Source organism: Solea solea, chromosome 16, assembly GCF_958295425.1.
Source record: "Solea solea chromosome 16, fSolSol10.1, whole genome shotgun sequence".
In the NCBI taxonomy this organism is placed as follows: Eukaryota; Metazoa; Chordata; class Actinopteri; order Pleuronectiformes; family Soleidae; genus Solea; species Solea solea.
The window spans coordinates 6,664,424-6,725,371 of record NC_081149.1 but is presented as its reverse complement, the minus strand read 5'-3'; the positions used below and the strand labels follow the sequence as shown (position 1 = coordinate 6,725,371).

Genomic DNA, 60,948 nt, shown 5'->3' with positions numbered 1-60,948 from the left:
AGTGGTTGTGAGGACGGATGTGGACACTTTCCAGAGTGCAGCATTGTCCAAAATGTCTTGGGATTATGAAGTGTTAAAGATAAGAGGCCTAAAGACCAAAGCCTGATTCAAAACACCTGAATTCAAACGTGAACCGGTTACGATGAGGTCACGTTTTAAATGACAGGCAGTTCCAAATGAAAGTGACAAACAAACCACGTCATAAATGGTGAAGGTTGATATTTATTTCTCATCACAAAGAAAAGGAACCATGCTTACTCACCACAGAATGAAAACAAAGAAGAAATCAGAGAAGCGCTCAGTCTTTGTATCTTTGCTATTTTGACAATGTGAATAATAGCACTCTATGAAGATTGAAATTCTTTTTTAAAAAATCAATTTCTATGCCCGTACACTGAAGCCCTGACCCCCTCCTCCCACGACCACCCACGCCAACCCCACCACCCAATGACCCCACACACCTCCCGCGGTACCCACCCGACACCCAGGTCGCCCTCTCCCCTGAACAATGATCACAGCATTATTTGAGTGGATCAGTCTGAGTCTTCTCAGTCACCAGAAGTCTTAATAACCTGGAACAATGTGACATTGTAGAGCACCTGGTGTCCGTTGTTCCAGGTGTAAAGGACCCGCTCCCTGGGGTTGTAGTCCATCATGGAGATGTGGGAGTATTGATTGTGAAAGGGGATGTCTGTGTACTCGTAGCTCGACGTGTTGGTGTAGTAGGCAAAGTAGATTTTGGCACCTGCCAGGTGGGAGTTGGTGACGTAAAGCGTGCTGCAGATCATGAAAGACTCCCCGGCACTGCGCTTTGGAAACCCCGTGTCCCAAGTCTGCAGCACTTCCAGGGTCTGGGGCTCCAGGCGGCTGATGACAATGTTCCCAGCGTTGGGGATGGTGGTATAAACGGCCCACAAGCCATTTTCATCCGCCATGAGGTCGATGTCGGACGAGCCGCCCCACGAGTAGGGAAAGGTGTTGTTGTAGCCGGCGCCGCTCAGGCTGCGCTGCACCAGCACGCTCCGAGAACGGAAGTGGTACTTGATGACGATGTTGCTCTGGTACTTGTTGTAGTACAGCGAGCCGTTATAAACCACGTGACCGGTGCCTGCCCACGGATGAGGCAGCAGGTGCTGCACAAAGTTCTGGCCCTTCATGAAATCGTTCATCGTGCGGTATTCCAGGACACGGCGTCCCTTGAAGTAACCGTCCATGGACCACACCTGTGGAAAGAAGAAGGAAGAGAAATGAACAAAGGAACACGCTAGAGTAAGTAATGAGCAGCTGGAAAGGTTACAGGAAGAATGTTGTGCTATAAATGGCACAACTCTCCACAAGATCAATGTTTCGCTGGAGCTGGTGGCAATGCCCTGAGTAAAGTAAGGGGTTGTTCATATGCAGCTTTAAAAATGCATGAAGAAATTAGTGAAAGGAGCCAGAGGGTTTTCTTTTTTGTAGAGTTGTTACTTGGCAACTCAAATCTAGGAGCTAGGAGCAGCTAGAAAGAACAAAGTTAAAATTAAGAAGCACATTTCCATCAAAGCATGGCGTATGTGTCACAGCATCAAGATGATTCAATGGCTTTGTTTAGATTATGGGAGGTTCAAAGCTTTGTTCTTTTAGAGTAGACAAGGACCAGTTTGACCAACTTCTTTGGCCCAAGAACAAAAAGATGTGCTGATAGAGCTTTTTATCCTGGTGTGACCATATGGTGGCTCTAAAAATAGACGCAGTCTTCTGGTTGAAAAAACAAATTCAATTGTGAATCGGAGTTTTTGCAACCAGGAACTCAGACGTCGCCGGTGTCCACTCATATGTGCCATGCTTTCGCCTCTATTTTTGTCTCAATGGGAACACAATTATACAAGTTGATTATACACGTGGACAAAACCAGAAACAATGACTACTATTTTTGACACTGAAGCCCCGAGACAGCTTTTGTTTGTCTCCATATGCAAACTAAGCATTGTGTGCGCAGAGGACGCTGCATGTGAACGATCCCTGCAGTCGCTCATCAGAAGCTCGAGATGTTGCAGGAGCTAAAAATGGCACGACTCTCTACAAGAACAAGGTTTCCCTGTAGCTGGTGGCAAAGCTCTGAGCAACAATAATAGAATCTCTGTTTGTCTTCATACAGTTGTGCACATTTGAATGCATGTCTTGAACTATTGATCTCTCCTCTGTGTGTGTGTGTGTGTGTGTGAAACAGTGGAGATGCTGGCAGTACTTTGCAGTCGACCACTGCCTGTGCTCCCTGCCCCTTCCAGTCCACATTTACAGAAAATCAATCCATTTAGCAGCTCTATCTTTTTCCTCAAGCACTCTCAGCGGATCTGTCCGCACTGACATGGCCCCTCTCTGGCTGCGTCCTCCGTCTCATTCCCTCAATGGTTCTGTCGAAGCACAGTTCAGCTTTTAATTGATCCAATTAAATTGCACTATTTATTTTGTCCGGAACATATCAAGGAGAATTTTTAAGCAGCCGTTCCTCTGAAGGACTTTTTGTTTTTTTCTCATCTGTCCGACAAAGAATATTTTCCCACACAATGAAAACTCTATTCTCTGATTACACATCAACTTCAACTTTAGAATCTGAATAGGAATCTCAATCTGCAGCAGACAGAACAGTACGTCTGTTGTTTGGCGTCCGTGGAGACGAGCGTCAGGGCTGACAGGAAGAAGGAAGGTCTGCATGACGACAGTGAGACCTGCTATGATGTCTGACATGGAGACAGTGGCACCATCTAAAAGACAGGAGGCGCCGGAGCTGGAGGTGGCAGGAACTGAAGACGCTGAGATCCAGGATGGAATTAGAAATGATCATATTCCAGGGACAGCTGAGGTTGAACAGTTTGGAGATTATGGTTGAGATGGTTTGGTCACATGCAGACGAGGGTTAGTGATTATATTGGACAAAAGATGTTGAAGTCCATGATATTGTGGACATGAGGACAGTTGTTGTAACCGAAGAGGACACAAGGGAGAGGACAAGATGGAGGCAGATGATCAGCTGTGGCGACTGCTAACGTGAGAAGCCAAAAGTAAATAGATGACACCGAGACATCTGCCAAACATCAGACCCCAGGTTGTTCCACCGCGCTCGCATGAAGCGTCTAAAGTGCGTCTCACACCAGTGAGCCACTCGGCTCCTTCTGGAAATAGACCTCTCGCTTATTTTTCACACGCGCTGCACATGTCGCACGGGGAGGTAGACGGTGAAAGTGATTTTTCACCTCCGTTTCAGTTTATATGTCACAAACAAAACACGTCCTGTTCCTGTGTCAGAGGAAAAGCACTTTCCAGTTCCCTGAGTCCATTCTTTGTTTCCTTCCACAATACTGAAGAGTACTGTATTTAGTTGAGCACAGAGAAGCGTCCAGAGTACTTTGTAGAGTTACCTTAGCAGAGGCTAATCATAAGGAACTGGGGTCCCACAGCGCTCATGTGTTTATTTCATCCAACCACATAAATCCTGGTTGTACGGCTGCTACTTTATCACATGTGAACACAATAGATGCCAACGTTTCCCCAAAGGAAGTTTGAGACCCAGAGCAGAGCTTGTAAGTCCGCACATTGCAGACGTGCACTTTGCATTACTGTTTGTGCGATGGGAAAAATTCCAACGGTTTCTGAAAGCTCAGAGGTTGCGTGTGTGGTTATTACGGTAATTTAACTCGCACTGCTACAGGAAGCTGGCGAATCAGCGTCTTTGTCAGGAGAGAGAGGAGAGAGCTGGGAAAACACCTGTGTACATAGTTTCCATTTTGAGACAACAACTCAAACAAATCTTACGTAAAATGTGTTCAAATTTCAGATTGAACACACACAATCTGGTGTTTGTGTACAACTACTGTGTTTTATTAAATAAAACCTTTATTTTTTCTTCATTTTAAATGGCTAGTGCACTATTTTAACATGCGCTGAATTGTAAATAACTGCCAGATATTTAACGTTTTTGTGGAAAAATGCAAAAGCACTGAACTCACAGGATCATTTTATGGTTTACCTTTTATGGTTATGGTTGAGGCTTAGGTGTTAAAGGGTTAAAAGCCTATTCTGCAATTTCAACTGTTTTTTTTAACTGTATTTTTATGATTTTTAACAGCAAAGCTCATGTAAAACAGAAGAAATGAGAGGCAGCCAAACAGCGCTGCACACGCACCCCAACACACAACCCCCGCCATTCACTCGCTCACTCATTATCTACCACTTTATCCTAAACATGAGGGCCGAAGGGAGGCTGCAGCAAACATGCACAGAACTCCACACAGAAAGGCCCTCGGTCGAACCGGGATTCCAACTGGTGACAACTGTCACTACTCCGCCGTGTGGCCCCGGCCTTTCTGTAGACATGTACATAATAATGTTTGTTTTAGAAATCACATTCCTGAATAGAGAAGGAGACTGCGTTGTTCTCTGTTGGCTCCATCGCGGGTGTAAAACCTTGAATAGGAGCTCGACTGGGAAGAAAGGAGAAACGCATGGGGAGGAGGGAGTCGCTGCCACAGCGGCTGAATTATGGAGAAGAGCGGATTATGTAGCGTCAAGCATTGTTTTCTCCTCTGCCTGCTCAACGACTCCAGAGAGCTGAGCCAAGCCAAACCTATAACACATTAATTTTCTTTTTTTTAATATAGATCGTCCATTTGGCTCAGCTTTTCCCCAAATATGATTATCATGATGGGTGCAGGTGTTGATGTGAGTTTGCTGATGTATCGGGTTATTATACTCCGATGTGATCTGAGCAAATCAAGTGATTAAGGATAAAGATCAGGGCTTTCAATCTCGGGGAAATTGACCTTTGCTGTCAGCGGCGTCTATTCAGCCCGTTATGATCCAGAAGGGGGAAAAAAAGACGGCCTCCATCATCCCTCCTCTTGAACCTCATCAGTTTCTATTCTCCCTTACAGATTGGGTGATTATCGACTCCACCGCTGCTTCCTCCACTCGTTCAAGCCTCCACTACACCGTCCTGCAGCGTGTTTTCCTGCAGCGTCGACCGGAAACAGTCCAGAGGATCGCGGCAAAGTCCTGGTAATTACCTTGGTGATTTTTTGAAAACTTTATCCGTTAGCACAACTCGTTTATCTCTCGGCTGATGACGAAGTGATTAATCAGCGGCGGCGTTTGCGATGACAGAGGAAGAAGGAGAGGGATGCTATCCATCAGTGACTCAGCTTCTGCATCCCCATCTCTCTTCTCCTCCGTCGGCTGCAGCTCAGCAGAAGTCCTGCACTGGCACAACAGTCAATCAGCCTCTGAACTGCCACGGCGGCGTTGCTGTGGCTTCTTCTCTTCCACGAGCAGAGTTCAGCGTCTCTGTGGCAGTGACTTTGCGTCTTATGCTTTATTCTGTGTGTTTGTTAGCCGGGAGAAAATAATTCAATGAGTCACTGTGGTGGGGAAATGACTGCGATGATGATTAACCTGTGTCGGCTGATTTGTCAAAGTTCCAGGATAACAAAAGAAAACAAAAAAGAAATGGTTTGAAAAGCAGACTTTTGAGAGTTTGCAATCTGAAGCTTATATTAACCAGAAAATGATTCCCAATTGGATGCATAGATGTTACATAGATGGACTTTAGCACTGAATCAGGCACATGACAAACTAAATGGAGTATAAGAGTAAAATGTAAATGAGGATATGATGGTATTATGTCATATTATGTCAGGAAATGATGTCCATGCATGGTCAATTGTTCAGGTATCTCTGCAATCTCTGCAATGCAATTTACTAATTGCTCCAATTTGATAGTTTTATTATATTTGTTTTTGAATATTTTATTTGTGATGATTTTTTCCTCTTTCGTCTCATCTGCCTCCATCTTGTCCTCTCCCTTGTGGTACACCAGCTGTCCTCATGTCCACCTACACAACGTCAATGAACCTTCTTTGTGGTCTTCTTCTTCTTCTTCTTCTCAACCTTGACTTTCTTACTTTATTTCAAAACCCTTCGACCTGAGCCGTCCCTCTCAGCATCTTCAGCTCCAGCCAGCGTCTCCTTTCTCCTTTTCCGTCTTGTACCGAGCTTCCCTTTCACTTCTTGCTGCCGTCCTTCTCCCTGACACGCGTCTCCACCCCCTTCACCCTGCCTGCGCTCTCTTCTTCACCTTTTATGAATACATTGATATTTTATGACACGTCACGTTAGCAGAACTGTCATTTGTAATTTGTCCGTCTGTATCTCTGTTAAATGTGCCGCCGCCTCTCTTAGTCTAATCTTGTGAAATGGATTTTTAATCTCAGCGAGACATTCCTGGCTGGCACATCAACCCATAATTTGTCAGGATATGATGTAAACAACATTTATATGCCCCTCCCCTTTAATGGGCGCTCCGCTGCTTCTTATTGAACAGAATAAAAATGTGAGAGTTGAGGATAAGAATGGAAACAGTGAGACTTACTCTGTTGTCTGAACTGGGGATCATAGTGTCCGTCATCCAAGAGCCAAACCTTGACCCTGACGCACGCACTGTGATGGGATTACTAACTCCAGTGAGCTTCCCGCAGCCTGCAAAGTCCAAGAAGAAGGGAAGGAGGTCAAATGGTGGACAAGTCTGTGTATCACAAACATGTCATTTATCTTCATTCATAAACAACAGTTTTAGACACTTTTTAACCTCTTATTCTATTATGTACTTATTATTTTAGTAGTTTTCTTTTCAGCATAGTTTTGGCAAATATCATTATTCGCTGACGATTATTAACATGGATGTATACGTTGTTTCTATTCACATATGAATATTCCGTGTGCTTCATTAAACACAATGTATTGCACGTTATATAATAATAAGAATGATAACCTTTCCTACAAGGACTGCGCCAAAAACTACTTCACAATAAAAGGCAAATAAAATGTTAAAAGAAAAGAGACGCAAATACAACAATAAAACACAACACAGGGTGGAATGAAAAGGAAAAGTCTAAAGTCAAAAAGTAACTTTGGTTTAACTTTGAAATAAAACAAAAGATGCAAATAAAACAGTAAAATACAACACAGTGTGGAATAAAGAGGAGCTATAGTTGAAGGCTAGAGTAGAAAGATAAGTTTTAAGTCTTATTTAAAAAATATCTAGTGAGTTGGCTTCCCTGATATTTATCTGATATATAAACCAGTGACCTTCTTGCTGTGAGGCAGCCGTGCTAGCCACTGGCCCGCCGTGTGGGCCACTACAAGTAGAGTGGAACAGTATTCCATCATTTTGCATGGAGTGATTTCTTTACATCCAGTGTAAGACGACACCAAAACATTAATTACTCATCATAAATATTATGATGAGATGTGGACTCTGTGTGCGGCCGAGTTTATGATCAGCGATGATCCTCGTGTTATCACTAATTCATCTCAGTCAGTGCGTGTTGCCAGACATCCGATTGTGAACGTGCTGCATGCGATTGTTTAAGTGCCACCAGGAAATAATACATTTCCCATTTAGCATTCAAAGCGCACACATCCGCCCACTTACAAGCATTTGCATAAATGTTATACCTAGTTTCTGCATGCAGGAGTGAAGCCTGGTCTCCAGGAGTAGGACTCTCTGCCGCAGCTCCTCGTAGTCGTAGGCTCCCATCTCTTCTTGGATGGCCATCAGCACCACCGACAGGTTCCTCACCTCCTCCCGCAGACGCAGGATCATCTTTGCATCCGCTTTGTACTGCTCCAGCACCGGCAGCAGGGGGAGCAGTTGGGTGACCTTGTCTTTCAACTCCTGAGGGTGGTAGACAATGCAAAGGATGAGGAGAAGCAAAAGGGAATAAGGAGAGGAAATGAAACCCTGAGAGAATAAAGAGGACACGATGAGGTCGACCGTGCGACTCTGGGTGCTTTCAATCTCCACTCGTTGTTTCAGTTTCAAAGCTCATCTCGCTCCTCGGGAGGTTGTTTTATATCAATACGGCAATATATCCTCATCCTGACCCATGATATATGATTGCTGATACCCTGGCACCACATATCAATATTTTAATTTGAAAAATGCACTGCTCTAAATGTATTTTCAGTCAATGTGACACAAAGAAAAACAAGAACACATGAATGAGGGTGAGACGGAAGAAGAAGTTGACAGCAGGATAGTTGAGGACCGAAGTGAAATGAACTACACTTGGCATGCACAGTTGGAGATATACTGTAGGATCTTGTTGGTATGGCCTGTCTTATGTATTATCTCTCTTTTTTTACTCTCCTTAAACTAGTTCCCTTTAGCTTTTATAGTCTGTTGTGAGTTTTTTATATGAAATAGTTTTGTCTCTGTCACTATTTGTGCTGCTATCTTGACCAGGAACTCCCTGGAAGACGAGATCTTGTGTCTCAGTGGGACCTTCAACGTCTAAATAAAGGATAAAATAAAGGGAGAGAAGTCTACTATGAAGATGTCATAGTAGTTGAATTAGCAGACCTCTGCAGGCACATGTACACGAAAAGTATAACGCAGGGCTTAATCCTCTACAACTTGTTAGCTACCACTTCTCGATCGACTTGAACTACTTCTCCAGTCTAGTCATTGAGTTCGATGGATGGATCAAGGCTTTCCAATGAGGAAAATGCACATGACGATCACTTGACATTAAAAACCTATTGTTGTCAAGATAAAGGTTAACGGTACCAATAAAAATATCCTCAAGTCATGACTACATTGACTATTGAGCCACGTATTACATGGTACGTGTTATCATGTTGCAATTTACCCGTGATTACCATTAGTGCCGGGGGTTTAACTTATCGATCTTTACAACGTATCCATTTTTTTAAGTAATCCCTGACAGATGAGCATTGAATACAGAATGTAATACATTTAAAAGCACTTGGGTCGCTGCAGTTTTTGCACAGTAAGAGTGAGGGGATAGAAGTAAAGAGCAGATTTGTTTTACAGCCCAATTGCCCTGGAAAACTCGTTCCTGGTGTATTTATGTTTGGTCATTGTCTTAAACCTGCAGCAGGAGTAAGATGCCAGTAAGGACACAGGTACGTTTCCTCAGCGCTGATATTGTGCCATAATAAGCACCACTGTTGCGGTTCACTTCTGTTTTGCCTCTTTGTCGATCACTCTCCTTCAAAAGCTTTTACTCCTCCATCAACGGTATTCCTTTTGTCTTGCAAGGTTAAGTTGTTTTCGTCCATTCAGTCTCGTCTGTGCCGTCACTGGCAATAGAAACTGAGTGCTGATCTCTTCATAGTTTTAGCTGTGGAATGGACACCGCGGTTACCTTGTGTAGTAAATTGAGTCATTTGTCCTGTTTGCCAAGTGAAAGCCTAGTGAATGCGGGGGCTTCTGGGGGGGGGACAACTATTATTTCTACCCCCATTACATAGTCTGTGTAGATTTTCATTCATCCAGATCACAGTTCTCCAAACGAAGTGAGTCACTAGCGACTGTTTTTGTCCAGAACTGAAGAAGCCTCTTGGATGGGACATGTGGGATAATTACACTGTCAAATTAGACATTTTTTTAAACATCCTATTGATAGGTTTAAGCAAAAGAAGAGGCCATTTCTCAGCTTTAGCACTTCATCAGCACGATAACTGCTTTGCCGATGCAGTCGCACGCTTCTTTGTACAATCTGCACTTTACTTTCACCAAAAGGATCCTTTGTGCGGATTTAACTGCCACAAAATTGCACAGGGGAAGATGGTGGTGCTAAACTTAACGCGTGACTCATCATATGTTTTTGGAAGTGCAATGAACAGTGTGTTCTAAGGTAGGAGAGCAGGGAGCAGCAGGAGAGCCAGGCTGCCTGCGTGGAAGGTAGAGAGGGCTTGAGAGAGCGAGAGAAAAAAGGCGTATCCATAAAGTGTGGCCACCACAGGAGGGGCTGTTTCCTCCTTGTTAAGGTTTATCGTAAATCTGGTGATGGAGCAGCTCTCAGCCCCATGGCGCCACATCATAAATCTCATTTTCCCCCCTTTTCAAGCCGTGAAAATTCGCTCTCGTTAATCTCCCGCGCTCTGCCATTGGCAACTTTGAGCTGCGCACATTCATCAGCCAACCTGCTCTGGTCAAATCCTGCTTTTTCTTTTCCTTATTTTTTTTATTGGATTGTGGATTTGCATTCAGACAAGTCCGGAGATAGAATGCTTACCGTTCTGCATATTTTAGGTGTCGCCGGCTTTACTGATGAATTGGCTAATTTCATACACCTCTTCATTACCTCCATCGGAATGGCGTCCATAAAACACGGTGAAAGCAAAACACGGCAATTCATGCCCGTCTCCTCGGCTTCTCAGTGGTAAAGCACACTTTGCATTTATCAAAGCATCTTTTAATCAAACTATTTTATGGTCCATCTAATATCAGTAAAAGTGTGAGATATACAGAGGAAGTCTGGGCAGGACAGGCCGCTGACAGGAAGACAAAAAGGCCCGCTGATAATGGCAGCTGAGTCTTAGCTTGTAGAGAGATAAGGCAGCGATAAACGTGAATATATGTGCCTGCTATCTAAAAGCAGACTGCAGAATGTTAAGTATATGGGGAGGCTGAGGCTGAGTGAGGGGAGAGAGCGGAGAGGACGTATAGAGAGGCGCGTAGAGAAGAGCACTCCCAGGTCTTGAGGTTTAATAATTCAGGAGCGTGTGGATTTGCTCAAACTTCCTCTGCGCATGACTCAACAACGCGGGGATTGAATTTGTGTACCGATGCTTATGCGACACTCTATCAAGCCACAAAATTTTATTGTCTGTGAAGAGCGAAAGAGATTACAGTGCATTTGGCAAAGTTTGTGTGCACACATCTAATAGTATATGCCTTTACTTCAAACACACACACACACACACACAGTGGAGGAGGTGACAGATAGTCAATTACCTGAAAACCCTTTGGATTGAGACTGCGGGGATTTTCAGAGGCCACCTTCAGCTTTCCGTCCACCACTTTCATTAGACTCTCGGTGTTCCTCACGTACTGTAGGTCTCTGTACGTCCGCAGGTCCAGCACCTCCATTGACTGACTTATGTTCTGAACCTGCAAAGGATATAAACACAGACATGTGTCGTGTTAATCCAGTCCTTCACCACACACGTACCTCTGTCGTGACATCAGGCCAGAACCCAACGTTGAATTTTATCATTTGGAAAGTCCTTAACAGAAAGAACGCAACGCTTCCTGAGGAATTCTAAATAATTATCAAAACACTGAGAAAAACTGCTAAACTCCTGTGTTTATAGCAGTAGATTCTATGTCTATAACCTTTTGTGGGCACTTCTCGTCATCTTCTGCCAATTCCAACTGATTTGAATGTAACAGACATGTATTTATAAATGACAGACTACACATTTAAAGCTGCTATCCCTGGAAATACATATTAAATAGCTCCATATTTTCAGAGAATTTGCTCATTGTCATTAAATTATATTTAATTCAATTCAATTCAATTCAATTCAATTCAATTCACTTGGCATCAGTGGAGAGAAAAAAATCCCTTTTAACAGAAGAAGAAATCTCTGACAGAACCAGACTCAAAGATGTGCAGCCATCTGCCTAGACAGGTTGCGGTGAAAGGAGCAAATGAGGGACAGAGGAGAGAAAGGACAAGAGGGAGTCTCACAGTCTCTTTCCAGTATTTCACGACATTATCCAATCAGGAGGCAGAACTTAGGAGTCGGCCCTCTTTGATTGTAAGGTTAGAATCAATGGTTTTAGATTCTTGGTTTAACTAAAACCCAGGGTGGACAATGTTGCTATTTTTCAAAAGGCTGTACTGTAGATTAAGAAGATAATGAAATAAACTTTCATACTTTGACCTCATGAGGAGGTTTTGGGTTCAACTCCCAGACACCAGTGTGCAGGTCAAATGAATAGGACAATTAACTGAAGTGGTTTTTGTCCTTCACACAAACCTGCACTTGTCAAATAGAGCGTAACAGTGACCGCACACTTTCCAATCCTTCAGTTTCTCCTTTTGACTTTTCAGGCCCGACCAGCTACACAACTAATCGCGACCATAAAACATTTTTATTGGAGCAAAAAAATAAATGTTGTGAAAATGAGAAAAAAAAGTCAAAGGTGAGAGACTGTGTACACAGTAATTCTCAGACCCAAGTTTCCAGGGTTTAAAAGTGTGATTGTGGGCAGTTTGTTACGTCTCTTTGACATCGCTCTGTTATTGTGATGCGCTGACCTTGGCTTTTTACATTATTATGGCAGATAATGAAAACTGTTGACGTCTATGATCCCATGAGTTTCACCCAGTGCATGCTGGGAGCTCTTGTAGCTCCACAGGAATAACTGGATAAAGAGAACGTCAATCCCCTTAAGGCTTTTCTTCTCTTTCAGTTCCTCATTGTTTTTGCTGAAAATTAAATTCAGCTGTTTGTTTTATTTTTTGCACTAATTTCCATTGAACTGTAGGTGAAGGTTTGAGCAACCACACAAAGCAGAGTTTTTATACTGAGTCATTTATTAAACATTATATAAACAAAAAGAAGATAAATGGGCACAGTCGAAAGGAGCAAAAAGAAAAAGGGCAAGAATAACCCAGATAAAAAAGTGAGGAGGATGATAAGGCAGCACGGCTGCCAGAATGTATCAGTATTTTATATAGAAAGTACAACACATTCATATATTATGCAGTAAAAGTCCAGTTCCACTTAAGTTGGGGTATAAATATCCGTCTGCAGATCGTGATCAGAATGATAGCAGGCTCTCCAGCAACCGTGATGCACGCGCGTTAACAGATAGATTTATAAAATGCGAGGCGAGGAGAATAGAATCATGTGGAGGAGCAAACATCGTGTCATGTAGGTGTTTACCGAGTCTCACTTCTCAGTTTGTGCTCACTCTTTGACGGCCCACTCTGCTGCTGCATAACCAGCCTACTGTTGCTTACGCCCCCTCGTCCTCCTGCACGCTGAACTCAAGTGAACTGAACTGGCCAGAAATCATCGGAGAGCTGACAAATGACACACACACACACACACACGTGCACGCACACATGCGTAGGAGGAGGAGGCTCACGTGTACGTACGTATGTCCAACAGCCCACACAAACTCAACTCCTATAACTGCAGCAACAACAACAACAACAACAAACCATCCCGACTCACAAAGGTCACATTTTGGCTTCAAGTCTATGTTTTGCCTTTCTTTTACACTCTTTGACAGCCCACTCAGTTACTTTGCAGACTGTTTCCAAGATCAAACTTATCTCCCACGTGCTTCGTGAACCAGCGGGGGAATATTTCAGGAGTATTTTGGTCGGTAAATATTTTCCTCACCAATTAAAAGTTCTCCTAGAGTTGTTCAGACAGAGCAACCGTGAGCAGGATTTAACCGTGCTTTAGTATTCCGTGTAAAATGACCGATTTTTGCAACTCTCTTAAAAACAGAAATATCGTTATTTTGATTTCACGGTATTGTCCAATCACAACATCTGTTGAATTGAAGTCGTTTCTTCATCCTGGTCAAAAGTGACAGAATGCTACTGAACACTATGTTATGCTATTCCAACAGAAATAATAAGAATGTAACCCCTTGGCAATACATTTCCCTCCACCTGCATGGCTGCACTGTGTACATATTCATCATTGTTCTGTAGTTTATTCAGTTACACATTCTGAATAAGGAATAAGATATCCCTTATTCTCTATACTGATCTTTATGCTTCATCCAAGTATTTTTAAGTTTCTTCGTATAGTTGTTTGTTTCTTTTTACATATTATTATTATTATTGTTATTATTATTATCATTATTATTCTATGTTTGCATTTCATTTCTTATTTTTTAAGAGCTGTGAGGTGCCTTAAATTCTGCTGCTGTAACACAAAAGTTTCCCACTTTTGGAATCAATATAGTAAGTCTACCTACCTACCTATCTATCTACCTACTGATCTACCTATCTACCGATCTACCGATCTACCTACCGATCTACCTACCGATCTACGACCTACCTACTGATCTACCTATCTACTGATCTACCTACCGATCTACCTACCTACCGATCTACGACCTACCTACCGATCTACCTACTGACCGACCGACCGACCTACCTACCTACCTACCTACCGACCTACCTACCTATCTACTTACCTACTGATCTACCGACCTACCTACCTACTGATCTACCTACCGATCTATCTACTGATCAACCTACTGATCTAACCTACGATCTATCTACCGATCTACTGATCTACCTACCTACCTACTGATCTACCTACCTACCTACTGATCTACCTACCTACCGATCTACCTACCTACTGATCTATCTACCGATCTACCTACCTACCTACTGATCTACCTACCTACCGATCTACCTACCTACCTGCCTATCTACCTACCTACTGATCTTTTTACCGATCTACCTACCTACCTACTGATCTACCCACCTACCTACCTACCTACCTACCTACCTACCTACCTACTGATCTACCTACCTACCAATCTACCTACCTACCTACCTGCCTATCTACCTACCTACCGATCTACCTACCCACCTACCTGCCTATCTACCTACCTACTGATCTATCTACCGATCTACTTACCTACCTACTGATCTACCTACCTACCGATCTACCTACCTACCTGCCTACCTACCTACCTACCTACTGACCGATCTACCTAACTACCTACCTATGTATTCAATCTATCTAAACAAAACAAAACACAGGGGGTGGCTGTGGATCAGTTGTACAGCTGGTTTCCATGGCTCTGCTAGTTTACACTGAAACTTCCACTTCCTCCTGATGTCTGTGCTAATGTAAGAGCAGTTGCAATACACCGGTTACATTATACCCCCATGGTTCTCAAACTGAGGTATGTGTACCACCAGTGGTGTGTGAGCTTCCTCTGGTAGTAAAGGAAAATCAGTGGATGTGATCGGATTCTGATGAATGTTGACCCGAGTGTGCAGAAAATGAATAATTAGAGTCACCTTAATCTAATGTCACTATACCAGTGTGTGGATTGATTGCTCGACCTATTCACGCCACTGTATTTTAACGTTGGTGATAATGGTGTTTCTCATTAAAGAGCTCAATATTTTCCTCAGCTGGTGCTTGGTATAAAAAGAACCACTGCATTAGAGCATGGGTTCCAGAAACACTGGAGAAAGGTCAAACACATGCGGTGGCACCAGTGACGCAGCTGTAACCAAACCACTCGCACCGACACACACCAGATATTTGCACGTAAAATGTTCCCTCACACACTAACAGAGAAGTTAAACGAGGATGTGTTCAAAAAGCGTGCAATGAGAACGTCTGCATGCTGCTCATCCTTTAGGGTCGACGCTGCTTTGTGTGTCATTTACACAGAAAAGCGTGACCACTTTACATTCTTTGAGCAGAGGCTTGTTTTTGACATTGTTAGCTTGTCTGTGTCACGGGGAGTCTCTGTGTCTCCGGTCTGCTTAACTAATGCTCTCACACACTCTGGGTTCAAACGAGGACGTCTTTGTGTGCAGGCTCACACGCAAGTCTTTCAACTTGTGGCATTTATTTGTGTGTGTAACTCAAACACGGCTGACCCCAGGTGTCCTCATTAGGCCGGGCTGTGGACTGTAATAGACGGGGCTGATGACCGGTGTCTTACAGGCGGCGTTCGTGTGCATTCACCGAGTGTAGACGCTGTAACAAAAACTGTTTACAGAAGCCCGTTCAACAATAAATCATACATTTGCTAGAGCTTATAAAACTCAGGGCCTGATGCTGACTGTGTTATGGAGGCGATATTTCACTCTGTGATAAATTCACAAGCCTAATTTTTATTTATTGGACTGTATCGTCAAGTGTTGACGTGTAATACGACGTAGTGACACGAGCCGCGCCCTCAAACGTTCGGATGAGTTTCCCTGCCCTTTTTTTTTTGTCCTTGTGCTATTATCACTTTGTTTCTTTCTTCTTTTTTTCCCCTTTTCTTCGATGTGTTGACGTGTCTGTGACACAGAGTCACTGTGTGTTTTGAATTTGGCCAGAATTGTGAAGACAGTTTTACTCCACGAAGGACAATAAACACAATATCCATCTACTGTAGTCCCTCATGGGTCCATGCAGCGGACAAAACCTGGTTACCCAAGTCAAACCAGGACCTGTGCTGTTTCAGTTGTGCTGTTGAATCCAACAACAGTCACTCATTAAAAAATATCCTCTCTGATTCATAGGGTTTGTGAAATCTTATTGAAAAGTTAAAAACACAGAACAAACACTTGACTTTATCATTTCCAAAACACATGATATGTAAGTTCTCACCAGCTGCCGGCAACATGCCCATAACGATGAATTTATACGTATACGTAAAACATATTTTTTAATATTTACACAGACGTTTCTAACATGTTTATAACAAACTCAAAGGCGTTAAAAAAAGAGTATAAGCGATAATGAGTTTTAAATTCTGTCACAATATTGCAATGATACATATTATACAGAATTTCAAAATGAAAGTGTCTGTGTTGACATGGAACAATTTATATAGTTTATAGTATAAATTATAAAAAGTTTTCCTGTATGTATCCCTGTTTCCCAGATTATGTCTTGTCTTTGTCCAAAACATATATATATAAATATATTTATATATATATGTATGTATATATATATATATTTTTTTTATATATATGTACATACATATAATATTCCTCTGCATTTTATGACTTTACCCACTCAAAAATAGGAAAAGATGGGAATAAAATTACATCCCAAGTCAAGTAAAACAAGAATAATATGGGATTCATGTAGTTTGAGTCAGAGCATTTTGGCTGCTTTTTTCCATTACTATGTTAAAACGTTCACTATATCCAGAGGCTATAAGAATGTGCAATATAGAGTGTCTTATATCCTTTTTTTCCAGCACAACCTAGGCAATCTGATGAAAAAAATAATAATTTTCACCAACTATATAAACACACCTGAGCAAAAAGCACTCCAAATGTTTACAATTGGATTGAATTTGCAAAATTTGGAAATACGTCACAGTTCAAAGTTCACTTGGCTCATTTTTATGAACAAAAAAGAAAAGGTCTAATTTTGTGACTTCTGCACTTTATATCACTGCTAAAAATGTGATATAATATGAATCATAACTTTGACTCAACAAAAACACATAAGATGAAAAAAACAATTTTAAAGCCTGAATATGTGACCTACAAACACACACGCCCCCTGGATGTCCATGTAGGGAGCTGTGTATTATTCCCATTGCAATTTACCATGGGGGCCCCTGCAGCACAGATCCGTGCCGTGTGAGCACCAAGGGTTAATATCAACAAGGCTTTGTTCATGCAGGACACCGTAGTCGTACGCCACAGCTGTAATCGGCTTTTAGCTGCACTCCAATCTCACCGAGGCGCTTAAATAAGACTCGCTCTCTCAAGATCAGAGTCTAACGGGTTCAAAAGTTTAACATGTTTTTCAATGTTTGTTTGGAATCGCTCTTGTACGCGGGGTTTGGGCTCAGTCTGCTGCTTGACCGATCCATCTCATCTAAGAGCACAGCCTTATGTGTTTTACCCTACTTCTTCCTATGGGGACAATGAAGCTTCCATTCTATAAATATATATATTTTTTAATCTTTGCAGCATTAAAAAATAAATCCTATAAAGATAAAAAAAATAAATACTGTATGTATATTGATGCCCGTACAGTATACAGTACAGGGGGAACACATTCACTTTATCAGAATAGCTTGGTCTGTTTCCCAGAGTATGGCTTGTCTGCTAGAATATGCTGCTTCTTATTCCTCTAAAGTATGAATGAGTGTGGGTTTAGTCGGAATGAACACACGCTTGGAAACAGCAGCAGACAGAGCCTGTCGGGGGAAAAAGGCAAACTTCACTGAGAATGAATGCAATATGTGAATTCAGGTGCTTCATTGATCCATCAGGGCCTCGGAGCCTATTCAGCATCTCAATTTACCACCAGCTCTCTTCACAACATCACATCAATGTCAGCTCCTCTTATCTCACACACTTTCTTCTCCCCTCGTTGCTCCCAGGCTTTCTCTCCCTTCTTGTTCTACCGTTTTCCGCCTCTGAGTGTCCACAAAGGAAGGGGAGATTTTTGCTTGGTGTCCGAGAGCCAGAAACAACAATTATTTATATCAAAGTTTTAAAGGTGCCGTGTGTAAGAGTTAGTGACATGACTGAACAGTAATTGGGGGCGTGAGCGGAACTCCGCAATAACCGATGAGAGCGAGTTGACTGGGCAACGGATGTTGCATAATTTTCTTTAGAACTTGTACAAACCAAGTTTTTTTTGCGTTTCTCAGCACAGAACAGCTGTGAAGTTGAATCCTCTAGTGTGGAGCAGGCTTTATAGTTTGACAGAGCCTTTCTCCTTTGTTTGCAAACTAAGCTTTGGCTTCAGATGCATGTTTTGTTTGGGCTACTGCAGAAATATGGCAGCATGGCCCTTGTCACAACCCACTCTGTACCAAAAACCCTACTTCCTGTTCCCGCTAATGTTTTGCAACAGTTGTGGACTTCTGAAACTAGTGATAACATAAAAATGCAAGGTGCATTTTAATTTCATTAAACCAATTGTTGTAAGCTATTTCTATGTGTGTGTTGTGTTTTACAAGAAGTAGTGAACAGCTGAAGTCAGTGGCTCTTATTTTGAAAAGCTGTGTGAGTAAGCTATAGGTTGACAAATAAAGTAAAATACAGTGAGCTTTTGCATCCATGACCACTCAGTCACATATTTTTGTCTGTCTGTCTGTCTATCTATTTATCTATCTATCTATCTATCTATCTATCTATCTATCTATCTATCTATCTATCTATCTATCTATCTATCTATCTATCCATCTGTCTATCTATTTTTAAAGAATAACAACGAAAAACATTAGTAAGAACATTATTTAATTCTAATCCCTGAAAATGCCTTAAATTGTTTTGACTGGAAACAGGAAGCTGTCACACTTTTGCAAATGGTAGTGACAGCCTTTGCTTAAAAGGCATTTACAACACTTATGAAAACAGACATTTGTCTTTTACATCAAAGGGATTCTACACTTAATTTAAGGCCTTATTCATATTCATATTCTGCTAATAAAACCTCCAAAATATCACATACTGGACCTTAGACTTGCTGTAATGTCTATAAACCACAAATCAACGCCACTGCAGCTCAGATTTCACCACATACATCACATCAGCAAAGGTCTTCTCCTCAGTGCTGCCTCACTCCTGAGCCATGTGTGTTTCTACAGTGTGCTATTAAACACCAGCAGGAAATTAAATTGGCACACACACACACACACACACACACACTGCACACGACATAAAAACTGCTCATAGATTTATTGTCTGGTCGCTGTAACAGTGTTAACATGGTTTTTGTGAGTGTGCACGTATGATGTAAGACATATGTCTGTCACACGCACTGTAAATGAAGATAAATGACGCATCTTCACTTCCTCCCACGGCCGTCTGCGCTGTAGTGAATGTGTATGTGGTGTGAACAGCGCGGCAGCGATAAACGTCCAACCCAAATAATCGTGAGTCACTCTCAGCTGTCAATCTAAGATTCAAACATGGTTTCATGCCATGAAATAAACTACTCAACAATGTATCATCATTATGCCAAGAAAAACCTAAAATACCAGAAACCATCTTTGGAATATTACAAATATTTGAAAAATGTTAGAAATCATGTGAAAATTGGCAATTATCTCAGGAGTCTCCCCCTGATGGCCACTTAAGAGAATACAGGTTTCAGACTCTTCTACATTGGCTTCAATTTCTAAGTCCATCATTTACATACAGCAAACCCTATCTTTTTGGGGGTAAAAGCAACTGTTCAGGAGCGGCGGTTTTGCAGAATTTCAAAATAAAAGTGTCTGTGTTAACATGGACTGATATATATGTAGTTTTTTATGATGCAAAAATAATATGTTACTAAAAAAACCATACATAAATAACTCATTATAACTCACAATAATCTGTGGGCTGCATGCAATAAATTGTAGGGCCGCATATGACTTCTGATATACAGTTTTTAAGTCGGTCACATTTAAAAAAGAAAATCCCTTCCTCGCTGTGTCACATGGTCACTCCCAGGAGCGTGACAGACTTTGACTCAGTGTCATTCTGACGTTAGAAATGAAGTGAAAAGTTGGCGTGTGCATCGTGAAGCATCCATGTGTTTCTTTAGATTACATTAAATTTCATGTTTTTCTTTATCTGACATCTAAACGAGGAACTGTATCTCAGTGATTTTGACCAATACTGATACTGAATGTCACAAAAGGTGACTATCCATATTTTTAAAAACCTGATTATGTGATAACTAGTGTAACACATATATAATGCATTTACTGTGTGACTTTGCAAACTAAACACTTCATCTTATATCTTCAAAAGATGCAGAATCAATTAATCAAATGTCACGGGGTAAAAAGTTGCCACTTTACCTAAGTTTATTAAACTCAAGTCTCCTGATTGCCTTCATATGTATCGACGCGATCGATCGAGGCCTTTAGCATAAATGTGGACCTCAGCAGTCTGTACGTGACAGAATGTGTCGTGCGCGACAGCGTCTGTGCGGCGTGACAGCCTCCATCAGCCTCCGCCGGTCTCAAAAAAAATAAAAAATAAAACTAAAAAAGTGAGTGTTGTTATTGGCAGCTGTCACCTTCTCCATGAGCTGGCGAAGCTGTCTGCTGCGTGGGTCGCGGTTACACATGTTCTGGGCCGGCGCGACAACCGTGCAGATACACTTCCCATCTGCGTCCTGCGCCGAGCTGTAGATCTGCCAGCCTTCCTCTGGACTCGGGTACAGAGCCTGCACGAACACACACACACACACACACACACACACACACAGAGAGACACACACGTATCCATGTTAGACACGAGAAGAAAATCTGCGGTTGTTCATCTTTGCTGCTTTTTCAAAAATTCATGAGGCCCGACGAGATCTTTTATTCTGCCTGCATGTATCATCAGTATTCTGAAGTGTTCCAGCCTTATATAAAACATTTCCAAACTAATAAATGTATCTAATACTTGAAAGTGTTGTGGAAAGTGTTGGGAGATTAAAAAAAAAAAAAAAAGACTCTTTAATGCATTCCATATCGTGATTGGTTGTCACCACAATTTAGCAGCAGACTCGTAATTTCTCCCTGGCATTTCCTCTTTCTCTCCTGCAACCACGCCAGAAATGACTCTTACCCAAAAGCCAATTAATGGCAATTGATTCCCCGGACTAGTAAAAATCACTCTCAGTCCAATTTAAAATGGAGAGCATCAAAGCAAGCGAGAGAGAGGGATTGACAGATGTGTCCGTGCCAGGAAAGATCCTGGACGACGGTGACGAATATTAGTGGGTTTTTAAAACACACGCACACACAATGGCACGACAGAGTGAAGAAAAATGGGGATTTCAAAGAAAAGAGGAAGAAGGAGGGATGGGGTCAGGTTGTGTGAATGCAGAGCGTCTAATAAGTTTGGACGTGGGGAGGAAATGGAGCTGTTTGAGATCGATAAAGCAGCCGGTTACCAGTGGAGGAGGGGTGAGGCTCACACGATGGATGTCTCTCTCTCTCTCTCTCTCTCTCTCTGACTAATCCAATCAAAAGTAGTGCTGTGCAAACACACACACACACACATAGGTTGTGCAAAGGCCAGGCCTGGATGATCCGTTCATTCACACTGCATCTGCACACATGGCAGCATATAAAGCACAAAAAAAAAAAATGTAATGAGACACAGAGCGGCCATTTTAGTGATGAAATTAAAGGCTCATCCACGTAAGTGGAAGGAAAAGAAGAATCGTGCGGCTCGGCTCGCCTCTCCTTGCCTTCCTTCCTTCCTTCCTTCCTTCCTTCCTCCCTCTGAACTGTTGTGCTGTGCTCTCATCTCCTCGGGTTGAGGGAGATCAGATTAAAATTGTCTTGGGGGACGCAGGGACTGTGTGATTGGAGTGTAAAGTAGCAGCCACCCTGCGAGCCAATGTGCTCACTGTCACATCTTGTCACTCCTGCCAATCCCTTGGCATGCCACCGCCTCTCTCTCTCTCTCTCTCTCTCTCTTTTTTCCTCTCCTGCACTCACTGCTTCTCTCCCTCACCCTCTCTCAGAACGAGTGAATATTAAATCCGGTTCAGTGCGGTGTGTGTGTATCGTGGATCACTCGAGCTACGCGAGCAACTTGAATATGCTGTAACTCCGAGCATGGCCACATTAAACAAATCACGTCGTGATGTTTTATATGTTTAATTACAGTCACGGTATATAGACTCATAAAAGTTTAAAATCAATACGTCTAAATTTAATTAAAACTTTCGCGAGAAGTAATATGATATTAATACACTCATACATAATTGCACACACACACACACACACACACTTATGGGATTGGAAGCGCAGGGTGAATGATGACGTAATATGTGACACACAACTCACAGTGAGGATAACGTCAGCACCTCCATATTTTACATTTCTGTTTTTAAAAACTCATTGTTTTCCCTTAAAAGTAATGAAAAAAAGCATTAAAAAAATATTAAACATATGCGTAAGTATAAGGGCAGGGAGTCCCAGGTAACTCATGATGTAATAATAATTATATATGGTAATAATATCAGAAAAAAAGTTAATTGAATGCAATTAAAATTGTTTATCATCATAACATTTAATTTCCTCAAATGGACACTTTCATTTGATTTATGTTACGTAGATAAATGCTCCTAAAAACTCCTAAACAACATCACATCACAACAGCCTAATGAGAGGCCAGTTTACAGCTCAGCCACTTCTTTGAGAAGAAAACAGTGAGTGTTAGTAGTAAATTATGGGATGGGATTATTTTATATCTAACTTTATTTGCAGAAAAACAAATGTTCAGGCAGCCACATATGAAATGTAACATAGAGGAGATTAAAAAAGGCGACATTCTCACTCGTCGGTCTCAGCTACGGAAGAGTATTAGGGCCACATGTAAAAAAAATAATCAAACAGCACGAATTCTGAGATTACAGTCATTTCTGAGAAAACAAAGTCTGAGAAAAGAGTCAGAATTCTGAGATTGAAGTCAGAATAAAGTCAGAACTCTGAGAGAAAAAAGTCAGAATTCTGAGATTACAATCAGAATCCTGCGAAAAAAATCCAGAATTCTGAGAGAAAAAAGTCAGAATTTCAATATTCATGCTGTTTCATATACTTTCTTTTTTTTTATATGTGGCCCTAATACTCTTCCGTATTTAGCAGATTAAAGGAATTAATATTTTTTTTGTATGTGTTATTTTTTTGCTGACACTGTCTATCCTATCTTCCCTCTTCTCTGCTTCTGATGGTGCTGTGTTCAAGCCAGCTCCAAAATATAGAACAAACCCCATCCTGTATTGATGGGGAAAAACGAATTTGATTGTCAAATTTGGCACAATTCTGTATTTTAAAGCGTATCTAAACGCCTTAAACCACCTTTTTACAGGTGTAAACCAGTGTGTATGGGGAACTCGTTCATGTTGTTTGCTGATCCAAATGCAAATCTTCATAATTTATTGTAAAGTATTGAAATTATACATGTGATAAATATCGGTACTAGGGGAGGGAATCGGTATCGCTCCAATACTGGTCAAAATCAGTAGATTGGATATCGGGCAGATAAAAATGTAGAATCCGATACAATCCAAAAATCCTATATATCGCTTTCTTCACTATGTACCGACTGTAAAAATGTGAATGAAAACCCTGCAAAAGCATTTTAGCTGAGTCATGTTTGGGCTGTTTGTTACACAGCTGGAGAATTATTGTTGTCTTTGAACTGACTCAGCACAAATGTGTCATTAACAGCTTCATAAATGGTCTAAAAATGATCGGTATCGGTAGATACTCGAGTTTGTGATATCAGTATCGTCCCATCCCTAGTATCTACTACCCAGTAGATTTTGTCCACTCTTGTGTCACCCTCTTGTCCAATCAGCGAGTGGCTCATTGTCCCAGACTCCTCCCCCTCTTATAAACGCCGGAGCTATCGCTTCTTCACCTTTCTCAGATTTCACTACCAGACCACACCCCCCCCCCCGCCCTGCACCGCTCCCCATGCTCCCTCCCTCAGCTCATAGCCCACTTCTCGGCATTTTTCAAAATCAGGACCAAGAAGAAGAAGAAGGGGTAGGGTTTAGTTAGCCTTTAAGGGACAGGTGGTCATTTCTGTTAGCCACGTCCAGCGCCCAGCCTCACTCCCGCCTACTGCGACTCCCCCTTTGACTTATATTACCCTCATTCCCGTAATAAGCACCGTTGTGAGCAGCCATAAAGACGTGAGTCCATTTATGGGGGGGAGGAAACTGGTGTCCATCAAGATTACAGATGACCGAGTGGGTCAGATATTGCCACATCCATATTCCGTCCCACCTCCAGGACGCAGTAATACTTGACTGAAAGTGTCGCTGTAGTGTGCTCGTGAATGACTCACTGTGCACTTTGCTGTCACACGGGGGCTAAATTATTATTCCATTATTCTTAATAGTAATGCAGCCGCGTGCCGCTCACAGTCCCCTTACAGTGACTCCAAAGTCGTACACAGTTCTTTTTTTCCTTTCATTATTTATTTTCTGTCGCTCGGCACCTTCTTCACCTCGTTACACTCCTCCCTGGGATATGCGGACCAGCATCAGAGGGCTGTTAGGTGGAGTGATGACAGAGGTCTGAGGGGGTCCACACACACACACACACACACAGAGGCCAGAGCTGCAGTTAAAGATGCAGCCTCACACATGACAACCTCCTCCCATTTCTTTCAACTGCATCTGACTTGTCTGTTTCATTCTGCCGGTGCCTACGGGGGAGAGATATCTTTTTTTCTTCTTCTGTCTGCCTCTTCACTCACTGTCAGGATTTATGATTCACTGTAGCATATGTGTGTGTGTGTGTGTGAGCTGTCTCTCCATACATGCAAGTACATCCAGGAGATAAACAGCACATATGTGCATGCTTGTACATACATTACTTTCATGAATTCCTAAATAATGCACGCATTTTGCCCCGTCTTCTTCTTCTTCTTCTTCTTCCCCTCCAGAGGGTTCGTTTAAAGATCCTCGCCGCTGATTTACCACAGATCCTCGGAGCGAACCCACACTCACTGTTGCACACCTGTGGGTGTGAGACGGAGGAATCGGTGGCGACGGCGGCGCGTTTATGCTTCTCATTACACCCGATATCCTGCAGCGTTAACAGGTGGAGGTTAGTTTGCACCAAACCACTTAACATCCTCCCTCTGAGAGTGTATCCACACGTGCGGCTCTCGATGAAAAAAAGTTACCTCATAGCCACACATGAGATGGAGGGCTTGTGTGCACACACACACACACACACATGCACACGCACCAGATTTTCCTTAAAAAAGAAGATTCTTGCGAATGGAAGCTGAAGAGCGCATCAATTTTTCATGCAGCTATCAGCCAGTGAGGGAGCCACAGTCGGTGTCCCAGCGACTTCTTTTTATGATGTATGACATAGTGAGCAGTAATAAGCAGTAAGTAATATTGGATCCATGTCAGCATCATTATCTTTTTTCTCTCTCCTAACATGTTTAAGCTCACGCTGTGATCCCTGCCCGGGATTTTTTTTTTTGTGCGCATGCAACACGTCTCTGTTCCTTCATTAATGTTTCATAAATGGTTGCGCTGGAAATTAAGAGCAAATTTGAACCCGTTCCAATTTCATTACCACCCACCTATCCATCCTGCGCTAACTTCCCCTCATTCTCATCGCAGTGGCAGTTTAGAGCGCGGGAGGGAAGCGGTAATTCTTAAATGCAAATGGGCTTTGTCCCTATACCGTGTGCCTGAGCCGGCTGCAGAGAGACATCTGAACACCGGGCCACACATACTGTATATAACCAATCTCTCAGGGTGGAGAGTGGTAAACTCGGATATGTTTTGCAACACTGACTTATTTATGTAAATATGATTTAGTCTTCCCTCTGTAGTGAGGAGAGGGTCTTGACAGTGGCTCATTTAACACGGTGTTGGTGCCATGCATCCTATCACATATCTCATTAGTGTGGGGGGAAAAACAACTTCCTCAATATTTAATGTGATCTAGAATCACACTCAGGGTGTAGCAGCAGAGCAGAGATGGACATTTTCCTTTGAATATTCATAATAGTCGAGAAAACCCCCGACATATTGTCGATACTGTCGGAGCTGTGTAGGAATTTGCTGCAGCGACTTTGCAGCAACACGGGATAAACAAACCGAGACTATAATGCAGCCACTGACGAGTTCTGAGAGCGACGACGTCAACAAAAATAAGCATGAAAGAATGAAATGCACTGCAAACTCGGCTGGGTAAAAGTATCACATCAAAAGTCCGTACACACACAGGCTCAGCGGAAGATCAACAAACAACGGCGAGATCATCTTAATATTACTGAACTGAGAATGATCCATTTACATACTGTACATCAACAGGAGTACGTTCCTCTCGCACAGTTTGTTCTCCCACCATGTTCTGTACAGTAGCCCAGAAGGAACACATCACACACATACTGCACATGGTCTCTAGGGAGCGATTGTCATGATTTTATGCTTCCTGCAGGTCTAGTTTCTCATAAACGCTCAGATGTGGAGCGTGAGGAAACATGTATTCAGCAGGGACGGGAAGATACCACTTTTTTGTGTCTGATTTCAATATCACAAACTTATCTGATGTATCTGACTGATATTTTAGAGCATTAATGAACATTTTGAACACATTTTGAACACCGAGTCATTTCAAAGTCACAAAAAGGAAAAAAAAAACAGCCCAAACATGACTCAGCACTGTCCTTATATCTAATTCAGTGGTTTTGACCAGTATGGGACTGTATGGTTATTCAGTTAACTGCAATGTGACACTTCACCAGCAGATGTCACTAAAACCTATACATTGGTCGCGATCCCGGTAATAATGCAGATGTCTAATGAAGCACCATGAAGCTCTTAAGTAGGGCTGCAGCAATTCATCGATGATTAATCAATTACTGAACTGATCTACTAATATTTTGGTAATGACTTGAATGAATTGGTGTGAGTGAGTTTTTGTTTTAATGAAATAATAAGTTTTGTGATTAAAGGTTCTTAAAGCTGTAGCACATAACTTATAATCAAATGTCAAACTGCAGTCAAACAATGAGTTATCATTATAGCAGTGTGAGGATCTCGTGTCACCGGGCGACATTACTTCACAAAGGGCTAGGGTTAGGGGGTAAAAATCAAATACAGTGAAATATCGCAATATTTTGTGTGGCAATATTATATCGCTTTTGGGACACCAAATATCAATGTTTTTTTATTTCAGTCCACTAGATGGTGCCAAGTGCTCACTCTCACTAGAGCTGCTGTGTGAGTATATCGCAATGTGATTTCGCAAAAACTCTTTGTGATAATAAAATGGTGATAATATTGCACCGTTGTGTCGCTGGCAATTCCCACGCAAGTTTCAAGTAGGGCTGAAACAATTACTCCATTAATCGTTTACTAAATTAATCGTCAACTATTTGTGATAAACGATTAATTAATTAATTAAAGCAAGTTTTCAGATTTACTTAAATGTGAATATTTTCTGCTTTCTTTGCTCTATTTAAACAAAGAAATCATTCCAACTGAATAATGTTTGGTTTTTGGACAAGACAACAAGATGAGACATTTGAGACCATCATCCTTTCCAACATTTTCTGACATTTTATGGACCAAACGATTACTCGATTAATAAATAAAATAATCAACAGATTAATCGATTATGAAAATAATCGTTAGTTGCTGCCCTAGTTTCATGAGTTTATACCACTGCTCAAAAAATCTAGTCTCCACCCACCCAGAGTGACACATTCAAGGACGTCATGAATTTAAGAGTTAGGAAATGCTAGTTGACATTTCCCACCAACTTCTGGACCAAATTACAAATGTTTGTATGAAGTTCTATAAATAAGTGACAGGTTAATTGGTCATGCAAATAATAGTCAGCTGCAGCCCTAGACCGACATAAAGAATGAAGTAATTATAACACATCCTGTCTTCATCATCCTGTTATCATGGGCTGTTGGCTGGGAGCACTTCAGTTCCCGGGGATAATCCTCTTTTCTCTGAAACAAACAGCGGTTTCAAGAGAGCGAGAGGAGGTGTATCAGTTCACTGTCCCAGAAATTCATGCACGAGATGTGAGAGACGAAAAAGAATAATATGTTAGTGCCGGATTGGTGCCGTCATGGTCGCTGTATGCAAAAACCCCATTAAGAAAGACGACTGAATGAAAACAAGACGAAACCACACATTGCAAAAAAAGATGAAAAATCAATTTGTCCTGAACACTGAATTGAAAATTTACTCTTGGTTTCTGTCTCGGCCCATTTGTGCAACCTCTGGGTTCCATCACATCAGACGTGTGCATGTGAAGCTAAAGCCCCCACCATTATCTGCCAGCTTGTCTTTAATAACCACAGACCTCCTAAACTCCCCCACTACAGCAAGATTTACTGATATGCTGGAAAGGGTTGGAAAGAGCTGTGGTTTGAGAGAGGCTGACAGCGAGGACAGCGTTAGCTCTAATTTCCTCGAGCTTAGATGAAATGTTGCCCAGTGATGATGAAGAATGGCCATGTCAGTTAGATCCCTGCTGAGAGAGGGGAAGAGGAGATGAGACGAGGAGGCGCGGTCGTATCTGAGGTACAAAGGCGGCAACCTAATCCCTCTTTCAGAAAAACGCCAAAAAAAGAACGGCAACCATGGGTTGTCAGAATAATTGGAGAACTTCAGCTCAATTTGGACAAACATGTCAGCAAAAACGATTCATTGCTACTTTGTTAAAATGGTTTAAAGTTGAAATGCTTTGTTGCGATGCCTGGAGAGTTTGAAAACAATATTAATTAGTGGTAACCCTGAAACAATCGAGCTTTGCTTGTTAAGTTTGTTATCAACCAATGGAGAGTCCTGGTCACATGACAGTGGTGGCAGACCTCTCTCTTTAACACATGTTGTCTGTGTTAAGCCTTTACACCTTCATTTTAGGTTTGCAACACATAATAATTGTACTTTTTTCCATATCTGATCCAGTTGTTTTGGTCATAGTCACTATATTGGCTCATTCCTAAAACACAAGATCTCTGTTTTTGCCAATTTAAATGTGAATACTCTCTAGTGTGACAGTAAACTGAACATCTATCAAGAACGTTGTCACTTTAAAGTTGGGGAAACACGGATCAACCTCTCTGACATCTTATCAATCAATGAGATCGATCAGAAATAATGGTCAGATAATGAACACTAATGAAAATAATTGTTCGTTGCAGGCCCGCAGCTGGGATCCCTGGTGTTGTTTTGCGACTGACAGTTCAGAGGGATCATCTGACGAGACATTTGAGCTGGCGGTATCATTGTAGAGTGAGGCAGGATGGACTTCCTCTCGCGTTTCATTAGCCCGACCTCGGAGAGGGCTGCTGTAAAGCCCGAGCTAAATGAGATCATAAATCTACAGCTCCTTACTTTACGAGCATGACGGGAAGTATATTATAACTTTCATAAGCATCAGGCGGAAGCGGGGCCTACAGGCGGAGATGTAAGAGATCGGACCACAAGACTGTGAGGGGAATGCACCGTCACATCTAAGAAACTGCATTACTGCAGAGGAGGAACAGTGAAGGAGTGAGGAGGACGGAGATAAAGATGTAGCTAGAAACGTTTTTAGAAAGTACGGAGATTAGATAGAGTCATGATAAGAAAGCAAGAGGTGTTACCAATGCAATCTATCGCTCTCCTACAGTGCCAACATGGTTTACCCCGCTTTACTTTTCTCCTACTCTCTTCTCTGAAAATTGCTTTTTTATGCCAGACACTTGTTCCCAGGAAAGAAGAAGAAACACCTGTCCCTGCCACGCGGTCCTCGTCTCTGTCTGTACCATCGCCAAACAATCAGATCCCATTTGTCAAGTTTGTTCAGTATTGCTGTAATTGACTACACACACTTGTCCACGGTCGAACATGCAAATGCACAATCGCGCTCTTGAAAAGAGCAATCAGTCAATTCTCGTCGCACAGGCCAGCTGTTGGCCTTCAAAATAAAACTCAATGAAGACTCCGAGTGAAGTCCCCGGTCTCTCCTGCTCCTGAGGAAAACCGATTACCACAGTCAGCACAGCATGGTCGCCAGTCAATAATATGACTCATAAACTCATCGTGTCCCTCTCCCTGCTGCCGCTTCTTCACCTCCCTGCTGCCGCTCACTCTGTGCTACTCCATCACTCCTGTGACTGCGGCGCGCCTCCCGCGTCGGTGTCCCGCTCACTTTCAATCTGCTGCTCACTCCATTCCAATGCGGATCACACTTGAATGTCAGTTGTGTCAAGTGCTTTGTGAAGTGGCACTGGTGGTGTGAGTGATACACAGAGAGCTGGTACGTTCTGTGCGGTGTATTTTAGGACTTGTCCCAGTACCATCTTTTCTTTTCTTTTTTCTGGCATGTTTGTCATACACTCAAAATTTCCCTCCCAATAAAATAAAGTATCGTTAAATTCAACTTAAGCTGCATACAGGCCTTTTTAGCTTGCCACGGCATGGTTTAATCTGTAACTCCTCATCCAGCTCGTGTTTCCAGTGTCTGGCGAGAGCTGCGTCAGCTATGTAAATAGCATGACATCATACCAAAACAGTGCAGCCCAACAAAAGAGTCAATGAAGAATAATTATTGGTTAAAAAAAGAGACAAGCGGCCGTGTATACTGGCTCTGTTCTGATGCACGGTAGATTTAAAAATGTTGTTTCCCATTAATGCCAAGAAGTAATGATTCCCTATAAACCAGACAACAATTGGCTGTCTTTAGAGATTTATTCTTTATTGGCAGGCTACACTGTGTCGTGCTGGTATGATGTCATGCTATTTATGTAGCTGATGCAGCTATAAAATAATAAGACCCACACGTGCACCATGGCAGGCTGAACTGGACTGCACCGCTCAGTGTCTTTTGATGCATGAACCCCCGTAGTAGTTACCCCAATAGATGAGTGCCAAAATGTGGGGTTGGTAAGTTATTTTTGTACGCTTCTTTGACAATTAAAAGCCTTTAGAGATAGGGTGAGGAGCTCGGACATCAGAGTAGAACTGCTGCTCCTCCATGTCGAGAGAAGCCAGTTGACGTGGTTCGGACAGCTGGTTCGGATGCCTCCTGGACTAACCCTCGCTGGGAAGGTGCTTCGGACATGTCCTTCTGGGAGGAGACCCTTGGGCCTACCCAGGACATGCTAGAGGGATTATTATATCCCTCTGCTGGCCTGGGGATGCCTTGGGATCACCCCCCCGGAGGAGCTGGCAGAAGTGGCTGGGGAGAGGGCGTTCTGGGCTTCCTTGGTAAGGCTGATGCCCCTGAGACCTGGACCCCAGATAAGCGGAAGACATCGGAACAGAACGGAATAATCTCTTCAGTTACTTCAGTGAGCTCGGCCCCTGATAATTGCGTAAGGTACCAAACTGAACCGGAGTAAAATGTTGGTGGAGACGAGCCCTTAAGGTAATAACAAACTGACAGGATAGAAGGATATACACATCACTATGACAAAAGGGCCGGCTATAGACTGCGGTTACCATGGAGACGACTGAAACCTTTCACCAGAGCATTGCATGACTTTTTTTTGCAGGGTGACAATAATCAAGTGTGAGAGTCGAAATTGTGTTATGCTCCTATACAGTAATGGCCGTGCCAGGTGCCCCGTTGATACACATCTGCTGTCAGACAGAAACAACAGATCTATCATGGCTGGCGTTAATTAGAAGAGGGAGGAACGAGGGTGGGGGGGGTGGGGGGAAGTGAGAGTGAGAAAACACTGTATAAACTGTTAGAACAGTCGGTGCCGGAGAGCATATGGGCTGCATGAGTGTGTGCATTGTGATTTCATCAAACTGGTGAACGAACCGCATCACAGTCCTGATTACGTCCCAACAAAACATTCTGAGATCAATACTGCTTCATCCCTACGTCTCACATCATCAGTTTATGTATCGAAATATCCATCATTTTTATTTTTTTTCCCATTTTATCCATAGGGCTTTTATTATCAGGACTTCACAACCGGAGCAATCTTCCTTTGTCAATAAGACGAGCCACGTCAGCGGTCCTATTTTAAGATTACATTCACAGTAACGGGCCAAAGTGACTCTCATTCAATATTTTTTCTGTTGATGTGACTCGTGCTGTGATTTATTTTCTGGGCAATGTGGACAGAAATCCAATCATCAATTCCGATTTGTGGATCAGACACGTGATATAACGTCAGACACGTTCATGTTCACATTAAAGTCTCAGCCGCACTGAATGGGAGCCAATCCCAGCTGATGTTGGACTCTCACAATGCTTAAATACAGAGAGACAAACAATCATTTACATCTATGGTCAGTTAACTTGGTTTATTCGTCAACCTCCAATTGCCAAAAGCGACCTTTAAATTGTGGAAACACTCATGCACACACAGAGGGTGATCATGCAAATAGGAAACTCTCAATCTTATTAGAATTTGAACTGACAACCTTGTGAGGCACTTGTGCTAACCACTACTGGACTGTGCCTCCGTGTATAGAAACTCTTTAAAATGACATTAGCAGATTGGCTTTCTCCTGGATTCTTCCGAGTATGCAAACTGCCTCACATTGCCGAGTCAGTAGAGGACACCTGTCATGGTCTATATTCAAATAAATTTTCGATTTAAGGCGGCATGATAGATATAAAAGCAAAGTGCTCGAATTAAAAAAACAGCAGCAGGTGTTTAATCTTTAATCTGTAGCCAAGAATTTATCTTTACAATCTGCTTTATTGGGCGGCGCAGTGGATGTAAGTTTACAGTCCCGTACTCTGACGGACTGACCCCGGGTAACCTCAATTAGATTCCGAGTCCCGCTTTGTAGGCTACGATTTGTTGTCCCAGGCTTCAGTGTGATGGTGAGAAATATTCTTCACTCCTCTGCCACTCATCTTTCTTATTTTAGATATCAGAGAGACAGTCGACACATACACACACACACACACACACAAACAGTGTTGTTTCCATGACGTCAGAAGACAATGACTCTCACTTGCATTGGACTTTTCTTCTAAACTTAATAACTTTCAAAACCCTAATCCTCTGTCAGCCCTTAAACATGTCTTACTCTAAAATGGCATGATTTATCGAGGATTTATGTGACTGTGTTTAAGGTCCGGAGTTCAAGAATTAGTAACATCCAATGGTGAGACTGAAAATGACCTTTCCTACTTGGGAACCATTGTGAGCTTTGCAAACCAGAAATGCTGTTGTTTGTTTGAGCTTGAACCTCAAAATGTCAAATCCATGTGATTTGTCCTTTCAGGCTGCTGTAGAATCATGACAGTGCAAGATAGCGGCCCAGATAACGTACATATAATAGGCTTTGATACCCAAACAGTTTTGGGCTTCATGGGATGGGAGGTATAACCCTTCCCAAAAGGTTACACACTGGACCCTGATTTTCATCACCATAATATGGCAACCAAGTCTAACCCCAACCCTAATCCAACCTTGATTGGCCCAATACTTTATCTAGTCCCTGACCCTAACCTTGGCTTGAACATCAACTAACAACTAATTGATTAATTCCATTCACTTTAACCCAAACATAAGCCTCTTCAATACTAACCCTAACCTAACACTTAGTCTTCACAGTTGGAAAAAGTGTCCTCACTTTCCCAAAAAGTCCCCATACTGAGTCTGTAACTCAGTGGTCCTCACAAAGACATCAGTACAAACACACATACAGCCCACACACGTCTTTATATATATGTATGTTGGTGTATATACAGTATATATATCTACTCATTGTTAAGGTTAATGATTTATGGCAATCCCACCACGTCCAGACATGAGGAATCACACCATTACTGCGTTAAAAGTGATTTATGTCTTGTTATTGCTGTAAAGCAGACATTTTCTAACTCAATCTTCAGTTAAACCCGCCGAGCACGGCAGGACTCAATTCCCCAGTCTTTATTAAATATCTCCCCGTGTTTACAGCTACACAACATTTTAATTCATTCTGTGCTTATGAAAGGAACTCAGCGGAGTATTTAGCCGGACCACACTGCCCCTTTATATTAATTGTATATTTATTTGTTCACAACTCAGCTGAAAAGCTATTAAGTAACAGGAGCAAAATTGGGTTTAAATTCATTTGTATCATAATTTGGTCTTTAAACGGAGTATATTTCAAAACTTAAGCAATTATTTTTGTGTAATTTGTTATCATTAAACAATCATAGTTTAACAGATGAAGGAAAAACGGCATCAGCAGTAAAACAATCTATATCAAACTACTTGTAACAGATAATAATGAGTACAATGTATTTGAACATACATTTGTGTTTTCCATGTGTGTTGCATTTGGCAGGTCCAGCTCTTGTCTTGACTGTACTGTATAGAGTTTTAGGGGCTTCTTCTGCTCATTAAGGAACATGATTTTGCACTATCCAGATGTGTTTGCACATCCGGGCATCGCTGTGCTCGGTGCGGCCGCGGCTAAAGACCACAGAAAGTCTGTCAGCTGTGCTCCTGGATCAGCTGGTACAGCAGAACAGGCACGGAGAGCAGTTGAAACAGACTTTGAAAATAGCTCTGAGCTGGGAGAATATGCAACGCACTAACAGCAGCAGCAGCAGCAGCAGCAGTATGCATTGGGTGCCAGTCTGGGGAGCAGCCATACAATGGCCACGGGCAGATCAGCACCAAAGTGTCACACCATCCAAGGATTGTCTTTGATTATAGTGCGAAACATCGTGTGAGTCACGGCTGCTTCTCAGATCATCACAGGCAAATTTCTCATTAATAGTGATGTGACTCTGAGGCGAGGTTGTACATGAAAGTTTTATCCGCTGCCATTGTTTATAAGGGGAGTCGATTCCTGTCTCGCAGCAGCGACTATTCCCATCACAACACTGTTTTTCATGCTGATAATTCTTGGCACCTTCAAACTGGCTCATCAGTTTAGATGACGCCTTGATTTAATGAACTTCAATGGCAGCGTTTTCTCCCCTCACTGCTTGTAAATTACCTTTTGCCTGAATGAAAATACCACTTATTTATTTTATGTATCATATTTTATAGAGCTCTGGTGGCTTACGTCACGCAATCTCATCATGCACTCAACACTGGGAATCAAAACAATGCCATTCAGGGGTGGGAATCACACGGTACCTCATCATATGATATGCATCACATGGTCCACGATACCAATAATGTCACCATACAAGGTTTCTATTAAAATCAATGTATTGCAAGACAATCATATAGCGATACATCACGATATCTGAGCATCTCGATATCAGAGCATCTCTTAACGTAGCTTTCTCCACCATTATCCCGCCGTAAACTCCCTCTTCTTCTTCAGCCAGGTAACTTCCACCCAAGTTTCCCTCATTCATTTGAGCAGCGCCACCGTGAGGAGACATCAAGTAGCGACTGTTTACTCTAGAGTGTCTTCATTTATGAATTAAAAAAATAGATGCTCTGGCATATCAATTATCCATACGATGCATCACCAAATCCATATTTTTGACGTTAGATCTTATCTTATCTTATCGTTAGATAAGATACTGCCGGTCTGGGAATGTTTCCATAATTGTTGAAAGCACCAGGGGGCAGTATAAGTGTCGGACAAATTCAGTCTATCAGGGCCTACGATGTATTGCTCAATCTCCATGGACTTAAAGTGCACAGCGGACTTGGACGGCTTAAAACTGTCACTATCGCCGTTCACTTTTTCTCCTGCCAACATGGCGGTGTAAACAAACTGAGTCCCATGACGTCTGGAGCTCTGTTGCATCCAGTCTTTCCAAAGTGCTCAGGCTTTCACTCATTAGAATGAAGAAAAGTGAGAAGAAATCTGGCAACAGGTTTTTATTCCCCATGACCCCGAGCAGGATAAGCAGGTGTAGAAAAATAAATGGATGGCTTATCCACACAAATTCCCCCCAAGAGAACAGTGGGTGTCAAGTAGGATTATAGAGTTTAGTGTTGTAGATAATGCAAATGTGCCCCTGACACAGTTTTAGAGATTAAATTATGATTTAAATTTAAACTTAATACTTAAAATAACCTGCTTGGGCGTGTAGGTGAGATGAAAGAAGACGTAGCGAGGGCTTTCAGTTCAGCACATGACATTTGCACAAACGTGACACAGCGACTCTCTCGGAAAAGGACATTTTTCATCTCGGAGCAACATTAAGGAGAACATAAAGTGGCGTAACACTGATGTTTTAACGAACTATTATAAATAATAAATGTCTTCTGGACCCTTTGCCAGTGAAACATGTAAACACACTCAGGAGTGCATATTTAAACACACACACACACACAAACACATAAGCAGATTTCGCTGATCTCTTGGGACAGTCAATTTCATTCAATCATCTAATCAGAGCAGGGCCTTTGCTTAATGGCCGCGATGCCATAAAACAGTCCAAAGATGAATCATTAACCAGCCTGAACCTGAAAATGTCTAATTAATTTTAGACGTGTGATACTTGTCTTTGTCTCCCACAGAACCTTCACCACTTATATCAGAGAGAAGTTGATGAACCGCCATAATAATTGTCATCAATAATTTCAACAGGTACCGTAAGAATATATGTTAATTAACCAGCAACGTCTGTTTTCTTTCATTTGTGTGTCATTGCTCTGGATCTCACACCTGTGTAGTTGCAATTTACACCAGCAGAGGGCACACGACAACCAAAGCGCTAACGTGATTAGCAGCAGAAGTGGCGCAAACAGGTTGTGTATGTGACTGAAAACCTAAAAGAAGCACCCGCAAAAAACTTTCACAAGTAAATTCTGCTGCTCGGCAATTTGACGGCTCTTTGGCCCCGCCCACCCCTGAGCTGCTGCTGTATACACACAAACGCGCCCTCAGTCAGATATAATAATCTGACCGAGCCTGTTTACATCATTTCTCCTCAAACAACAAATACAAAGCTCCAGAAATTGCACACTGCATCTTCAACGACAATGTTTAATATTCAACCAAAACTAACTATTAACTTACTAATCTTGATCTTTGGATCCCCAAATAAATGTGTCTATGTGTTTCAAATAACTTGCCTGAGAGGAAATTAGGTTTTAACTGATTTGCCAAACATCTCTTGGACATGATTTGTCTAAAAAATTCTAACCCTCTTCTTACAATTGCGATGTAATGTTGTGATTTAGATCACAAGAGGTAACCATCTTTAGAAAGTTTGGGAAACACTGTATTAAACATTTTTAATTATAATTTCAGGAGAACGCGTCTGATTTGAACAATGAATCCCTTTCAAATCTAAACCACATTTTAAAACAATGCCATTAGCTGATTGCAAAGACTGCTGCAATTTAATTGTATTATTGATTGGGTCTTTAAATTCTCAACCTTGCGTTTGAATATTGTAATTAAAGGTCCATTATGTCAAATTTAGGGGGATGTACCACCAGACACTGATTGCAATACTTTTTTTTGTTTTCATGACCTTAACTTGAGTCCTTGATGTTACACAGTCTCATTATCCGCCACTGAAATTCACTTGGTTGCAATGTGCAACTTGACCCCTAGATGCCACTAAATCCTACACACAGGCCTTTTTGTAATGCTTCGATGGTGCCACCTGGTGGCGGTAAATCACATTTTGAGTTGAAACTGACTGAAAAAGACTACATTGCAAATCAAATTGTCTTCACAAATCGATATTAATTTATTTATAATTTTATTTATAAATCATTCAGCTTGGACTTAATCTATTCATAATCTGTTGATTATTTTTTTAATTAATGGAGTGGTTGTTTGATCACTGTTTTCACAGACAGATATTATTTATATTATATATTTTGTCCACAAATGAAAAAACATTCACTTTTAGTGAAAATATTCTGCTGAACACTCAAAGAGCTCATTTTACTTATTAAAAAACCCACTTAAAGCAATTGACAATTAATTTATTATTCGCTTAATAATGGATTGGTTGATTGATAGATGCTGTGTAAACAGGGGTTGATTTAGGGACGAAACAATGTCTGAACCTCCCCGACTTCCTCATCACCTCTGAATCTGAGCTCCATCCCTCCCACCCTCCAGGTGACGGTGACGTGACTGACGGATGGCATCTGACTTGAACATCGCTCAGAACAGTCACTCTTCCTTGCATTAGACAGGTAAAAAACACACACACACACAAAAAACCCAAACATGTGATTTATGGTGGCTGTCCATGCACTGATGCAGCCTCCGCCTCTTGCCATCACTCACAGTCACACAGCGACGCTCACACTTAATGTGACTCTCACACCAACGTGTTCATGCTCGGTTTGAACATTGCTCTCACATGCGTGTCGATCTCCGTCGTGTTCCTCTTGTTAATGCAACATTATCTCCAGAGACAGACTCTCGCAGAACTGCACCCCCCCCCCCCCCCCTGCCCTTTCTGTCACATGTCACCCTCTTTCCTGTTCCCTTCACTTTCTCTCTTTTTTTCCCCTTCCCAACATCCACAACAAAAACATGCACGGTCAACAATGAGAAAGCAGAGGAAGTCGTATACGCACGCTGACAATCCTCTCCGAGGTGCCCCCTCTGGAGATGGTGGTCCCGTTGAGTCCCACCAGAGAGGGCAGAGTCTGGGACATCCAGTTGGTCACCATGGCCATGGTGCTGAGCACCGCCCCAATCTTAAGCATAGGAACGCTCATGTTTGCTTCCAGTGGGGGCGCCGATGAGAACGGCTCCTGCTCAGCCAGCCCCGCTCTGCCCTGTCCTGCCCTGGACCTGGACCTCGGCTCCACTTAAACCCCCACTCTGCTCCAGTCAGCCTCTGCCTGATTAGCAGCAGATTGCCTGGAGCTGGTAGAGCACGCTCACTCACTCACTCACTCACTCACACACTCACTCACTCACTCACTCACTCATTCACACACATATACACACACACACTCGCCAGTGGCTCAATCAAAGGGGCAGCCTGAGACTGGTTAAAGGAGAGCAGCTCCCATCCAACAGCATCACGCTGGAATCTTCCTTCTCAGAGAGACTGACTACCTCAGCCTCACCCTCTTCCTCACTCCCTCTCTCTCTCTCACACACACTCTCATTCCAGCGCTCTCCCTCCCTCACTCTACCCTTATCTTCCTCTCTCTCTCACTCTCCCCCTCTTCCTCAAGATGCAGCGCTGCGCATTGGCTGCCTCTGCGTCTCATCCCCTCCCTCCGTCAGCCTCTGCTCTGTTCCTTCCAGCCTTGTTATGCATGTATCCATCCTTTACCCCCCCCCCCCCCCCCCCCCACACACACACACACACACACTCTTTTTCTGACATTTGGTTATTCTTTTATGACTCATATATCAATGTGTGTGCGTGTGTGATGAGATGAGAGAGTCTGTGCTCTGTGTGTGTGTGACTGTCTGTGACATGTGTGCTGTGCTGTCCGGTGCGTGTTACAGCAGTCTGAAGTGGACGGAGGATAAAAGGTTCCATGGTGGACAGAGACAGACAGACAGACAGACAGAGAGAGAGACAGACAGAGAGAGGGTTCCCCTGCATGGCTGCTTTTGATAACTCAACCAACTTCCAATACCTCTTATCTAAAAAACAACCTGTTGCATGCGCTCAAAGAGAATCTCACTCACTCCATTCTGCCTGAGGCCATTTTATCACCCTTCTCTCTCACCACGTCTTTGTGACTCATTAGGGGTGGGACCTCACTTTGTGCCACGTTTGAGATTGAGTTTGAGTCTGGAGAGGTTGTAGTCACCTCCCCATCCTCCCACCTCCAGATGAAAATGCCTCCGTCCGTATGCGAGCGGATCGAAACGACAACCGATCAGATAATTGATCTAGGTGACATATGTGCAGAGCGATGGAAAACGATGTCAACCGACGTGCTTGTTGTGGTTTTCTTGGAGCGATGGCTATCGAGTATAATGGCATCAAATGACTTTTGCTCTGTGGAGCAAGTCACCTGAAATGGAAACATCAGCCAAATACTAGAAATATTTGTTATTCCCGCCTCTAGAGATATCTATATCGGTAAATACTTGAGGCTGTGACACGAGTGTTGGTATCGGACATAAATAAGTGATATGGAAGCATCCCTAGTTTCATGTTTAATGAAAACACATACAAATAAAAAGCAGATAGGGTTAGGGTTAGGGTTAACTGGGGTTAACCCTCGCTCTCCCACACCAAACCCCATGGAGAAAAGCAGCATTTTTAATGGTGTGAGGACACAGGAGTTGCTGGTCAGCTGCTGACTCATTGGGTTTGTTTGTTTCACTTAACTGATCATGAAAAAACGGTTTAGGCCACTGAAGTGACAACATAGCACGTCTGAACTGACTGATGGAGGCGGCAGTGGATCAACAAGTCATGTGCGCTGTGATGTGAAAATCACTGATTTCTGGATGGACTTTGGTGTGGAAGAGCAAAAGTGATATGTGTATATAAATATTAGACATTGTAGACTTAAGCAGGGATTTCAAGCGAGCCTTTTGTGAAGTGGCCAGGGATTAAGAGAGCGAGCGCTCGTGTTCTATAATACCTCACCCCCCCCCATCCCTTTAAAGCATGTTCTTTATAGAAAAGCGTGTTTACAAGCTGTATACTTTCACCATTCTTGTATCTGCCAGTGTCAGATATACCAATCATTGTGAGGCCTATTTCAGTATCATCTCACTTCACAGACAATCCCGGAGCCCCTGATTTGAGCCGATTTCACGGCCGACATCAGACGTGCTCTGAAGTTGGGATTTGGACGGTAGCTCTTTATTTATTTTTTTCCCCTTCCATCCCAAATCATAGCAGTCTGAGTTTGTCACTCAACACAAATGGGTCGGGGGTTGAATCTGACATGAATCTAAAAAGGAGGGTGTTTCAATATTTTATCCTGGAGTTTGAAGGCTTTTCTTTTCTTTCTCTCTTTTTCTTTTTTTTTTGCAGCAGCAGTTTCCACGGAGACACTGTCCAGCAGCTGCAGTGTCATTTTATGCCCTAAACAGCCTGAGCGTGCTTAATGATGATAGAATGACCTGCTCAAACAAAACGGCCAGGTCATCTCCCTCTCTAGCTTCCTGCTCTGCTGACTTATTCATTTTGTCAGCCATATAATTCACCCCCCCCCCACACTGGGTGAGTGAAATGGTCTCTGTGTGTGTGTGTGTGGGGGCGCTGTGAAGTGATATGGGAGGAGACGGCTTCTTGAGCCTCATCCAAAAAGTGCCAGCCCTCCTCAGCTCACCTGCTCAGTCTCCTCTTGTGTTTTGCCTCCTCTATTTGTGCAGCAACACTGGCCCCATGTGGCCAACAGTGGGACTGCTTTGCCAAGCAGTAAATGCACTACAGTTTATTATTAAAAAACAGCATAGACACGTAAAGAAACTAGAATGTTACAAAGAAATATAACAACAAAAAAATCAGTAATAACCCCAAAAGGAATAAGGAGGTAAATAAAACTGACTGCAACCAGATACAACACAAAACATTAACTATATGAATGAGTACAGTTTTAGAACATGACTGATTGAACTAGTTAATAACAATGAAGGTCCAAAAAAAGTGTGTTTTCATAATCGATTCATTTTGTGATTGTTTTTCCAAATTATAAATGCGTTGTTTGGTCCATTACATGTTGGAAAATGTCGAGTGGTGTTTCCTAAAATCTCAAAATGATGATGTTTTACTTTGTCCACAAATGAAAATGATTCGCTTTTAATGATTTCTTTAGTCTACGGAGCAAAGAAAGCAGTAATTGCTCACATTAAAAAAGCCACAATTCAGTTCAAACGGATTCCTAAATGATCAGAATAGCTGCCAGTGAAATTAGTAATCAATAATGAATCGATTGATTGTTGCATTCATTATAAAAACCTTTATTTTCTCTGTTATTTTTGAGGTAAAACATGTTTTCTGTGTACATAAACTCTCAAACTGTAATACATTCATCTGACGTTAAACCGTATTGCGTAATAGAACCATCACATTTCAGATCAGTGAGGTCTGATGGAGTCTGCTTACATGGAGGGGGGGCGGGGCACAGTGGCACAGTGTCTAACAGGGGATTAATTGCAGTGGCATATGTGCAAACACACTGCTCGTGTTTGTGTCAGTGTCCAGGGACATGCCAGACGCAGCCCGGTGCCAAGTTAATACATCATCCATATCATCTCATTACTGCGATGTGGCATTTATCTCAATAGCTGCTGAGTGTAACTGCCAAACACGTGGTTAATCAATATAATGTGCATGTAAATAAATTGATCAGTCCATTAGTTTTATTCTCAGGGTCACAGGGGGAACCGGAGTCAAGGCCGGCTGACGTACGGCGGATGTTCATGACGAAATGATGTTGATAAATCTCACTGTCGTGTTGATGTTAACATTCGACTTCACTGTCACATAAGTAAAGAAACGCCGTCGTGTTTATGATGCCACGTGGCACGCACTCCATGGTGCCACCAGGATGCAGTTGTTGTCTCGTTCACAGGGGGGCAGCAGAGGTTCAAGCATGAATATACTGTAAAATTCACACTCAGCACATGAACTAGAGCAGGAATGAGTGGATGCACGTTCAAACAGGGGAGGAGAAAACAAATTCACACTTCCATTTCCGGCAGATTACACTCTAATAGTCTCTTCTCGAGCCTCATTCACAACTTTAGTGCATTTGAACAAAAACACAGGAAGAGGAAGCGTGTTCTCTCATGTGTCTGCTTTGGCCATTAGTGCCTCCTGAGAGTGATTTTATTTACTTGTCTGTAAATAACGTGATGATTTACAGCCTCAGTACATCTGTAATTCTCTCCTTCCACACAATGAAGCTCCTCTAATCCTCCTCCGAGGACGTCGGCGTCTCGTCTAAGCTTTTTATCCGAATTGAAAGAAAGACGGAGCAAAAAAAAAAAGAAGCTGCTTTTACTTATGATTCGACGTCTGGCGCTGAGGTTCTGCAAGACCTTAGATGTGTCTCGGATAATAGTCTGGCTACTTTTGAAACCATAATTAGGATTTTTGTCTCTCTCTGTTCTCATGTTTATATAAAGAGGAAAACTGGAGTTACATGTCTGGGTAAAAAATAAAATCCCTCTGTGATGCTCACTGATGAACCATCTTCAATACTATAATTGTAGAAAGAGGTAGACCGAGTGGCCCATAGTTGCCATTTTTAATAATTAATCGGCCAATTATAACTAATTACACATTTTTGTTTCAAAAAACTTGATAAATAAATGTTATACTTAGTTTATAATTATTTTTTAGTGAAAATACTGAACATAACACAGTGCAAACATAAAATGCAGACGATTAATGTTTTGTTATCATTTAACAGTTATATTTTGAATTATCGGCCGACGTCTTTTCCTTGATTTTCTTTGCTCTCATTAAAGAGAGCAGTCGAGACGTGTCTGATAAAAACTTCACTGTAAGTGGAGCAAAAACTTCCTACACAGTTTTACTAAGTTTCCTCTCGTGGCTCTGGTTTCAAGTGTTTAATAATGAATCACATTTGTGAAAACCTTATTTCAAAACCACTTCTTTGGGTCCCATACCGACAATATAACCTTGAATTCCTACAGACACCAATATTAATCTGATACGGACGTTTAACTTCTTTTAAACAGCTCAGCTGTGAGAGAGACTTTTTTCAAAAAGCCCAAAACCAAACATTCAAATATCATCCAGGACTATAGGGTTCTTCACATGTAAGGCTTTCAGCCACGGCACAGTTTCCTAACATCCACATCTTATTTGTGGTCCATCGTCAAAACATTCCTGATCCATTAAAGACTTCTCCTTAAACCAGCTGTTATATCAACACCTGACTGCACAAACGACACCTCCCACATCAAATTCAAGCACTTTACAAGGACTTTCCAGGACCAATTCCCTCAAAAGGGTTCTTACAAGGACAACCGCTTCATCCATGGCGTCCACTTGTATTGATTTGCAGCTTATCATTTCCATAATCGATTAATCTGTGGAGTATTTTCGTTTAGTCCAGAAAATGTAGACAAATATTGATCAGTGTTTGTCAAACCTGGAAATCATGATGTTCTCAAATGTCTTGTTTTGTCCACAAACCAAAATGATTCAGTTTTAATGATTTCTTTGTTTTATGGATCACAGAAACTAGAAAATATTCACGTTTAAGAAGCTGAAACGATCAGAAATCTTGTTTTAATCATGAAAAAAAAAAAAATGTTGTCCCGTTGTGTGAATCTCAGGTTTTGAGTTCTCACGTTACACGAACGACCTGACGTCCTCATTGTAATAACCATTAGTCAGCGGATCTGAAGCAGCCTCTGCTCAAAATTAATATTCAAGTCCCTTTTACATTTCCAGCAATATCTTATGTAGTTTTTAGGAGTTCATATCGCAATCTCTTTGACCAAATTAGACGAATGAAACTTTAATTCCCCGCCTATTTCTACTGAAGGGACCTCACAGATCGTTTTAAAGAAAGTTACTTTAAGATAAGTCGTGCAGCAAATTCGAAAAGAGAATCCTTTATGTCTTTATAGATAACAGCAAAGTGGGAAGGAAATCTGTATTCTGTCGTGATCATGTTATTTTCCCCCATTAAGTCTTGACCTGGTCCTGGTCTACCGGCTCCAACGCAGCTGAAGCCACAGAAGCTCCGTCCGGAAACATCACCTCACATTTTCCCCTCAAAGGGGTTCCTCACCTTTGCATCATTATCCTCCATTGCGACGTATCATTTATCCATTATTCATAACATGGGGTGTTTGCTCGAGATGAATAGCGCCCGCGGCGCGCTCGTGAACTATTCTTCTCAAACTTAGCATTCCTCTCACGGAGTGCTGGGGGGAGGGGGTCAGATGGCGTCTTGTGAAAAGTGATGGACCAAATAAAGGATGGGAATAATGAGTGTGACGAGGACAATCTGCCACACCTCAAAGAAACCCGGGCCGCGCCAATCAACTGTCTAATCACAGAGTCTGTCGGCAGAACAAGCGTTCATTAAATATTAGCAAGAGGGGGGAAGTCGGCCGTTTAACCTGCATTAGTTTAATCCTTTCTGATTAATTTTCAAAGCCATTCCTCATCATTTCACCTCTAATAATTGGCCAGCTCCATTTTCTCCGCCACTCTGCTGTGTCATTATCGCCACTTCGCCGCCGCTCGCCTTTGTTCTCCTTCTGGGGGTGAATTTTTATTCAGCTTATAACCGTCGTCCTCGCTCTTAGCCGTGTTGTCTCTCCAAGTGTGTCGCTCAGTCGCAGGGTTCGTCTCTTTCCCAAAGTCAAATTCAAGCACTTTCAAGGTCCATTTTCACACGTGCTTCACCAGCACCTTAAATCAACATGAATATATGCCGTGCATACCCAAAACAATGAGAATTTCACTCTTTTTATTGCATAAAAGAGATGTTTTTATGTGCTATAAACAACCAGAATTGTTTTATATAATCGTCACAGTCACACATGCAAGAGAGTTTTCATTTAGACTTAGTTTTTGTATTTGTCCGTTTAACAAGCAAAGTAATAATTAGTTGTTCTCCATAGCACTTTTCATACCTCAACATTTGTGCATCTACAAGGATTTTCAAGCACCTGTGCAAACCCCTGCAGTTAAATACATGATCTTATAGAAACGATGCTGCTGACGTGTGCATTGACACCATAGAGCTGCACTGTTAAATAATCAAAATAATCCAAATCACGAGATGACCGAGTGCGATATCTACAGTAAATGGGATGCAAAACCTGTGAAAATAATCGCCCAGTGGTACAGCAGGCTGTCTCTCAACACAGGAGGTTGAGGGTTTGATCCCCTCTACCCTTGACAACTTTTGTTGTGTCTCTGGCCAAGATTTCAAAATAAACACTTTGATTGTTGGAATTCAGTGAAATACCATCACAAATAAGGTTACTGTAATATCATGATGGAATATTGTGATATAATTCCGAGAGAATTCCTCTCCTTCCTACAGAATTAGTTTCTTTTTTCTCCCCAAAAACTTGGACCCTAAGACGCTCAGTGGCCTCCAGGTCATTTGACTTTCAGACCCCCTGATTTAAAGCTCCACACAGACACACAAAGGGCATTTTTTCATCAATTCCAATAGTGCAAATGTCCAACAGACCTGCAGAAACGGCAGCAGCATTCCTGCACGCCCATGGATGGCAGTAGAGTGCTGCAAAACCCCGAGGCCACAAGGACAGGCTCTAAGTGAGATAACAATACTTGAGGGGGGGGGGGGGGGGGAGAAGCAGAGAGGCACCGAGCACCATAGTGGGCACGTTCTCACTGTGCACAAACACACAGCTGGCTACAAATTCACAGCTGAAACACAGGGGCAAATTACACCTCAGCTAATTACACAGACCTCCTTCATGATGATGCAGAGCTGTTAGGACTGGGGCCGCACACACACACACACACACACACACACACACACACGCACACTTTGAGCTCAGGAAGAAGCTGGAATCAGGAACACTGGCTATTTTTCTGAGTCATAATTGATTAATTAGATGATGGACATGCAGGCCCACTGCCTTCTAAATATATCAAGATCAAAATCAGCTTAAACAAAGCATGACCTCATTTCCATAGCAACTATTTAAACAGCATAAATAGGCTGCTACCTCAGGGTTCACACACACACACACACAGTGGTGTGCTCTCAAACATGGAGAGTTTAATCTATTAACAGCTCCTGTGGGCCTTTGATTAAGGAAATTCATCTGGGCTTTTGCGTTTTATTGTAGTGACTGAGACCACAAGAGGACTATAGGATACACACACACACACACACACACACACACATCGACCTGTGCATGCATAAAATACAGTGAGCTCTTTCTCTCAAGTTGAAAATGATCAATAATTCATGCGGTGAGCGCTCACCGCAAATGAAGTAGCACCTCCGTCGCTCTCGGACCGAAGAGATGATTGGCAGTATATGGTTCGAGCTTTGACACGATTTATAGAACGAAGCTCGGGTGAAATCCTCACACGGGGGGGGGGGGAGTCGGTGACGTGACAGGTGGGACAGGTAGGAAACGCGGGGCTGCCTCGTTCCTCAGTACACGATAACATCATGACACAGATTGAGGTTGTGCAATGATCGTTATATGGCAAGACAATCATGTGAAGTGAAGGATGTCAAATGACCGTATAAAGGTGAACCCATTCACCAGTAATCCCATAAAAATGCAATTCTTCAGTTAAATTACTTTTAAATATCACTTTATTCCAGCAGCTATCACTAATCTGGAGTGTTTGCTCATTGACGTGTCTCACAGAATTATGTATCACTAACAGTTTTCATGCTACATTTTGTGCCCAAAAATGTATTCTATTAAGTCATAAAATAACTATAATATTCCATCATTGATTTAGGAATTATGTGTTAAATAAAAACGATCCGGCCAGTTTGTTTTGGGCTGTTGAGCCTCCTCCACTTCAACAACTTCATTACCAGAAAAAGTTAGTGGAACACAGCGAGCTGCAGCCGCATGTTACGTAACCTAAAAGGCCTCTCTACCCTTTTCAAAAATGTCTTGCTCTTGCAGGTAATTGCACTGAAACTGTACACTGTCCATTACTTTGATTTGGACACTAATGGCCACAGTTTCGCATATATTCCCTTTAAAGTGCTCATTCCTGTGATGAGAAGAACATGGGATGAAAAGCAGTAGAAGTGACACTGGTGAGTCAAACACATTTGGCACCATATTGTTAGGATGACAATATATCACTGTATTGATATTTTGTCCCTCCCCTATTTACAAGATTAGGGACTAAAACGTCCTCCCAAAGACAATGTGATAATGTCTCTCTCTAATGTCACGCGTCCATTTCTGTGTTGACATGGATTTGTTTGTGCGTTTGAGTGCTTCTCCGCCTTTGTGTCCACTTGCATGAGCACCGCTTTCTCTCCACTGAGCCGTGAAATGTCCACAACATTCTCTAATGGTGGCTGCAGACGCTGGTGTGTGACACAGCTGCGACACACATGGAATATACAGTACTGCGGTCGCTGACCGTGCGACGCAGAGGAGAGGATCCAATCCAGTGACGCCGCCCGGGGCTCATTGAGCAATGCTGCTTAACTACAATCATCACGGTTAACAGGTGAGGATCCATCCCTGCAGTGGTAATGCACGACGAAGGAAATCAATACAGTAAGTGTGTCGACCTGCCGTTATCGACTGTAACACCTACAAAGCCCTGCGGTGGGTCCATACATTGTATAACCTCCTCTGGACTGGACACAGCAAAACACACTCATAATGTATCACCGAGGAAAATGGCCGCACCAGGCATCGTCACCTGTGTCATTCACTCCAGTGAAGTGAAATGGTTTTAAAAAATACTATAAGACTTATATTGTGTTAAGATTTTAAACCCTCACAATGCGTCAATTATTTTTAACCCATGCAACATATAGTGACAACACAACCAAATATTAGAAACACAAACAAGTACTAGCTACAAAACAAAATACTCGCAACAAACAAGTACTCCCAAAAACGACCGAATACCCGCAACACAACCAAGTACTAGCAACAAAACCAAATACTCGCGACAAACAAGTACTCACAACAAGACCGAATACTTGCAACACAACCAAATACTAGCAAAAATAAGTACTAGCTACAAAACCAAATACTTGCAACAAGTACTCACCAAACACATAATACTAGTAACACAACCAAGTACTACCAACAAAACCAAATACTTGCAACAAACAAGTACTCCCAACATGACCGAATACTAGCAACAAAACCAACTACTAGCAAAAATAAGTACTAGCTACAAAACCAAATACTAGTAACATTACCAAGTGCTAGAAACAAAACCAAATACTAGCAACAAAATCAAGTACCAGCAACAAAACCAAATACTCACAACAAATAATTACTCACAACAAGAGCGAATACTCACAACACAAAAACAAGTACTAGCTACAAAACAAAATACTAGCAACAAAACCAAGCTCTCACAACAAACAAGTACTCACAACACAACCAAATGCTAGCAACAAAACCAAACATTAGCAACACAACTTTGTTTTATTCATAACACAACCACGTGCTGTCAAATTGCTGAAGCTGACTTCTCCATCTGCACGTGTTGGTGTGTTGGATTTGTACCAACCAGAAAACATGTCTTCATTAAAAGTGACTTTAAGCAAGATGGACATTTTCAGAGGTCTTTACAGTAATTTCACTTAACCTGCCATTTTAAAGGTGCACCCATATCCTCTGAAGACTTCCAAGTTTAGTCCATTTCTTATTCTCAGAAGCTTCATGGAAATTTTATTCATAGTAGAATCGATTGCGCCTGATTGCTCCCTTGATTTCAATCTCAAAAGTCCATTATTATTTGTATTTTTCTTTTTATGAATGACGCTTGCATAGTTGAATATCACAGAGCTCAATCTGGGACAGGCAGGGCGTCCACTTAGCACTGAGGATTGCAGAGGGAAAAAAGCCTTGATCAATGCAATACACAAGAACTACATGCAGCAATCAGCTGCCATGCATTCTGCAGCTCAGCATGGCTCCATCCACTGTTCAGCACTGACTCCTGCCAACAGCACTGAATATGCCTCTGCACAGCACTTCCTCTGGTAAATGTGCCCAGCAGAATTACTCACACGCCCAACTCCTACACGCACACACGTTCACACAGATACACAACTACTACTTCCTGTTATCTAATGTCCCACAAAACCGTGCCCTTTCTGGATCCAGCTGCACAAATTCTGACCTTTCCCCCACCCAGCTAATCAAACGTTCTCTCTGTTGTGTAAAAAAAAAAAAAAAAAGTATTCCTGCTAATGGAGTAATCTCCAGCCCAACAGAAGGAAAGGTAGCCAAGGTTAATAGAAAGCCTGCTGATTAAGACTGTCCCCCCATGGCCATCAGCCTCTTTAAAATGTCCTTCATTTAACTTGTTAAACTGCTCTTACCACCATCGAGTAGAGCTTTGTTTGTTGGCGTTAATCAGCATAGATAACCCATGATACCATATGGCCCACGATAATGATAAACTGGCAATACAGTGTGTGATTCTGCCAAAATCTATAATTGTAAGACAATCAGGTAGCAAAACTAAACGATATTTGACCAACTGAAGGATACAAAATGACCCCTGAAAAAGGTCAGATGCACCATCTGCCATCATCTCACTGTCAACCTCTATAGCCAGTTGAGGTTGCTGTAAGCTTCTACAATTCAATTGCTTGAAACTTGACATGATGACAGTGGGGGAAGTCAGGAACATGAACCTTGTTTTTGTCTATATTAAGGATTTCCATCCACTATCCTCCAATTTAGGGTTGCGCGAGGGTGCTGGTGCCAATCCCAGCTGACATAGGGTGAAAGCCCTGGACAGGTCACCAGTCCATCACAGGGCCACATAGAGACAAACACGGTCAATTTAGAGGGTCCAATTTGCCTAATCCCCAAATCTGCGTGTTTTTGGACTGTGGGAGGAAACCGGAGAACCAGGAGAAAACCCCCCACACACACACACACACAGGGAGAACATGCAACCGGGTCGCAAACCCAGAGTGCTAACCTCTACACCAACCGTGTGGCCCATATAAAGGATTTGTGTTCAGGAATATTTTACAGTGGGAAATTACAGATATCTTTATTGAAGTTAGACCTGACATTTCAATTTTCTAAATATTGTCAGAAGTTTTTGAATTGCTCACTCTCCCACACCAAAAGTCCAAAAAGAAAATGATCATTATTATTAAATGATCTGCCTCTTTTTGGTAAGTTTGTGTCACTTGGGTAAATCTAGATGAGAGATTTCTGACAACAACGTGACAAGATAACACATGGAGGCAGCAGTGGACCAGTAACTGTGAGCCAAAACGTAAAAATCACTGCTTTTTCTCTATTTACTTTGCGAGTAAGCGGCTTACAAACATCAGTTTCCAGCCGGATAAGGCTGTCTCACGGTGAGATAATGCAGATAAACTTATTCTTAAAATATCAAAATCCAGATGATAACTCGTCCTAATCTCTGCGAAATGTCAACTTGCGTTTTTTTCCTTAGCATCAAAGTTTTAGACGCATTAGATAAAACATTTCTAACATTTCCAAATTTTGATTTCTTTGTAAGTGTCTGTATAAAATGTTGTGCTGCTGGACTTCGGAGTCGTCTTGCTGTTGTAGAACTATTCTGGAAAAGTGCTTTGTGTCGATAATGACGTATTCCTTTATACCTGCAGTGTGGCTGAGAGTCGATCTTGTCAGGTAACTGCAGAGACTCCAATTCATTTCAATCCGAGTCAAACTTAACATACTGTATGTCTCCCGTGAAGGAAGGAAGACAAGAATAACAGGCCAGACAAAACTCTTCTAAAAGAAATGGGGATTTGGAGAGTCACAATAAGAGACTGTAAGAAAAACCAAAAAAGGACAGAAAAAAGGAGCGCTGATGCATTCGAAACTCCCCAAGGTGATGAATTAGCATCTCGTCTGTTTTATGCCAAGTTTGCAACAGTGAAGCTAACAGCACCAGAGAAGAGTGGTGAGCTCCTGCCAATTACAGTCCCGTTGACTGAGAGATTGCAGCAGCCAATTGAGGGAAGAAAAAAAAACAACAAAACCCTGTAAAGCTCCGCGCTCGACGTGGTCGGGAGCTAACAATCGCCAAAGCCCATCAGCTATGTACACTGTATTAATAATGATGGGACAGAAGCAGCCTGCAGTGTTGTGTCCAGCCTCTTTGTCAGCACTCGTGCTGAAGCCTCCATTTGTATCCATGTGTCTTCAGGTCATTAACGTTCACAGAAGCTGTAACATTTAATTAGAAGGACATTATTAGTACAACACAGGCACAGTGGAGAGCGGCAGAGAAAAATCCCCAAACAGCCCCTTAATGTTGCATTTACAAGCACATGGAGTTATAAGCCAAAAGATACAACTGGTTGGGAGAAAGGAGAAAATAAGAAAATAAATAATTAGCCTGTCAACATTTGCTTTTATGTGGTTTTGCGGCGCTGGTTTAAGATAATTAGTGTACATTAATTAAGGCTGTCACTTTTTCCAAAACTGAAGTTGGACTTAATATTATGAGACATGCTATTCTTTGGAAGATTTTCTGATATTTTTTCTTACTCTAACACTGTTTTTGTTGCCTGCCTGTTCTGCCTCCTCTGCAGATTTGTTTGATACTTTGCCAACTACAGTGTACAACCTCAACACAACCAAGTACGAGCAATAAGAACCAAATACTCACAACAGCAACAAAACCAAGTACTCCCAACTAAACCAAGTACTATAGCATCAACACCAAGTACTATAACAACTAAACCAAGTACTATAGCAACAACACCAAGTAATATAGCAACAAAACCAAGTATTATAGCAACAAAGCAACAAAACCAAATATTATAGCAACAAAGCAACAAAACCAAGTATTACAGCAACAAAGCAACACAACCAAGTACTATAGCAACAAAACCAAGTACTCGCAACAAAACCATGTACTCGCAACATAATAAAATACTAGTAACACAACCATGTACTAGTAACACAACCAAATACTAGTAACACAACCATATACTAGTAACACAACCATGTACTAGTAACACAAACATGTACTAGTAAAAAAAACAAGCACTCACAACAAAATCAAATATTAGTAACACAACCAAGTACTTGCATTGCAACACAACCAATACTCTCAACACAACCAAATACTAGCAACAAAACCAAGTACTCACAACAAAACCAAGTACTATAGCAACAAAACCAAGTACTAGCAACAAATCCAAGAACTCGCAACACAACAAGGTACTTGTACACAACCAAATACTAGCAACAAATCTAAGTACTCACAACACAACCAAGAACTATAGCAACAAAACCAAGTACTATAGCAAATATTCGAAACAAAACCAAATACGTTCAACAAAACCAAGTACTTGCAACTAAACCAAGTACTATAGCAACAAAACCAAGTACTACAGCAACAAAAACAAGTACTCGCAACAAAACCATGTACTCGCAACAAAACCAAATACTTGTAACACAACCATGTACTAGTAACACATCCGTGTACTAATAACAAAACCAAGAACTCACAACGAAACCAAATATTGGTAACACAACCAAGTACACACATTGCAACACAACCCAATACTCTCAACACAACCAAATACTAGCAACAAATCCAAGTACTATAGCAACAAAACCAAGTACTAGCAACAAATCCAAGAACTCGCAGCACAACCAAGTACTAGTACACATGCAAGTACTTACAACACAACCAAGTACTATAGCAACAAATCCAAGTACCACAGCAACAAAACCAAGTACTAGTACACAACCAAATAATAGCAACAAATGCAAGTACTCACAACACAACCAAGTACTATAGCAACAAATGCAAGTACTTACAACACAACCAAGTACTGTAGTAACAAAACCAAGTACTAGAAACAAAACCAAATACTAGCACCGCAACCATGTTCTGCTTGGATGGTTGAGGTTATGATGCACAACAACATAACATCACTGTCTTCAAAGGCCAAGCTGCTGTCACAGCGCCCTCTGCTGGATCACAAGTTTGATGCTCTCCTAGGTTAAACACTGTATCAAAAGTGACAGCCCTAAAACAGACACGCTTGTGTTGGCCTTGAACCTTCCACTGTGAAAAAAACCCCTGCAGATAATTCCAGCCAAATAATGTGTCAAATGAGGGGCCACTGATCTGCTCGCTCATTATTATGCCAAACAAACGACGCGGAAAAACACACACACACAAAAAAAATGCAGAATACGAGTACAGAGGGGCAGTGACGAGAGGACTTGATGTCGAATATTGTGGAGGGGTAATATTCTGTGGAGTTAGCCAAGTGTGAGATGAGAATTATTGTGAGTGGGAAGGTATTGGTGGGAGGCCCTGATGGTAACGAGTGGCCTGAGAGTCTGGAGCTTCACAACGGGGGGGCCGGCATTCGATCATGAGGCTGAATCTCTCAGCAATGGATGCAATAAGCAGGAGAGTGAATGCATCGACATGTCCTGCAAATGGTGTCGGGATGTTTGTGTGATTTGGGAGTGTGCGACTTAATGCGCGCTATAAGCGACAAGCAGCCGGTGTGTGCTTTTGTCTGCAGGACTCCAGTTGTCGACGTGTTGTTTCTTTTTTCTTAACTCCGAGCACGTCACAGATGGATGCTTAATGATGATATTTGTGAGAGCAGCCTGGGAGATATGATATCAGAAAGGCCATCCTTTGCATTAATATTCCAGGCAGCACACGGAGAGAATGCAAGATGATTTCCCCCTCCCCTCCTCCTCCTCCTCCTCCTCCATCCCCTCCTCCGTCCCTTAAGGAAGTGCTTCCTTTGCTAATCGTTAACACAAATATTTTCATTTGCTGTCTTTAAGACACGGTAGGCTGAGACTCCACCGCCCCGGCCCTCCTGGGACGCCTCATTGTTGAGTGATTGCTGCGGGTAAAATGGTCAAGGATGCGTTCAAAGCAAGATCCAACCTCCAAGGATGGAAGATTAGAAAGACAGAAACACCCTTGAATAAAGAGCAAGGGAGGGACGTCATACTCTGTGTACATTTCCTACACCCACAGATTAAATCGCTAATTTAAATTTTAATGACACTCATACACCCACCCACCTCTGCACAACAATTAAACCAAAGGCCCATGTACAAAGGGGACTCTGCTGCAGTCCATAATACAGCTGACAATTGTCTTATTTCATCATTTACGTTCTCCGTTTCCCCCGCGGGAAAGCCACGTTATATCCTGCCTCTCGCAGTGCAAATGCCCTTCAAAGTACGTAATAGCATGCACAGGTACAGCTCTGTTGCCAGTCTGTGCACATTCTCACATTTCATGACCGCGTTCACGTCCATTTGGTCCGGAGCGGCACAGATTTGAACCGTACCCGTATCGATCCTGGAGCGTGCCAAGTGCAGAAATTCTCCATGACAAGTGAGAGGTGCTCGTGTGTGAGGATCTCTGCATGAGCATGCTGCATGCTGCTGCTCTCACTGAGAGGAGTAAAAGATGAGAGCTGGGCCTGAGAGGGCTACAAGCCCGGGGCACCACAGCTTAAAGAGAGAGACGGAGAGAGACCTCTCCTGAATACCTATTCATCACACCACCGTTAATGTGGCTGAAGAACTCCACTCTGCTGCTCTAAAATCCCAGAATTACTGAATCAGATGCCACAAAAGCTTCTTCGCTTCTCTCTCTCTCTCTCTCTCTCGTCTTATTAAATATAACGGTTTAAATACGGATAAATATGATCAGCAAAACTGCTTCACTTAACTTTCCTTCAGGGCTTAGTTCTCAAACTGTGGTACAAGAGCAAAAATACTGTTCTACTGTATAAACCAGGGTATGTGATCAGATTAGAGTGTGAAATAAAACAAATAAGCAAAAAAATACTTATAATAACTAGAGTCCCCTCAAGTTTGAGAACCACTGGTCCAATCCGACCGATTTTGCACCTTTCTTTTACCCTAAATGTTGTGTTGCTCATCTTATTAAGAGAATCGGAACAAGTAAAAATCCTGATCACTTATGTAATGTAATCTACTTTATTTCTATAGCCCTTTTACAACAACCCACACATGCCCAAAGTGCTTTACAAAATAAAAGCATTACAGACACACAGCGTTAAACCACATAAACCACTCATAAAACTCAAACCAAAGCATGAAAATACCAATTAAAAACACAAGAAGAAAAACTAAAATAAAAGAATTGTATTTGAGTGTTTTCTTTAAAGGCGACAAAGAATGCTTGTATCACATATATGTTAGTTATGGAGGTCTACTTACATATATTAACTTGTTTTCATGGTTAAAATCCTCCTAATCGCTGCAAACGAGCCAATCAAAATATCTCCTCACTGACGCTCTCGTCAGCCGCACTGTTTCAGACCAAAACCACACCCCCAGAACGTGGACTGTGTTGTGATTGGCCAGCCAACGAGAGCTTTCCCACTGTCCTGTGATTGGCCAGGTACCTGGAAGTGACGTAATAGATGGGCCAGCTCTTAGATACACAGCTCCCCCTCTGGCACGGTGGATGCTCTGCATCTCAGCAGCTACAACGAGACTAGTTCTTCTTCTTCTTCTGCGGTTGAATGTACGCAACCGGATGTGCCCGGACTAGTGCCCGCACCGGAAGGCGCTACGGTGGTGAGGATTTCTGATGACGACATCCAATTACGGAAGTGCCGATCCGCTTCGCAGAGCCCAGGAAAACAATAAAACCCTATTTTCTCAGCAGTGGCTGAACTGTTTGTTCTGAAACTTTAGGGTTTCATAAACGAGGTAATGACGCAGATACACACACACACACGCAGCGTTAATTGGAGCTTCCGGTCTATGTGGGCTTTAAATTCTTAAAACAAGATATCTGAGTTTTCTGAGCTTCTTAAATGTAAATATGTTCTGGTTTCTTTGCTCCATGTAACATTCAACCTGATTCACTTTTGAGGTCTGGGAAACATTGATCAACATTTTCTGACTTTATGAAAGTATTTCTTAGTAGTGGCCCTAATCTCAATCCCCACTTTAATTTAAAAAAAAGTGTTTTATTTGACTCTGTCACTGCTTTGGTGTACCTTATCAAAAATGACCGTCGTAGAAAATGAACAGATAAGACTATTTTATGATCAACAAACAGATGGGAAACATTCACAAACACTCACCCACACATCTACAATGTTGAAATACAGCAGTCATTATTAGACCATAAACACTGAAATGTGACATACTGTCCCACTCAGCCAACGTATATGTCCAACAGGCCAACCCACTGAAGTTCAAACTGAGCATCAGAACGAGGAGGAGAGAAGATTTAAGTGACTCTGCTGGTCTGGAGTATTTCACAAACTGCTGATCTGCTGGGATTTTCACACACAACCGTCTCTAGATTTGATAGAAAATGGTACAAAACGACCCGTGAGAGGTGGTTCAAGGTCTGGTTCAAGATGATAGAAACTTCAACCGTTTTTAAACAAGATGGATTACACACCTTTACTGTGTCAGGATCGGGGAACGCGTTTATGAAAAGTGTTTGCCGCTGTTTTTTGCACCCTGACAAAGACCTTCATGGCCAAAATGAGTAGGTCCATTATTATTATTGCCCTGTACGTTTCCATGTTGGAATAAACTGCCTTTTAAACTATTTTAGGCACGTCAGTGGGGCACGTGGCTGGCACTGTTGCCTCACAGAAAAGAGGTTGCTGGTTTCGTGCCCCGTGTCTGGGCCTTTCTGTGTGGAGTTTGCATGTTCTGTGTGTGTGTGTGTGTGTGTAAGTGAATGATTATTTGTCGGCCATGTGATGGACTGGTGACCTGTCCAGTGTGTACCCCCCCTCCATTTGTCAGCTGGGATTTGCACCAGCAGCCCCACGACCCTCATGTGTAGGATAAAGTGGTAGACGATGAATGAATGGATGAATGAATGAATTACTGCTACAAGACACATTTTTCCCAGCTCAAACACTCTTTATACCACATATGCAGAAGACCATGACTAAATAAATCACATATTAAAACTTGAAGTAGATGACTCATGGTGTCCTGTGTATCTAATAAAGTGGCCGCTGAGTTTATGGATACTATTTTGTTGTTGTTGTTGTTATTGTTGCTTGCACATAAAACCTGTGCAGACTCCGATCGCGGCGAGAGTGGGTCGTTCGGCAGCGATGCCACACCGCATCATTTTATTCTTTCATCTTGTCTTTTCATCACCTCCATCCTGCTTCACGCTGCTTCCTGTGTCTCCATCAGCAACAGCGTACACGTGTCTTTTGTTTCTTCAGCCGCTGCTGTATTGATTAAGCGATGTGGAGCTAATTAAAGACAATCTGCAGAGTGTGCGTGTGTGAGTGTGTGTATGCCAGCGAGGGGAATGAAATCATGATAGACCTCTAATAATTAGTCTCCTTTTGGTTTGAAGAAGAAATAATAACCTAGCAACACTCCCTCTCTCTGTCTGTTTGTATCTTCTTCTGTTCCTGCTCTTGCAACTTCCAATTTTTATTTTCAGCAACTCCACTGGGCCCTGATTCAAACTCAGTCCACATCCTCTCACTTTGTACTCTGGTACTGCCCATCAACTCTGATCACCACAGCATATATATCTGTCTGCAGTGTGTGTGTGTGTGTGTGTAATACATTCACACTGTATGAGTAGAGGTCCCATGATATGGTGTTTTTCTATGGCCGATGCTTATTGCGATCTTTCAATGCTGACGGCAGGACATGAGTGCAATTTTCTTTTTGTCCTCCATTTGATCAAATATAACACATACATTCACCCACACCCGTGATCTGTTTCTCCACTTGTAATCAAAAATCTAAACGTATTTAATGGACTTACAGACATTTTTTTATTTAGTTTCTGAGTTTATGAGAAAAATAATCCTCTGACCACTCACTCGGGTCTACCTCTAAAAAAACAAGTGCAAACATTTTAGAAAGTAAAACTGAAGTACTAGAGACCGGAGATCCATACCTTGCTTCTCAAATATTGTTTTTGGAGTTTGCTGGAATGTGCTGGTAACCATCAATAAATAAAAACACAACCGACCTCAGGCTGCACGGTGTGAGCGGCTGGTGTTTCATTAACTGAAACTGCGAGAGGAAAACACGTGAAGTTTGTGAGTGGAAAATTCACAATTCAGCCGCAGACGATGACTTCCAGTGTTTTGGGTTTGTAGCTTTAATGAGAGAGAGCTACTGTACTGGGCAGTTGATTAATGGTGATACACCAGGACCCAGTTGAAAGGTCCAGTGTGTGAGATTGTGAAACTGCAGAGTGCAACAAATCCACTCACCCCTCCCTTTTCCCAAGTGTATCAGGGAACTACGGTGGCCTTCACATACCAGAAAGCATGTGAACACTCTTCTACTCTCCTACTCTGGTGTTTCCTGTCTCTTCTTCATTGGTTCATGAATTGGCTTAAGCAGGTGAGCACTGGCAAGATGGTGGCAAGCTCCTTATCTTTGAGTAGAATTCCTTGCAACTAACATACACTAGTGTTTTTTACTAGTATTTATGTATTTATCAATATCTGTTGTATTTCTTCTCCAACCCACGTCAAAGTCAGTGCTGCACACACTGGTGCCCCTAGTGAGTCGCCTGCCATGTAAACCAATGGACAGCTATGCAGTTAACAGACACGCCGGACGTCCCTTGCATTTATAGATAGATATGAAACGTGGAGCATTTTGATTTATGAAGATGAGAACAGCAGTCGGCCAGTTGCATCATTTCCCCTCGAATTGTGTGTAATCCATCAAAGCCAGATCCGATTTCCTTCAGTAAATGTCATCAATGATAGAGATATTCCATCCATTCCATTTACTGACTTCAGCAAATTATCAGCAAATAAGAAGTCTATAGCTGTGACGCCCTGCTTCCAGGAGTGGAGTGTTGGCTTCCAATATCACACAATAATGTGTCTGTGTGTGTTTTGCAGACTTGAAGAAATCCCGGGGGTTTAGAATTAGGTGGTGTAATGTAATGTAAGCTGCTGTTCCTTCCGCTGGAGGAGCATCTTGTTATCTCAGCTCCACTACATGCAGTTTTTTTCCATCAAAGCACCTCTCTACGTTGCTTATTGTGCGGCTGCAGAGAGCAGCTCTTGCAGCCTGCCTGCTTGATATGCAGCAGTGTCTAGTGGCTGCTGGGCTCCCACGCCTCCCTGACTGGAGCCTTTAAGTCTTGGCGCAGTCAGAGAGAGCCTCGCTCATCAATGGCCCCACTGAGTGACGATGACAGTGCCACACGGAAAACACATCGATTAAATGGCTCATCTTTTAATGCCATACTCCACGTCTGCCTGCACCGCATTGCTCTCATCCTTCACTCCGCCCCAAAAATGAAATCTCTGCAATTGCGTTAGCTTTCAACATGGGAGGCAACGCTGTCACGCTCGCACATAGTCGGGGAGGAGAGGAGTCTTTGGAGAAAAGGTAGCGAGTAGGAGCATGTGAAACAGAAGGAGATGAAGAAGAAGATAAAAGAAAGACAAAGTTAGTACAAGAGAAAGTGTCGTAATACAGTCTCAGGAGCTCGGGCTGGATTTACTTTTGTCACTTTCTTTAACACATTTCAGTCGACGTCAACTGCTCTTACAGCTCTGTGAATGTGAGATGGTTGGTGCTTCACAATTAATCGCAAAATACTGCGACCAATATCGCAATATCCAAATGATGAAAATGTGACGAAAAAAAAAGACTCAAAGGCCCCAAAATTCTTGCTTTCAGGGCTGCAACTAACAATTATTTTCAAAATTGATTAATCAGTACTGGTTTGCGTTGGTCCATGAAATGTCAGAAAATGTGAAAAACATGTTCATCAGTGTTTCCCAAACCTCGAAATGATGATGTCAAAATGATTCAGTTTTTTTTTTTAATGATTTCTTTGTTAGGCGGAGCAAATAAACTTGGAAATATTCACATTTAAGAAGAAAAGCCGAGGGATTGTTTTAAAGATCAAAATAGTTGAGTATTCATTCAGTAACGGCTTAGCCGGCATGTCAGTGTGGGGCTTATATTCACGCTGACGATATGGATCCCAAGTGGGTTTGTCCATACTTTCTAAGTGAGCACTAAGTGAGCCTGAAGTGGGCAAATTATGCAGGTCCCACATGATTTCAGTAACATGGGCCCCAGATGGGAAGCCCATGTGGCCAAACATGGAAGGGGCCACCATGGAAACCATGGACAAACTCACTTGGGATCCATAATGTAAGCCTGAATATAACTCTGATGGAGCCCACATTGACATGCTGTGTGGGGGATGAATCATGTTTTCTTGCAAGACTCCAAAACATGTCAAATCTTTATGAATTTGATACGATTTTTCATAAAAATGAAAGTAACAATGCAAATATGATGAATAAATCAAACCGCAATTACAATAGATGATTTTTCGACCATACCGTGCGGCGCTTATGTGAGCAATGTTTCACCACGAGTGATGATGTGTGTGCCTGTTCTCCAGCCATGTAAACAAGCAGAGGGAAGCAGCGTCACTGCTCGATT

At 42.2% G+C, this 60,948-nt stretch overlaps 1 protein-coding gene across 1 annotated transcript; it reads right to left on the bottom strand.

Annotated features, from left to right (window-relative positions):
- Nucleotides 1-202: 202 nt before the first annotated feature.
- olfm2a (olfactomedin 2a) lies at nt 203-38,990 on the bottom strand. The gene is made up of 6 exons (XM_058652533.1): nt 38,463-38,990; nt 20,554-20,703; nt 10,799-10,954; nt 7,489-7,708; nt 6,404-6,510; nt 203-1,223 (listed from the first exon to the last, which is right to left on the bottom strand). The coding sequence occupies exons 1-6, from the start codon at nt 38,604-38,606 to the stop codon at nt 549-551; spliced, it is 1,452 nt and encodes a 483-aa protein (XP_058508516.1). The 5' UTR covers nt 38,607-38,990; the 3' UTR covers nt 203-548.
- Nucleotides 38,991-60,948: the final 21,958 nt, after the last annotated feature.

Excerpts from the sequence above, each read along its gene's own strand:
- olfm2a (XM_058652533.1), bottom strand. The coding sequence starts at position 38,606 with ATGAGCGTTCCTATGCTTAAGATTGGGGCGGTGCTCAGCACCATGGCC. Across the intron at positions 10,955-20,553 it reads TTCGCCAGCTCATGGAGAAG|GTTCAGAACATAAGTCAGTC; the intron begins GTGACAGCTGCC and ends TATCCTTTGCAG. Across the intron at positions 7,709-10,798 it reads TCAATCCAAAGGGTTTTCAG|GAGTTGAAAGACAAGGTCAC; the intron begins GTAATTGACTAT and ends TACCACCCTCAG.